Source organism: Lathyrus oleraceus, chromosome 5 (genome assembly GCF_024323335.1).
Source record: "Lathyrus oleraceus cultivar Zhongwan6 chromosome 5, CAAS_Psat_ZW6_1.0, whole genome shotgun sequence".
In the NCBI taxonomy this organism is placed as follows: domain Eukaryota; kingdom Viridiplantae; phylum Streptophyta; class Magnoliopsida; order Fabales; family Fabaceae; genus Lathyrus; species Lathyrus oleraceus.
This window is the reverse complement of record NC_066583.1, coordinates 54,399,015-54,466,209: the sequence shown is the minus strand read 5'-3', so window position 1 is coordinate 54,466,209 and position 67,195 is coordinate 54,399,015. Positions and strand designations below refer to the sequence as shown.

The 67,195-nt window shown below is 36.4% G+C and overlaps 3 protein-coding genes across 3 annotated transcripts; 1 reads left to right on the top strand and 2 right to left on the bottom strand.

The window, feature by feature from the left end:
• Positions 1–9,188: 9,188 nt before the first annotated feature.
• On the bottom strand, positions 9,189–11,716 carry LOC127084045 (protein MAIN-LIKE 2-like). Its single transcript, XM_051024418.1, has 3 exons — positions 10,628–11,716; positions 10,456–10,546; positions 9,189–10,368 (listed from the first exon to the last, which is right to left on the bottom strand). Exons 1-3 carry the CDS (start codon positions 11,410–11,412, stop codon positions 9,493–9,495), a joined length of 1,752 nt encoding a protein of 583 aa, XP_050880375.1. The 5' UTR covers positions 11,413–11,716; the 3' UTR covers positions 9,189–9,492.
• Positions 11,717–21,947: 10,231 nt separating this feature from the next.
• Positions 21,948–27,730, top strand: LOC127084046 (ATP-dependent 6-phosphofructokinase 6). Its single transcript, XM_051024419.1, has 13 exons — positions 21,948–22,367; positions 22,483–22,529; positions 22,612–22,651; positions 23,158–23,220; positions 23,298–23,435; positions 24,009–24,167; positions 24,314–24,367; positions 25,269–25,337; positions 25,472–25,601; positions 25,777–26,042; positions 26,773–26,821; positions 26,916–27,070; positions 27,323–27,730. Exons 1-13 carry the CDS (start codon positions 22,263–22,265, stop codon positions 27,539–27,541), a joined length of 1,494 nt encoding a protein of 497 aa, XP_050880376.1. The 5' UTR covers positions 21,948–22,262; the 3' UTR covers positions 27,542–27,730.
• Positions 27,731–30,757: 3,027 nt separating this feature from the next.
• Positions 30,758–34,345, bottom strand: LOC127084044 (serine/threonine-protein kinase Aurora-2). The gene is made up of 9 exons (XM_051024417.1): positions 34,122–34,345; positions 33,781–33,903; positions 33,519–33,665; positions 33,312–33,407; positions 32,724–32,819; positions 32,526–32,622; positions 32,331–32,448; positions 32,095–32,167; positions 30,758–31,229 (listed from the first exon to the last, which is right to left on the bottom strand). Exons 1-9 carry the CDS (start codon positions 34,164–34,166, stop codon positions 31,128–31,130), a joined length of 897 nt encoding a protein of 298 aa, XP_050880374.1. The 5' UTR covers positions 34,167–34,345; the 3' UTR covers positions 30,758–31,127.
• Between the last annotated feature and the right edge of the window lie 32,850 nt (positions 34,346–67,195).

Sequence of the window (67,195 nt, the reverse complement as noted above, 5' to 3'; positions counted from 1 at the left end):
TCATACCCTAAAACCCCTAATTGCAACACAAATTCATCATATAGTCAGTTCACTTATGAACATGAAGCAACACAATATCAAATACAAATTTCATATCAGTTCAAGGCATAAAACAAAATTGTGCTCATCATTTATCAAATTATCATCAAGCAATAGAGAAAAGAAAAATCATATTGGAGATTAAGGGAAACTTCTATACCCTTTCATGATTAAGGCACCCTTAGATGAATAATCCCCTCTTACTTTGTAATTTTTCAGCAAAATCAACATTATATGCGATCTCCTTCCCAAAGTCCTAGCTCTCCCTCCTAAAATTCTTGCTATACATTCTCTTCTTTTTCATGTTTAATGACTAATGCTCTTAAAACCTATTTTTCTATTTCTCTACAAATATATACTAAGCCAATTAAATTCATCAAAATTATAATTTTGGCCCAACTAAACATCAGTTTCTCTCCACCAACCACCCAATTCTCTATTATTTTACTATTTACCTGAACCTTTATTATTCTCTCAATTTATATTAATTCAATTAATCAATTTCCACCTCAAGCTAATTAAATTAACACATTTTGCCACAAATGCGGTCACCGGTCACACACGTCATAAATCACATAAAATAATAATTTAACCAATTAAATCAAATAAATAATTAAATAAGTAAATAAAGATTAATTAAATCAAGATGTTTTGTTCAATCATCATATCACTTAATAACCAACATCAAGAAACACTAGTCTAGAGTTATCTCGTGAGAGATAATTAAAGGTAAACGATTTATCAATTCAATTAGTACACCATTTTACTTCAAAATAACTAAAAATGTATTGGTCGTCGGAAAGATAAAAAGTCAATTTTTTTTAAAAAAATATATGTATTCAATGTACTAAAAACATATATAATTAACTTTTTTAAGAATATTGTGTTTATTCAATATATTGAACATATAATATTATATATATATATATATATATATATATATATATATATATATATATATATATATATATATATATATATATATATATATATATATATATATATATGAGATTCTTAACCAATGCCCTCGGGGCACTCGTTAAGAAACTAAAAAGGTAAGTTGTACATTTTTTAAAAGACTAAAAAGACAAAAAGAATTCTAGAAATACGTATATTCAATACATTGAAAACATAAATAATTAACTTTTTTAAAGAATATTGTGCCTATTTAATACACCAAACATATAATCTTTTATATATTTAGGATTCTTAACGAGTGTCTCTGAGCACTTGTCAGGTTTTCCCTTGTTAAAATACCTCAATTTTATGTATAAAACCTCCATCTGATGATAATAAGGTGAAAGGGTAATATAGAATTGATAATGATAACTTTGTTGTAAATAGGAGATGAGTTATGAATTCCCAGTAATGGGTAGTGATGGAGATGGAGAGATGCTAGTAGGTAGATTTGGAAAGAAAGTGGATGAGTTTTAACTTCCCACTAATGAGTAATTGTTATAGTGGTTTTTTAATTTATTTTAATTAATTAATTAATTAAAATAATTTTTATTAATTAATTAATTAATAAAAAATAATTAGTGGCAAGGTGGTTGGTAAAAATAAAATCTAAAAAGTAGTAAAAAATACTTTAATTGATTAATTATTCAATTTTGGTACAAAAAAAATTAAGTAGATGAAAAAGAAGTTACGAAAATATCCTCAAATAAATAAATAAATGAAAATATAAAATTATTCAATTTTAATACTAAAATAAAACAAATAAATATAACAAATAAATAGAAAGAAAAGTACAACCAAAATAAAGAAACAAATATAATAAATAATTGAAAAAGAAGTTATAAAAATATCTTCAAATAAATAAATAAATGAAAATATAAGATAACATGAAACTATACCGTTTATTTTACTCGATTCACATGTCTTTTAGTATAATTTTGTGTATGTTTTATTGTATTATGTCGGTGTTGGTGTCCTGTTTCAGGTACTTGTTGATGCAAGACTCACGGGTGAGAAAGAAGTAAAGAAAAAAGAAGAAATGAAGAAAAAGGAAAGAAAAGAAGAAAAACGTTGAAAATGCAAGTTCTGGGCTTGTGGTGTTCGACATGGGATTGTGGCGTTCGCCACAATCCATTGCCACGTCACTCCGGACTTTTAGTACCATGACGTTCGTCGTGACCCTGTGACGTTCTCCGCAGACATGCAGTGGTGTTTTTCAGCAACTGCACAAAATATGGTCAAAATTCACCATATTTTCCCTCCACCACTTCCACACGAATTTAAGGAAGTTCAACCCCTATCTCACCAGTATAAAAACGCAGAATGAGAAGAAAAAAATATCCAAGTTTTAATCATGTAATTTTGATTCTTAGTTTTAAGCAGAAATACTCTAAAAGTGATAGTTCTTCCACATCGGGAGGTTATTGCACCTTTGTTCTTACGTTTACGAGTTGCTTGGATCAAGCGTGGCGACATCTTTGTATTTTCCATTTTTATTTGTACTCGAATAATTCTTCGAAGTTTAATCCAATTATTATTATTCATTAGGTTCCTTTTAATTGCTTAATTCTTTACTTTCCGCTTTAATTTGTAATTTTGAATTCTTATTATGTTTATGTTTAATAATTATATTTGTATGATTAACTTTAAAACCATGTCTGGCTAAACCTTTCGACATCAGTATGTAAAGACTGTCGTTCTGACGGGATTCAGTAGTAATTAATGATAATTTTTATGGCTCTGGTTTTCAATTCTAATTTGAAAATATTTTTGCACGAGAGTAAAAAGTCAATGAGGTTATAATTCAACAGAGCGAGAGTTTGAGATTTTAATCGGATAGTGGTTTCTAGGCATTAATCCTAAACACAGCGAGAGCGTTTTAAGATTAATTAGGATTTATCAATTTTCAAAAATTACTTTTAATTTAGTTGGGTTAGCGAGAGCAAAACATTTTGGCTTAAGAGTATAGCGCGAGCCAATAACACGAGAGTTTGAGGCAAAGTCATTTAATTTGATATTTTCTACTAAAAAGTGATTTACCTTATTTTTAATATTATTGTTTATCGATCCTCAAAGAATGATGTAATTTACATACTCGATGCCTCTTTATCGAATACTTTCATTTTAGTATTATTTCCAATTCAATTCTATTTCCCGTTTTCCTAAATCTAATCTAAAAAAGAAAACAATCATTAGCCTTAGCTTTACATAGTAACTTTAGATAACAATAGTTTATTTTTTGGTCCTTTGGATTCAATATCATTTTAAAACTACGCAATACGACTGTGCACTTGCAGTTAGCAATTTCAATAGACATACTAAGTCGCGGTCAAGTTTTTGGTGTCGTTGCCAGGGACCAATTAAGTCGATATCGTAACTCCACTGTTGCACCGCTTAGACTAAGACACTATTTTGTCTATTATTATGTATCACCCAAATTTTCTCTACGATTACCACTCCCAGTATTTTGAGGAATCACAAGATTCCCATAAATCCGACCTTGAAATTTTAATGGAGGATTTCATTGCGACGCAAACTCGCTCTAGGATAGAAAATCTTTGATGGAACGCTTTGTGGCTACACAAACTCCTCAAAATGAAGAGTTTAGAAAATAAAGTCTCTATACCAATGAAACCCTTAGGCAACTGAACACTGTGGTCGAGTCCCTAACGACTCACAACAAGGCAATGGAGACTAAAATCTCACTGCTTGCACAAACACCTCTAGGACCCTTCCCTGAGAAACATGCAAATGTTGTAACAACCACCAGCGAAAAATCTATCGAAAATCTTAAGGAGAGTGATAATGAGGAGGGTTCAGGTGAGAAAGGAGTAGAGATTAAGAAATATCCATCGACATCACCCGAAAGGGAGGTTGTCAAAGAGGTAGAGAAGGAAGCACTATGTGTTGTTCCTCCTCCCTATAAATCACTGATTCCTTTCATGTGAAGGTCTGTAAAAGTTAAGGTAAACTCCAAATCCGAAAGGTATGAGGAGCTATTGGAAAATATCCATACCAATGCACCTTTGTTTGAGATCCCGAATAAGAAGAGAAAATTAGAAGACCATGAAACTAGGGAACTCATTAGTATTAAGAGGGGAAAGTTAGACTTTAAGGGGGTGGATGAAAAAATTGAACACAAACCTGAAAAGCTAGCTCTCAGGATAGATCCAGAACTACCACCACAAGTTCAGAAGGATAAACTACCTCGCAGAAGAAAAAGAAGAAAAAATGATGGATATGGGAGATGGCTTGATAAGTGGCCATGAAAATCGAGGATAATTTAAAGTTTGGCCTAAGATTCATCCTCAAAAGAACCACCATGAGTACTTACACTCCTGAGCCGTCGAGTTACCAACGTAAAACGTAGCGAATATTTCATGTTTTATCAATGTCATTTTATTTTATACGCATGTATTATTTTTGGTTTGTCGCATTTTATTGATTGATTAATTTTTTAAGGCTATGTGTTCCATTAAGTAGTAATTTATCACTAAGAAACCGTTACAAATAATTAACAACCCAATTTTGCCTTTTTCCTGAACCACAACACATAAAAATAACGTTTATGAAGCTCATGGTGTTTGCCACGTAGGTAAAACAAAATTTTCACATTTAAGGTTCATGACGTTTGCCACAACCCTATGGTGTTCGCCACAAACCTCAAAAACACAAAAACACCATTTTTAACGCACAACCCCATGTTTTCCCACTCTTTCAACTTCCAAAATTCATTAACTCGCCTTAACTCCTCCTTACTAACACCCTTCATCTCTTACCTTTCAATCTCCCTCTCTCATTCACTTATTTAAACTCTTATCATCTAATCCAACCACATTGCCAAACCTAAATTGAACCCCATTCTAAAATTATTCTTCACAAACACATCATGCCTCCAAGAGTCCAAGCTAGAGCAAGAAGGCCAACGACAGACTTGTCAAACCTCATCTTCAGTGAAGGTGGAGTTGGAAAATTACAAAAGGAGAGGTACTTGAAGTTCTACAAACGCTCAGTCACTCCAACAAGGTGTGCCGACAAACCTTGTCTATGTAGGTTAGGATTACTCGGTAGTGTACAATGGATACTAGATAAACTAGATTTAACACACTTTTGTTCTTTGCATGATGCTACCTACGAGAAGCTGACTTTGGAGTTTTTAAGTTCTTTCACTTACTATACGCCTATGGTAGATCAATACTCTTCTGGCACAGTGAGGTTTAGAATGTTTAATAGGGATTACGAATTAAGCCAAGATACTCTTGGGGACATGCTTCATTTTCCCCATGGGAATGGTATTGCTTATGCCCGTCCCTTGGAAGAAGAATGACAATATGAGGCATTCCGTTTTTGGGAATAATTAACAGGTGAAAGAACTTCCAATTGGGAAGGGCTAAAAGCCTCACATATCCATAATCCGACCATAGGCTATGTGCATCGCATATAACCTAACACAATTTTTGGCCGAATAAACAACGATATGGTGAATTCTAAAGAGTTATTCTTTTTACATGCTGCATTCGCACCGACACGAGTCAATACGACTCCTTTCATGCTAACACACTTTCAGTTGATTTACGCAAGAGGGGTTGTATTGGAGGTCTGGTTACCTCCATAGCCCATGCACTAGGCTTAGGTAATGAACTTGCAACTCTATGTCCCCTACCAACGCCACCCCTAGATATCGATTCTTGTCGAGCCCAACGTTTAATTAAGGTCAGTCGAGACAGAAGATACTCTCTCATAGTTGGCAACCGCGAGATTAGGAGTATCATTTTACCCTATCACACACGCACATATGTGCGTAACAAGAACAATTGGCTTTATGATCTGACTGCCCCTGGACCCAGTCACATTGCCCATAATGACATACTTGTGCAGGATAACCAAGGTGGTCAGACTGATGATGAATTTGATGAGATAGAACAAATGACATTGAGGTTTAATTGTAAAATCTTAGGAAATTTGTGTGAAAGATCGGTATAGTTTTAACGCCTTGAGTCTCCTAAACATGCGAATTAATTTGAATATTCATCATGTCAAAAACCTTGTATCCTTACCTAATGAAATAGTTCAGACGACCAACATCATCTTGGCCATGCTTTAAGGAGATTGATGCAAATAAGTGTTTGGTACAAAGAATAAAAATGATATTGAATGAAATATGTTAAAACTTGAATTACAAATACCAGTCGTAGTTGGTTTAGTGGTATTTGACACTAAAATTGGTAGGGCAAACTACAGTCTGATCCCCAGTGATTACGATTTGAGAGGGGGCTTAAACCACTTAGATGCCATAATCAACCCCCGAACCGGGAAACCGAAGGTAAAAGAAAGATCAAAGTCACTAACAGATCTTCCTACTATAAGCGTGAAAGATAACATGCTCAATGTGATCGCACCTGAACAGGAAAATAAAAGATGAATTGACAAGTTTGAGATATAAGGATATCATTTAGATTTTCTTGCATGTAGGGAGACTCATGACCGCAATTGCGGAATAACGTTACTACGATATCCTTAGTATACCGATTAGTACCTACTTCAATAATTATAAACAAAACAAAGTTTGTAGCTTTAAAATTATTAATTGATTATTTATGTGCTTTTTCATGGATCTACATGCTACGAGTCTCCGAATTTTCATGTCACAAATGTAGCATTTGCTTGAGGAAAAACAAAAGTTCAAGTATGAGGGAGTTTGATAACGTGAAACTATACCATTTATTTTACTCAATTCGCATGCATTTTAGTATAATTTTGTGTATGTTTTATTGTATTATGCCGGTGTTGGTGCCCTATTTCAGGTACTTGTCGATGCAAGACTCACATGTGAGAAAGAAGTAAAGAAAAGAGGAGAAATGAAGAAAAAGGGAAGAAAAGAAGAAAAACGCTGAAAATTATTGAGAATATATCAAGTGTGAGTAGTGTGGATAATAGTCCCACATTGGTTGGTAATGTGGAGACTTGAGCATTTATAAGTGAGAGAACCCACTCACCTATCACCTTAAGGTTTTGGGTGAATATGTGGTGTGTCTCTCACAAAGGTATTGCTCTAGAAAACAAGTCTCACAAAGTTCAATGCTCCTAGTGAAAAACTCCCCCAACAAATGGTATCAGGAGCCTTTGGTTTCAAAAAGGGACCGTGTTACTTGTATCGAAAGTCAACGGCACCAGGATGGTGAATAAGAAACGTTCCGTTGAAGAGTGTCAACGGCGCCAGTGTGGTGAATAAGAAACGTTTTGTGCGATGCAAAAAAAGAAGAATGTGGAAGTAAGAAGAACTTTCACTTGAGGGGGAGCATTGTGGACTCACACTTGAGGGGGAGTGTTGAGAACATATCAAGTGTGAGTAGTGTGGATAATAGTCCGACATTGGTTGGTAATGTGGAGACTTGAACATTTATAAGTGAGACAACCCACTCACCTATCACCTTAAGGTTTTGGGTGAATATGTGGTGTGTCTCTCACAAAGGTATTGCTCTAGAAAACAAGTCTCACAAAGTTCAATGTTCCCTAGTGAAAAACTCCCCCAACAAAAATGCAAGTTCTGGGCTTGTGGCGTTCGTCATGGGTTTGTGGCGTTCGCCACAATCCCTTGTCATGTAACTCCAGACTTTTAGTACCATGGCGTTCGCCATGGCCCTGTGGTGTTCGCCACAGACACGCAATGCTATTTTTCAGCAACTGCGCAGAACATGGTCAAAACTCACCATATTTTCCCTCCACCATTTTCACACGAATTTAGGGAAGTTCATGCCATATCTCACTAGTATAAAAAGGCAAAGTGAGAAGAAAAAAATATCCAAATTTTTATCGTGTAATTTTGATTCTTAGTTTTAAGCAAAAATACTCTAAAAGTGATAGTTCTTCCACATCGTGAAGCTATTGCACCTTTGTTCTTACGTTTACGCGTTGCTTGGATCAAGCGTGCCAACATCGTTGTATTTTCCATTGTTATTTGTACTCGAAGAATTCTCTGAAGTTTAATCCAATTATTATTATTCACCAGGTTCATTTTAATTGCTCAATTCTTTACTTTCCGCTTTAATTTGCAATTCTGAATTCTGATTATGTTTATATTTAATAATTATATCTGTATGATTAAGTTTAAAATCATGTCAGCCTAAACCTTTCGACATCAGTATGTAAGGATCGTCATTCCGACGAGATTTAGTAATAATTAATGATAATTTTTATGAGTTATTTTTCTAGCTTTGGTTTTCAATTCTAATTTAAAAAAGTTTTTGCACGAGAGTAAAAAGTCAATAAAATTATAAATCAACAGAGCGAGAGTTTGGGATTTTAACCGGATAATGATTTCTAGGCATTAATCCTAAACACAGCGAGAGCGCTTTAGGATTAATTAAGATTTATCAATTTTCAAAAATTACTTTTAATTCAGGTGGATGAGCGAGAGCAAAACATTTTGACTTAAGAGTATAGCCCGAGCCAATAACACGAGAGTGTGAAGCAAAGTCTTTTAATTTGATATTTTCTACTAAAAAATAATTTACCTTATTTTTAATATTATTGTTTACCGAATCCTCGTAGAATGATGTAATTTACATATCGATGCCTCTTTATCGAATACTTTCATTTTATTATTATTTCCGGTTCAATTCTATTTCTCATTTCCCTAAATCTAATCTAAAAAAGAAAACAATCATTAGCCTTAATTTTACATAGTAACTATAGATAACGATTTTTTTTTTTAAATATCCAAAAATTTCAAAAAAATTTCAAAAATATCCAATTTTTCAAAATAATTACACAAATGGCCAAAATTGGCCATTTTTTACCCTTAGGCGCCACCCTAGTTGGCGCCTACCCTTAATGGGGAGGGCAAGTCGCCACTAGGGGTGGCGCCTATGCCCAAATCCTTTTTTTTTTTTTTTTTTTTTTTTAATGTTTTTTTTAATGTTTTTTTTTTTTTTTAATTTTTTTTTATTTATAAATTTATGTTTTTTATTAAGTATATTAATTTATGTTCACACATATATTTTGTCTAAATTTTTTTATTTATATATATATATATATATATATATATATATTAATTTATATATATATATATATATTAATATAATTTATAAGTAATTAATATTATTTGTAAATTTTTGGAAAAAAAATTAATTTATATATGTATAAAGATATGATAGACAATATTTTTAAAGATAAAGATAAAGATATAAAGATAATAAACAGAAAATATTTTTATTTAAATAATAAACAAGGCAAATATTACAAAGATATGATTAATCACATATGATGCGGTCCCTTGTACGATCCGCACGGGGGAGGTCTAGTTACTCGCCTAGACGGTTCACGTGGTGGTGGTGCTTCCCTATTACCACCCCTTGCCCTAACGCGCCCCCTTGCCGCTTGCCGTTGTGGTTCGGTCGAAGTCCCTTCAGTGCTGTAGGAAAGACGGGTCCCCTCTGCGCCCTCGAAGCTTTGTCTCGGTGGGACAAACTGACTACTGCTGGGTGCGCCCTCGAATTATGGTCTTTGGTAGTTTAGGGTTGAATCGGGTTGGCCAAAGTGCAATGTTTGTTGTGGTGTGTAGTAGTCCTGTTGGTAGTCCTCTTGTATACCCGTGTCGGGGCTAGGTGGAGGACTGGAAGAGCTTGGGAAATTGCCGTGTTGGAATTGTTGGGATTGGTGGAAGTAGGGGGATTGATATTGTGGTAGGTGTTGGGACTGTTGATGGTGGTGGGAATGTTGAGTTTGTTGTTGGTAGTCTTCATGGTATTGGGATTGAGTTTGTGGTATGTATTGTTGATTTGGTTGGGGGGTGGACATGTGTTGTGGTTGTTGTTGTTGGTAATATGGTGGTGGTGGTTGTTGGTGGTAATAAGGTGGTGGTGGTTGTTGTTGGTAAAATGGTTGTGGTGGTTGTTGTTGGTAATAAGGTGGTGGTTGTTGTTGTTGGGAATACTGTGGTGGTTGTTGTTGTTGGAAATATGGCTGTTGCATCCGGGGATCGTCCAAATAGAACGGGTCAGACACAATCATTTCTGGATTGGTATTTGCTCTATACCATTCCACATATTCCCTTGTCGGCTTCATTTCGTTGGGCGCCACCGGAAATTGTAGAACATAGTGGGCACGGTCTTTCCACATTTTTCGAAACTCCTTAGCAAATTCCTTCCAATTTTGGGCATACCACTGGTGGCTGACTTTTTTTAGATGCCAAGGTTCCATGGACATTGGGGGGCCTGGGATGTCTTGATGCATTCCAAATTGAAGCTTGACACGGTCACTTTGGTGCATCTCCACAGTGGTGAACCGCATTATGGCCGTTTTTGCTGTCCAAACAGCTGCATCTTCGGGGTTTGGTTGATGTTCCAATCCCAAATATGGCCTCCAAATAAACTGCAAAGAAAAAAGTAAATATGTTATTTATCGATAATGCATGACATTAATAAATCAGTTAGAAGTTGAGTGATTTAGTGGTAATACATCCTGTGCTCGGAGACGATCCAACAGTTGACGATAAAATATAATTTTATTTTTGGGGGTAAGACTGTAATCCAGTCCGGTTGTAATGAACCTAAACAAAAAAAGATAAATAATATTAGTTACAAATATTTATAGAATAAATATACAAAATGAAATAAGATCATAAATTTACCTAGTTGCGTAGGGGAAGGAGTAGTCATTAGGATTTTCTGGGGCTAGCCTCGGCAATCTCCACCACCCCCATGTTTGAAGCAAAAAAGAACATCCAGAAAATGTACAGTGCTCATTTTGTGCATTTTTACACAAAGAGCTATATAGGAATGCTAATACTGCAGAACCCCAACTATATGTGCTTATTCTATCAATGTCCCCGAGCAAACTCAAGTACATAAAATTTATGCTATTTCCCGTCCCTTCGGGAAATAGCAAGTTCCCAAACAATAGCATAATGTAAACCCGGGTTTTTATGACTTTTTCTTGTTCGGAGGATTCCTCAGTCAAAGTTATGGAGTCGTGGTACAATTGTAGGCTAGATAATTTAATACCCTGACCCCTTGCTTTGGCAGACCCCTCACCCTCGACCAGATCTACCCCCAACATTTCAACACATATTTGGTTAGGCTGTTGAACATTTCCGGTGACAGGCTTACCATCTATTCTAAGACCTAAAAGCATGTACACGTCCTCTAATGTGACGGTACATTCACCAGTTGGTAGGTGAAAGGTGTGTGTCTCAGGTCTCCAACGTTCACACAGAGCCAAAATGAATTTGGCATCAATGGTGGCATTTACGACATGCATTACATGACCGAAACCCGCACGCTCTATGTAAGGTACGCACCATGGGTCTGGATAAGGCATTGGGTGTGAACGTTGACGAAATTTCTTGGGATCCTTTAAAAACAAACAATATAAAAAATTATTATATTGGACTTTTAAAAAACTAACTACAAACATACGAAAGAGGCAATGTTCAAGAAAAACTTACGAATGAGGCAATGTTTGCCCTAGTTCCTCTGTGTTCTTGGCCCATGGTAAGAAGCGACATGACTGCAATGTAGGAAGAAGCTTGGTGGATGAGAAGTTTCGCCTGAGTTCTCTGAATAAAAGTGTTAGTGGTAGATGAAAACTTGCAAGAATGACCCTCTATTTATACTCTTTTTCAAGTAAACTGAATATGCAAAAATGTGACAAGTGTAAGGCATGCGTGGTAGTGTTGGCATGCATTGGTGGAATCTGATGATGCAGAAACGTGACAAGTGTGAGGCATGCGTGGGAATCTTGCAGAATAGGTGCAGACTACGTGGCAGTGTTGGCATGCATAGGTGCAGACTAGGTGGGAGTTGTCTTGTCTTGGGGAAGACTTGGTGGAATCTGATGATGCAGAAACGTGACAAGTGTGAGGCATGCGTGGGAATCTTGCAGAATAGGTGCAGACTACGTGGCAGTGTTGGCATGCTTAGGTGCAGACTAGGTGGGAGTTGTCTTGTCTTGGGGAAGACTTGGTGGAATCTGATGATGCAAAAATGTGACAAGTGTGAGGCATGCGTGGGAATCTTGCAGAATAGGTGTCACACTGTACAGGTCAGATGAGAAGTTAAGTGTCACAGAGATAGTAGAATCCAATTTTAGCTTTGATATCCCCCAATAATTTATTTAACGGTTGAAATTTGACTTTCAAATATTTATTATTGTGGTGTACGCGTGCACTTTCAAATATTTTTCAAAAAGAAAAACAAATAATTATATTGTAATTAAATTATTTTATGTTTTATTACAACTTTAAATTGAATACTTCATTTAGTTACGCCATACTAATTGGCGTATATGTGTTATAAAAGTAGAAAAAGTCCAAAACACCTGCATGGGATAGGTTGGAATGCATTAGTACAGACTAGGTGGGAGTGTTGCATTCAAGGGTGTGACACGTGTAAGGCATGCGTGGGAATCTCTGAGACTTGGTGGTGAAGACTTGATGGGGAACAGGCATGCATGGGAATCTCTGAGACTATGTTCAGGCTAGGTGGATAGGTTGGAATGCATTAGTACAGACTAGGTGGGAGTGTTGCATTCAAGGGTGTGACACGTGTAAGGCATGCGTGGGAATCTCTGAGACTTGGTGGTGAAGACTTGATGGGGAACAGGCATGCATGGGAATCTCTGAGACTATGTTCAGGCTAGGTGGATAGGTTGGAATGCATTAGTACAGACTAGGTGGGAGTGTTGCATTCAAGGGTGTGACACGTGTAAGGCATGCGTGGGAATCTCTGAGACTTGGTGGTGAAGACTTGATGGGGAACAGGCATGCATGGGAATCTCTGAGACTATGTTCAGGCTAGGTGGATAGGTTGGAATGCATTAGTACAGACTAGGTGGGAGTGTTGCATTCAAGGGTGTGACACGTGTAAGGCATGCAAGGGAATCTCTGAGACTTGGTGGTGAAGACTTGATGGGGAACAGGCATGCATGGGAATCTCTGAGACTATGTTCAGGCTAGGTGGATAGGTTGGAATGCATTAGTACAGACTAGGTGGGAGTGTTGCATTCAAGGGTGTGACACGTGTAAGGCATGCAAGGGAATCTCTGAGACTTGGTGGTGAAGACTTGATGGGGAACAGGCATGCATGGGAATCTCTGAGACTATGTTCAGGCTAGGTGGATAGGTTGGAATGCATTAGTACAGACTAGGTGGGAGTGTTGCATTCAAGGGTGTGACACGTGTAAGGCATGCAAGGGAATCTCTGAGGTATTCACAATATCTTCACAACAATCTTCACACACATATCTTCACAGCAATCTTCAGTAAGATTCTTGCAGTATAAATATTCACACACATTTTCGCAAAGGTATTCACAATATCTTCACAGCAATCTTCACAAAACCTTGAAAATATCTTCACAAAACCTTCACAAAACCCTCACAAAACCTTCACAAAACCTTCACAAAACCTTCACAAAACCTTCACAATGTCTTCACAAAACATGTCATCTTCTTCACAATACAAAGTCAAAGCTCACGTCAACGGTGAGACTTATGAATGTGATAAGTCTGGCTTCCTATTTAGAAACACCGAATGCACTCGGTTTTGTCTAAATAGAGGAGCTGACTTCTCTTATCTGAAAAGGAAGATTGAGTCCAAACTAAGACAACCAGTGTCCCAAATTTTTTATCAACAACCTTTTTTTTCAGAAAACAACTCTGTCAAGTTTTATAAGTCATTGATTCAAAATGACATGGAGACACAATACATGCTTCGTAACCATGAGTACTCTGGTTACGACTACATAGTGTTGTACATTGTGTTGGAACAACCTCAACCAACTCAGAATATTCAATCACAGGTTATTGATCCTGTGATTGATGACGAACAAGATGCTGAGCACCACGTTGAAGACGATGTGGTTGATGATGCTGAAGACGTGGTTGATGACTTGGTGAACCGTCATTCTGAAGACGAAGACCAACCTCAAATACCTATAGCGCAACGCTACTCACCTCCTGCGCACTTCACAACACTTAACTTGGGCGAGGATGAGCCCTCATCAGATATGTTCTACAACCCATATATGAGGTCTGATGAGGACTTAAAGAAGGGTGACCAATTTCGTACCAAGGAAGAGTGTCTGTTAGCAATAAAGAACTGGCACTTGAAAAATTGTGTTGACTACGATGTTATCAAATCAAATCCGGAAAGATACGTTATTGAATGCAAAAATCCGGAGTGTGGATATAGGTTGATGGCATCGTACAAGAAGAAGCATAACGCGTGGGTGATAGGGTCAATATCTCAAGCTCACATTTGCGTCAACACCAACATGGCACAGGATCATCGCAAACTTAGCCATGACATGATCTGCCATTCCATATTACCTCTAGTTGAGGCTGACCCGTCACTGAAGGTCAAAACAATTATCTCCCATTGTGTGGCTGTTTTCAAATATACACCGTCATACAGAAAGGCTTGGTTAGCAAAAACCAAGGCAATTGAACTGGTGTACGGTAACTGGGAGGAATCATACAAACAACTACCACGCTACCTGGCTGCACTACGATTGTATTCACCTGGGACGGTTACTATAATGGAGACCTTGCCTGCACAATCCCCTGACGGAACTCGTCTAGAAGGTAATGGAATTTTCCATAGACTTTTCTGGGCATTCCGTCCATGCATCATCGGGTTCACATTCTGCAAACCACTTGTTCAAGTCGATGGAACTTGGCTGTATGGGAAATACAAAGGATCGTTACTGATGGCGGTCGCACAAGATGGCAATTCAAATATTTTCCCAATAGCCTTTGCATTGGTGGAAGGAGAAACGGCAGCTGGTTGGAGTTTCTTCCTTAAGAATCTTCGAACGCACGTGACTCCACAAGCTGGCATCTGCGTTATTTCTGACAGGCACGCCTCAATAGACAGTGCATACAATAATCCAGCAAATGGCTGGCATGACCCCCCGTCTACCCATGTCTACTGCATCAGGCATATTGCACAAAATTTTATGCGGGAGTTCAAGGATAACTTTTTGAAGCAACATTTGATAAACGCGGGGTACGCATTAAACCAGCCTGGATTCCAATACTATCGCCGGGAAATAGTGTTGGCAAATTCTGATGCAGGGAGGTGGATTGATAATATCGACAGAGCGAAGTGGACTAGATCGTACGACGATGGGGTGAGGTGGGGCCACATGACAACAAATCTTGTGGAATCAATGAACGGCGTGTTTAAGGGCATACGTAACCTCCAGGTAACCGCATTGGTGAGTGCGACCTATTTTCGGATGGCAACGTTGTTCGTAACAAGGGGCAGGCGCTGGAATGAAGTGTTGCAGACGAGTCAGGTTTATAGTGAAGCCTGCATGAAGTTTATGAGGCAGGAATCCGCCAAAGCCAGCAGCCATCGGGTTACGGAGTTCGACCGCCATGGCCACACTTTCAGTGTCAAGGAAACAATTGACCACAACCAAGGGCTGCCCAGACAAGAGTATAGGGTCCTAATACCAGACCGTTGGTGCGACTGTGGTCAATTTCAGGCGTATCGTATGCCTTGTTCCCATGTCATTGCAGCGTGTTCACACAGCCACTTCGATGCATTATCGCTAGTGTCTCCAATCTACAAAGTTGCAACATTGCTCAATGTATACGACAATCCCTTTCCGGTGGTAGCATTGGAGGCGTATTGGCCAGAGTATGACGGGGAAATTGTTTGGCACAACGAATCGATGCGGCGGAATAAAAGTGGTCGCCCAAATAGCAGGCGCATTAGAACTGAAATGGACGTCGCAGAGAAAATGCAGAGGAAGTGTAGCATATGTAGACAACTAGGGCATAATAAGAACAAATGTCCATATCGTGGATCTAGTTCCACAACTTAGTTTTCACTTTCATAAATCTGTGTACCAAAATCATTTTAAATTAAAGTTTACTTTTTATTCCAAATAGAAGATGACACTTGAACAACAAACACAAACATCTAACATTACAACACCAATTACTAAAACAAAAACAAATACTGGAACAAAAACAAGTACTAAAACAAGAACAAGTACTAGAACAATAACAAATACAACAACAACATGACAAACAACCATTAAAATCTAAGAAATTACAACAGTTAACACTATGTCGTCTGATCCATGCATCATTTGGATGCAATCAATGTCGCTTTCAACTTCAACCCACCAGCGTATCGTTTCTCCAGTTTCAAATGAGAACCTTGTTCTAAGCCTCTGAATCCTTCTGATGACTTCACCAGGTTGGTAATCTCCCTCTAACCAAGACATCAAGGACCTTTTTAGTTGGTCCAACGAACGGATGTTCCAAAATTTCATCTCCATTGGGGGTTTCAAAGGCGAGAAAATAACATGCCCATCCCTTTTTAAGATTACTGGTTCAGGATCCGGGCGCCTTGATGATGTTCGCTGCCATGACGACGGTCTTGGGGATGCCATGAACTCAACTTGATACAGAAGGTGGTAGGAAACAGTGTTGAAGAAAATGCAAGGAAATAACACTTTATTTATAGGAAAAGATCTGGGTTGTACACCAGTCTACCTAACCCTAATTCTCCCAAAAATTTATAAATAATATTATTTACTTATAAATTAAATTAATATATATATAATTAATATATATATATATATATATATATATATATATATATATATATATATATATATATATATATATATATATATATATATATATATCTTGTAAATAAATATTTATATATATTAATTAAATGTGTATAATATTAATTGTTTATAAATTAAATTAATATATATATATATATATATATATAAATTAATATATATATAAATTAATATATATATATATATCTTGTAATAATTTTATTTATATAAAAGTGTTAATATAAATTAATATAATTTATAAAAAAAATATATTTATCAAATATCTAATATTTAAAAAAAAAAAATTAATAAAACATTTAAAAAAAAAAAAAAAAAGGGATTGGGCATAGGCGCCACCCCTAGTGGCGACTTGCCCTACCCATTAAGGGTAGGCGCCAACTAGGGTGGCGCCTATGTACACAATTAGGGCAAATTTTGCCCATTTGTGTAATTTTTTTGAAAAATGGGTTAATTTTGAAATTTTTTTTAAAATTCTGGATATTTAAAAAAAAAATTCATAGATAACAATAGTTTGGCTTTTAGTCCTTTGGTTTCGATATCTTTTTAAATCTACGCGATACGACTGTGTACTTGGAGTTAACAATTTCGATAGACATATTAAGCCATGATCAATAAAATTATTCAATTTTGATACCAAAATAAACCAAATAAATATAATAAATAAATAGAAATAAAGTTACAAAATATCCTCAATTTTGACGGTAAAATTTTTCAAGAGACTTAACAATTTTAATTTATTTAAAGAGTAAATTTTCTTTTACTACGGTCTTTAAATTAAATTTAATCAAATAATTATATTGATATTTTTACTTAATTAATCATCTGATTAAATTTAATTTAAAGACTATAATTTAATATTTATAAATTAAAAAAATTTACTATATATATATCAAACACACCTAACAAACTAATACTTGTACAAGGAAATTTCAAATGATTCTTTTTAACGAGTCAATTGTTTGAATCAAGTATAACAATATCATAGTTTTATTAGACATCAAAGAATTTATCCTTATGTGTGTGTATATTTATTAAATTTAAATGCATTTTTTAGCCTACTTTGATTTTTTTTAACTTTCTAATTCTACTTTAAAAAAACAGTTTTTTTATCCTTATATTTAATATATTTTGGATTTTTTTTTTCTCTATCAGTGACATGACATCACATTGATGAATATGATAAAACAAATATTAATTAATATCAGTAATAATAATTAGGATAAAAAATAAAATAAAATGATAATTAATATTTTAAATATTATTTATTCAAAAGTAATTATATTTTACAACTGAGCTACACAACCTATTATGTTTAAATGCAGCGAAAGATAATCATATTTCTTTGTAGAGCCATTAACATGCAACCTCCTTTTTCTTCATGTGCATGTGTAGTATGTCTTATAATTACAATTTCCAATTTTAAAATTTAAAGGATAATTCAAAATTTTATTGTATATGCAATTTAACTGTTACACGTTGATGTATATATATTATATTCAGATCAATGAGAATGACACGATTTCCATTATCTTACATGTCCTGTATGTCCCGAAAATTATTAAAAATTTAATCCATGTGAGACGACTCACCACTGACAACAATGTTTCTGTTTCCTTTGATCCTTTTGGTTTTACTGTCTCTGATTTTCAGACGGGGATCACCCTTCTCAGATGTGACAGTCGTGGAGATCTTTATCCAGTTACCATTCCTCCCAGTTTTGTCGGTCTCACATCCAGTCTTTGGCATAGTCGTCTTGGTCATCCTGACATGTCTGTTTTGAATTTCCTATGCAAAAATAAGTTCATATGTTGTGAACCTTTTAATTCTTCTGTCGCTTGTGACTATTGTGTTTTAGGCAAACAAGTTAAATTGCCATTTTTTGATTCTCAAACTACGACTTTGATGCCTTTTGACATTTTACATAGTGATTTATGGACGTCTCCAATTTTAAGTTCTGCTGGTCATAAATATTATGTCTTATTCTTAGATGATTTTACAAACTTCTTGTGGACTTTTCCTATTAGCATAAAATCTCATGTGTTTGAAACGTTCAGGTCACTTACTCAACTCATTCAAACTCAATTTTTGCAAAAAGTCAAAAAATTTCAATGTGACAATGGCGATGAATATAATAATGAGCTTTTTCAAAAATATTGCACTGATCATGGTCTAGTTTTTCGTTTCTCTTGTCCCCACACATCCTCACAAAATGGGAAAGCGGAACGCAAAATAAGAACCATTAATAATATGTTACACACTATGATAGCTCATTCTTCTGTTCCCCCCTCGTTTTGGCATCATGCTCTCCACATGGCAACTTACCTGTTAAATATTATTCCATGTAAAACACTTCATAATCAGTCACCAACACAACTCATGTATCTTCGTGATCTCACCTACACACATCTCAGAGTCTTTGGTTGTCTATGTTATCCATTATTCCTGTCATCTACCATTCATAAGTTACAACCCCGCTCTACTTCGTGTGTCTTCTTGGGTTATCCGCCGAATCATAGAGGTTATAAGTGTTTTGATTTGTCTAATAGAAAATTAATAATTTCAAGGCATGTTATCTTTGATGAAACTCAATTTCCCTTCACCAAGATACACTCCCCATTCACCTCACTCTTATTAATTCCTAGATGATGACCTTCACCCCTACCTTATACATCAGTGGCAAAATCAAAATTCACCACCTGTTGTACATAACCAACTAACACCCATAATCCCAATTGACCAACCACTACCCTCAATAAACCAACAATCATCATCTCCTACCTCTTCGATCGACACACCCATTACAATAAACTCTCCATCACCACCATCAATTCAACCGCATCCACCTCCACCTACACGAACCATCACCACCCGAAGCATGAAAGACATTGTCAAACCCCACACAATATTTAACTTATCAATATCTCACTCTGACCACACCATCTCTCCCATACCTAAAAACCCCAAACTATCCTTATCAGACTCGAATTGGAAATCCGCAATGCAATATGAATTTGATGCTCTTATTCGAAATAAGACGTGGGATTTAGTTCCCCGTCCTTGTGATGCCAATCTTATTCGATGCATGTAGATTTTTAGGCATAAGAAAAATTCGGATGGCTCCTTGGAGCGTTATAAGGCTCGTCTTGTAGGTGGTGGCAGGTCACAGGTTGCAGGTGTGGATTGTGATGAGACTTTTAGCCCCGTGGTGAAACTCGCTACCATTCGAACAATGCTTACCATTGCTCTATCCAAATCCTGGCTCATTCATCAACTGGATGTCCAGAATGCCTTTTTACATGGTGATCTTCATGAGACTGTTTACATGCATTAGCAATTGGGTTTCCGCGACCTCCGTCATCCAGATTATGCATGTCAGTTGAAGAAGTCATTGTATGGTCTCAATCAAACGCCTAGGGCATGATACCAACGTTTTGTTGACTATGTCGCCACCATTGGCTTTCGCCATAGCACATCAGACCACTCACTCTTCATATATTGACAAGGTTTAGACATGACCTACATTCTACTGTATGTAGACGACATCATCCTCATCACCTCCACTCAGGTCCTCCGCCAATCAATTATGTCACTCTTAGCATCTGAGTTTGCAATAAAGGATTTGGACCCTCTGAGTTACTTTCTGGGTATTGCAGTATCTCGTCATCCTGATGGCATATTTCTCAGTCAGAGCACATATGCATCAGAGATCATTGAATGTGCTGGCATAGCGTCCTGTAAACCATCAGTCACTCTTGTTGACACCAAGTAGAAACTCAGCACCTCCTCCGACACTTCTTATGAGGATCCCTCCTTGTATCGGAGTCTTGCAGGGGCCCTACAGTATCTCACCTTCACTCGACCTGATATATCATATGCTGTTCAACAAGTTTGTCTTCACATGCATGCCCCTCGCACGGAACACATGTTTGCTCTTAAGCGCTACGCTATGTTCAGGGCACCTTACATTTTGGACTACACTTTTCCCCATCTCCCATTATAAAGCTTATCTCCTACACTGACGCTGATTGGAGTGGATGTCCTGACACCAGACGTTCTACATCTGGGTACTGTGTTTTTCTAGGTGACAACCTTATTTCTTGGTCTTCCAAAAGATAACCAACTCTCTCCCGTTCCAGTGCAGAGGCCGAATATAGGGGGGTTGCCAATGTTGTCTCCGAATCGTGTTGGATTCACAATCTTCTCATGGAATTCCATTTTCCTATTCCTCAAGCCACTTTGGTGTATTGTGACAATTTAGTGTCATCTATCTATATGGTAATCCTGTGCAGCATCAACGCACTAAGCATATTGAGATGGACATTCATTTTGTTTGGGAAAAGGTAGCTCGTGGTCAGGCTCGCGTCCTTCATATTCCCTCAAGACATCAGATCGCAGACATCTTCACCAAAGGACTTCCTCGCATTCTCTTTGATGATTTTCGGACCAGTCTAAGCGTTTGCGAACCTCCCGCTTCGACTGCGGGGGTGTGATAGAATAGAATATTTTGTTATAATTAGTCATAATTAGTTTCCTATAATTATGTTGTATCATAATTAGATAGTTGACAAAATGTTACACATTAATGTATATATACATTCTATTCAAATCAATGAGAATCACACGATTTCCATTATCTTACATTAAGATAATCTTGAAAAGAATAGTTGTGTTTATGTCCGATAAAATGAGTTATAATTACGATTTCAAATTTTAATGGAATAATTCAAAGTTTTATTGTATCTCCATGTCTTATTCATCTTACTTAATGTCCACACTTCTAAGCAATCAATAGTGTAAATATTTATTTCACATTTTGAGGGTTTGGCAACTGGAACTTGATTTTGGATGGAAGGTTAACAGTGAAGCAATCATGTAAGCTTCTCCTGAAACTAATAAACAACAATTGCAAATTGATTGCTCGTTGAAAAATTTTATAGCTCAAATTTTAAGCTATAATGGAAAAAATAAAATAATGCAAGTAGCACACAAAAATTATTAATAATATTAAGTAATATTAAAAAAAAGCTTTTATTTAAAAAATGTGACATAAAAATATTTTATATTTTAACAATTTAACGTCTCATATGTAATGTAATATGGTATTAATAAGACAAAGTTGAAGAAGGATTAAAAAAATTCAACAAATATAAAATTGGAATATAAAAAACTGATTTTTTTAAATAGAAATAAAAAAAATTGTAGAGCTATTTATAATTAAAGGTAATTTCTTTTTAGAATAATTAAATACAACTTAAAATTTACTAAAAGTACATGTCTAAAAAGCATAACACTTTAAAACAGTACTCGGTTACAACTTACAACCCGCCACTAGTTTTCTTCTCCCACCGCGTGCTGGATTCTGGTAAAAACAAGTCACACAGATTCCATAACTTTTCTTCTCTCACACACAACTCAACTCAACAAACGCTTTCATCTCTTAATCCCAACCCTCCATCTTCACAAACCAACGGTCCACACCATCTTCGACACGTCAGCAACATATAATATTTTTAAATTAACCAGATCGCCGCAAAATTAAGCCAACGTTTCTTCTATATCTATTCTTTCTTACTCATTCTAATCTCTTTCTTCTTTCTATTTTCTACTTCGCCGCGCACTCCAAAATCCAAAAACAGAAAATACAGTAACAGAAAAATGGCGTCGAGCGAATCTAGTTCGCAGATGAAGATCGTCAATGGCGATGGTGGTTACGTACTCGAAGACGTTCCTCATCTCACCGACTACGTTCTGAATCTTCCTGTATTTTTATTTTTCTCTCTATTTCTCCGATTTTTTGAAGTAACATTTTCGTTTGCATTCGTTTACTGTTACTAGATGATACTTGATGATGCTTGATTTTGTTTGATTTTTGTAGACATATCCGAATCCGCTTCGATCTAATCCAGCTTACTCGGTTGTTAAGTAAGTGAATCGATTTCTGTGATTTGAGTATGGAATGTGTTAGTTGTTCGAAATGTTGATTCTCGGTTTTTTGCGGTTTCAGGCAGTATTTCGTGCATATGGATGATACCGTTCCTCAGAAGGTTTTTTATTTTTTTTATTTTTTTTTATTTTTATATCTATTTCTATTCATCTCAGATCGATTTTAATTTGCATTCTTCTGCATTACTTGATCTATCAAGCACCGGCTAATTTCCACTTGAATTCGTTATGATCAATAGTCTTTGAAGTATATAAAATCAGTCAATTTAGTCCTTGCTATTATGATATTGGAAACTGAGTTGACTGGTTGAAGGATTTCATGTACTTTAAAGACTACTCAATACATTTATATAGTTTAGCAACTGAATTGGAGAGATTGTGATAGTTTAGGAAACAAGATGAAGGTTTATTCTTACTAATAGTACTTAATTACAGTAATTCTCAAAAATAGTAAGAGTAAACTGAATATTTGTTATTGTTACTGTTTTGTTTTTCCTGCAATCAGAAAAGTAAAGTAAATAAAATAAAATAAAATATTGTACTTATCTCCAATTTGCCGGTATTAACGAGTTAGATTGGTGTATAAGCTTTATTTGTTCTTTCATAGGTTGTTGTCCACAAGGATGGTCCGAGAGGTGTTCATTTTCGACGTGCAGGACCTAGACAAAAGGTATTTCTGTTGTTGTCTGTACACATGTTATTTCAGTTGTGATTTAAATCACTGACTCTTTATAATGTGCTGTTTAGGTGTATTTTAGATCAGATGATGTTCGTGCGTGTATTGTCACATGTGGTGGTCTGTGTCCTGGTCTCAACACTGTGATAAGGGAAATTGTTTGTGGTCTTTCTTACATGTACGGTGTCGACAAAGTCCTTGGCATAGATGTGAGTGGGTAAACTCTCTTTTAATTTATACTTGATAGTCATTACATTATCTGTTGCTCTGGATTATAAAATTTGTGATATTGGCTGGGTCCACTGGGAGGGAAAACTTATATTGATGTGAAGTACATCTCTTTTTTCCTCGACTTCTTTGTGTGTGGATATCTTATTTCATTCTTGTTAATCAAATTGCATGGGTTATTCTTGGGGTAATTGATCAAATAAGATTTCCATTTCTGAAAGGAGTTGACATAAATATAATTGAGGTTATACTTTCTTGGATTATCGTATATTTAAAGATACATATAGGTAAAAGTTAGGGTGTTTAGGGCACATGTTAAGAACCTAAATAAAATTGTGTTGAATTTTTTTATTTTTAAGGAATTGAATGGACGAATTTCAAGACCATATTTATATGTATAGTACGCTGACATGTGCCCCTAACTAAACAAAATTTTGGTTTTTGTGAACTCACTTTTATCTTGAATTCATTTTTTCTCCGCATTGATCTTCTTACTTGAGTTGCATTTCTTCATTCATTGTCATCATCACTGAACTATATCCAATTTTACACAGGGTGGTTATAGAGGTTTTTATTCGAAGAACACCATTACTTTAACTCCTAAAGTGGTAAATGACATCCATAAGCGTGGAGGAACGATTCTTGGCACATCCCGAGGGGGGCATGATACTGGCAAGATAGTTGACAGCATCCAGGATCGGGGGATTAATCAGGTTTACTGTGTAAAATTTATTCTACAGAAGTTTCCAATGATACTGAATGCTGGAATCATAATTTTGCAGTCTATTATATTAATGCACTTAACTTGAGTAGGTTATTGTCATGACATGGATTTCCTTTGTTTGGGTTAACGTTACAGGTTTATATTATTGGAGGAGATGGAACACAGCGAGGAGCGGCTGTGATTTATGAGGTATGTATGGTGATTCAGAGGTTGTCATAATAGAATATTTCATCCTTTTGGAATCCAGTAAGGAACATAAGAGCATATTTCAGTCAATGAAGAAATATTTTTTATACATGTCTTTCTTGATTACAAATCCACACATCTGCATAGTATACATATGCTTATTTGTTGAACTTCTTGTTTATGTTTGAATAAACGAGTTTTCTTCGCATACGAGTAATTAGGTTCTCCAAATTTATTTTGAATTCTGTATCTCGGTTAAGCAACATTTTATTTTCTTTCATAAGATAGCAATGATAAAATAGTATCAAATGATAAAATAATTAAATGAATTACTGACAGGCATCACATTCATGTCTTCTCCTTTTCCAAGTTTGAGCTAAAGTTGTTAATCAGTGTCTTATAGAAACTGGAATTTTTCATATATGTAAGTATGCATACTTTTTGCATTCTTGCATTCGCTAGTTTTCCCCCGCTTACCTTTTTTCTTCCCAAACAGTGCAAATGATATTAGCTTATACATAAAAGTGAAATTTGATAGTAAATTAAATTGTTGATCCTATGTTTTCAAGTGAAAATTATATAGAATGTTAATACCTTAATCTTAAACTTCAAATGCCTTCCATTTTCTTTTATATTCGTAATGTTTTTTTTTTAACATAATTGGAATAGTATATTACATTATGTTGATTTCCAAAAGGGTAGTTTGTATGGTTTGGTACTACCTCTTGTGGTCAGTTCAAGCTTTATGATAAATTCAAGAAACAGCTGGGAGCACATGATTGTACTAAAACGAACTATACATGAATTTTCTCTGTATAACTAACTGTCTGATTGACTTGTTATCATTCTTGTCATCTTATTAATATAGGAGTAAGCATTCTGACATATTTTGGTTATCATACAGGAAGTTAGAAAGCGGGGTCTGAAAGTAGTAATTGCTGGAATTCCAAAAACCATAGATAATGACATCCCGGTATGCTCAATCTCAATGTCTTAATCTCTTTCCATCCAGAACTCTAACCTTGTCATTTGATTTACTGTTACATCTGAAGAGTCAATTATCTATGTTTGTAGGAACTTTATGTGGTTTTTCTTCTGTTTCATTAGGTTATTGACAGGTCATTTGGTTTTGATACTGCGGTTGAGGAGGCTCAACGTGCCATTAATGCGGCACATGTTGAAGCTGAAAGTGTTGAAAATGGCATTGGTGTTGTAAAGCTAATGGGTCGTTATAGTGGTATGCATACTTCACATTTATGTTGATATCTTATAGATTATAAGCCTCTAATTTAGTTTAGTTGAACCCTATTTCCTCACTCCATCCAAACATAAATGTCTAAAAGATTTCACTGGAAGCTACTCTCTTTAGTCAAATTTGCTTTTTTGTGTCATAATGGATACTATGACTGCAGGTTTTATTGCGATGTATGCTACTCTTGCTAGCAGAGATGTGGACTGTTGCTTGATTCCAGAGTCACCCTTCTTCCTTGAAGGAAAGGGGGGACTTTACGAATTTATAAAGAAAAGGCTGAAAGAAAATGGACATATGGTCATAGTCATAGCCGAGGGAGCAGGACAAGATCTTCTTGCAGAAAGCATGCAAGCCATGGACCAGAAGGATGCTTCTGGAAACAAGCTGCTTCAAGATGTTGGTTTATGGATATCTCATAAGATCAAGGTATTTACTTGTCTATAAGAAGATTCATTTATACCCTATTCGGATTAGTTTTTGGCTTATGAGAGCTTTCAATTAAAATAAGTATATGGCTGAATATGTTCAATGTGGGACTCTTAACAGGCTCTTTACTTGCACAAAAGTTATAAGTGTTTATTATGAGTTAGTTAAACTAGACTTCAGAAAAAATTACAGTTTCAACTTATACGAGAAGCATTTTTTTTTAATTAAAAAAACTCAGTTACTGCAAGCTTTTTCCCATAAGTACGTCTTGAGAAGTCTGTCTTAACTAGCTCTTAATTGATTTGAATCCTCATGAGACTGGAACTCAATTGCTCAAGATAGTTGATATTTATGTGGCCGAGCAAAAAAAACTTGATTGCACTTTCAGAAAAAAAACCCGGTGGTCAGAGATCTTTCTTTGTAATATATTTTCTTCTGATTTTGTCTATCCTGCACACCACTCAATACTATTACTAGAACACATGATTAGGAAAATGCACAGAAAAAAGTACAATTTCAAAAGCTCGTCCAGTCAATTCATACCATTATCAGTTTTTGAGCTAGGATTACATAGATTCCCTGTAGATTATCATTGATGCATTGTTTGTCCAGTTTTTTAATATTTATTTACTGCAAGTCTGTGTGTTAAAAGTAAAAGTCCGTCTATCCAGAACTGTCAGTTTGTGCAACTCGCTCACCCTTTTAATAAACCTTTGACTTGCTGTGATAGGATCATTTTGCGAAGGAGAATAAGATGGCCATCGTTCTTAAATATATAGGTCAGTTTTGTTCACTCTATCCTCTTCCATTTTGATCCATTCATATCTTTGACAAATGTGGCTAGATAGATTTCTTAACTTGGTTATCTGCCAGATCCAACTTACATGATCCGGGCAGTTCCAAGCAATGCATCGGACAGTGTCTACTGCACACTTCTTGCTCAGAGTGCAGTTCATGGAGCAATGGCAGGGTATACTGGATTCACTTCTGGACTTGTCAACGGCAGACATACTTATATTCCGTTCAACGTAAGTTACCACATATCCTTACACGGTTTTATAATCCGATGCTCTTTTTTTATGCTGTAACTTTTTAATATAGCTTTATATCAAGTGGTTGTTAATGATGTATGTGAATAAGTGTATTAGATATGCATATGTGCACAAGAACAATTGCTTTTGAATGGCTATTTGCATCCAATTTTCTATTGATAGTTTCATATTTTCCCTAAGATCATAATTATTCTGACACTAGAGAACATATCCAAATTTTATACGCAGAGAATCACCGAGAGGATGAACCACGTAGTGATTACTGATAGAATGTGGGCAAGACTGCTTTCTTCAACAAACCAGCCAAGCTTTTTGAAACTCAAAGATGTTCATGAAGTCAAGAAAGCAGAACAACCTCTGACTCCTCCGTTGTTAGATGGTGGAAATTGCAATGGTGGTGGTGAGGAAGCGGAAAAAGTAGAACAAGTTCCCAGTCAATTGTTATAGAAGGGGACAGGAAAGATAAACAAAAATCAGGAAAACATGCTGACAGTGACCGTTGTATCAAGAAATAAAATTAGATAAGGGCTTGTTTATCCAAAATTGTATTTGGTGTTGAGTTTCTATAATGATAAAGTTTTGCTGGAACTATTCGACTTATTTTCAGGGCGCGTCTAATTAAGTGTTGAATTTATATGATTGGGCTTCATAGGAATAACCGATTAAAATGCATGCTTATTTTTCCATTTCAGAAAATGTCTGTAATCGTGTAAGGCTAAACACAACTAAACTCTGTCGCAGCTCGGGTAAGGCTAAACACAACTAATCTCTGTCTCAGCTCATTAAGTTCGGCGCATAAGGAAAAATTTGAGATTTAGCCATTTGAGTTTGTATTAATCAATCCGATTTAGAACAAGATGCATAACTTTTTAATCCGCTTATACACATAAAAAACCAGTACCATTTAGTTTTCTCAATCTACTTTGTTGTTTGATTTAGTTTTCTCAGTCTACTTTGTGATTGGTGTTTGGAGTACTCAATTCTATTTAAAAACAAGATGTATAACTTTTTAATCAGATAGAACTATCAAGAAGCATTTCTTTCAATTATGTATAAAAAACAGTCTGGTTTAGTTTTCTCAATCTACTTCGTGGTTAGTCTTTGGTTTTCTCAATCTACAGAATGTCAACCACGATACAAATAAGGAGTACCAGCGGTACTCTTCAACGAAAACTTGCAAACCAAACAAACTAAGCCGGGAGAACCAAGAGAATGGAAGAAACCACTTATGAGAGACAACTGAGAAAAAGAAAGAACCTATAATAAACCTAAGTACAACAGTAAGAGAAAGAACTCACTTCCAAACTTGACAAATTCGAGAAAAAATAAATTTACTTTTGCATCTTTTAGATATTCCATACCACATCATGCCAAATTGAAATTAGACCATAGACCTCCCACTTACAAGATCGAATAACTCTAAAATCGACTTCATAAGAGGTGATGGTCTACCCGCCCACCTAAACCCCCAACAGGTTCGAACAGATAACACACCTTACTCACTACCCGATGACAAAATAAATCATCTTCAACGATTTTACCTAATCGACAATCTATTTTGGAGCAACTAACTTCCAATAAAACACCGCCATTTTGAAAGGAATCCAAACTTTCTAAATCCTACTCAACCTCTGGATCATTCTGGCCGAATGACTATCGTCCCACACAAACAAACTAAAGATGTCGATAGGCAGATTTCACAAATAAACCCTTGATCTGGTCCGGGTTGCAAACCCATACATTCACATGACCCATATCCACATGACATGACTCTGCTAACCACTCTCTCTAGCTCTACCAAGAGTTCCTCCTCCCAAATAATGAGAGGACGCCTCCAACTAAAATTTCAAACCTAGAGACCCTCCCAAGAACCCATATCGCCACCACATGCGACTTTTGCTCCGAAACGAAGCATCATGCCAAAACCTAGTCGGTTTAGCATCGCCTCCACTACTAAAATAGGAGGGGAACCAATTTGACGATTCAATTTGGTTTTCTCTTACAATATCAAGATCTATTTTTTAGGTTTATGCAACTTAAAACATAATTCCATTTGAGATCATTCAAAAGACTAATAATTCCATTTGAGGTCATACAACTACAATTGATTAAATCTTTCTGAAATCAACTTTAAATAAAAAATCATAAAATATATATATTGAATTGATAGGGCTTTTTCATGGGGAAAAACATTGAATCCATGTTTTTCTTTAATGAATCGCATAAAATTTTGATCAAGTTTGTTAAATGTGATAATTTTATAAAATTTTAGATCAAGTTGGTTTATTGAACAACTCAAACTTAAAAACGATAAAGAGAGGACAAAAATATATTTAGATACATGTAAATTTGAAATAAAAAAAAATTTGGAAAAAAAAAATTTCACATTAGAAAATAAAGAATTCATTATCTCAGTTAAATATAATTGTTTGTTGGAAGAGTTTTTTTACTGGGGAACATTGAACATTGTGAGACTTATTTTTTTTAAAACAAGACCTTTGTGAGATACACACCACATATTCACCAAAACCTTAAGGTGATATGAGTGAATTCTCTCATTTATAAATGCTAAAGTCTCCATATTTCCAACTAATGTGAGACTATTACCCACACTAGTCACATTTGATACATTCTCAACAAGATTAAAATAATATAAATATTGTGCTGATAGTGATCATGAAAATGAAAAGTTAGTGGTGTGCTTCTTTATTGAGTGATATTCAATTTGATATAATATAATTTTTAGGTATCCATGTCAATTTATAATGGTTTACTTAATTGTAAAAGAATAATAACCATATAAATTCAATTGTATTACGTAATCATATAAAATAACCTCTGAGATAAAGAATGAAAAAAATTATATTTAAAAATAAAAAATTTGCATATAAAATAAAGTTATTTAAAAATAAAAAATTTACATATAAAATAAAGTTATTTAAAAATAAAAAATTTGCATATAAAATAAAGTTACATATTATCCTGATAGTAATCCGTAGAATAAAAAGTTAATTGTATACACAGTTATTGAATGCTATTCAATTTTATATAATATAAAATATATTTAAATAGACACGTCAATTTCAAATGACTTATTTAATTATAAAATAAAAAATATTTTTACAAATTAAGAACTTTTTTATATATAATAATTATAAAATAATTATGTTTTTATTTTAAATAAATTTTGTATTTTAAAAATTTAATACTTTTCTTTGTTTTTTTTTCATTAATTAAAAAGAATTTTAAATTATGTTATTTATATTTTAAAAAATAAAATAAAAAAAAGAAAATGGAGAGAAAAAATATTAGAAACGAAAATAAAAGTGTAAGAAAAAAAAATGAGGAAAATTTGAAATTTGAATCAAAAGAAGAAAATGAAGAGTAAAAAAGTTAAAAATAAAAGTGGAAAATGAATGAGGTAGCAAAATGAGGTGTTTCAATTTTTTAACATTTATTAATTACAAATATGCCCTTTTGCTAGTATAATTTTGAAAAAGAGGATATTAGGGAGTTACAAATATGCCCTTTTGCTAGTATAATTTTGAAAAAAGAGAGGAAATATTAGGGAGTTTGATGATAGTTTATTTTAATGGATAGATAAATAGTTTGATGATAGTTTATTTTAATAGATAGATAGTAGAAAGAACGAGAAAAAAACTATTGAAAAAACACCATGGTGATCAAATATCAAACCCAACATTGTTGTTTTGTTGGACAAAAAAACTTCCTGAGCACAATGGCATATCATAATACACCTCAATGTATGATAATAATACATATAAAATTGGATATAACAAGACATATATCTACTAAGATTGCATCTGAAAGGATGTGGTGAATTGATCTTCTCTAACAATGGTTTTTTTTATCAGATGCTTCAGCAAGCATCAGTCAACCCAATGGTTTTAAATTTTAAGTTTACAAATCTTCAAATAGTTTGCAACATCTCTAGGCCAAATATTGACAATTATTTTGAAGAAGCTGCTATACTGGTGATTTCCACAATTACGAAAAACACAATAGAGGCAAATTAGCCCCTGTATATACCGGAAGGCTCTGCATTCTGAACAATCCAAGGATGTTCTAGCAGTTTGTGCAATGGTAGTCGTTGAGAGGAATCCTTGACCAGCATCTGTTGGCATAAGTATAGTTAGGAAAGAGTGCTTGGGCAAAATGCTTGAATATATAAATATGCAGAATAGAAAGAAAATTCTTGAGAGAACTTCACAAAAAATCCATTTCGCACAAGACAGAAGCAAAACCTGGTTGATGAATATATAAATATATGAACGTGTTTCTGTGAGTAGCTAAAAAACTACACAAAAAAAATCATAAAATACAAATGCATATAATCTCTCGTGTGTTTCTGTGAGTAGCTAAAAAACTACAAAAAAAAAAAAAAATCATAAAATACAAATGCATACAATCTCTCATGTGGGCCACAATGTTGCATGTGACATGTTAGAGAAGCCTGTGGTTTTCACCTAGACCTCCGCATATGTGATTTCACCCTAATTTGAATTATCACATTCTCACTCCGCTCTCATATGCCATCTATTCCTGTGATGCAACTTAATTTTTTCTCATGATGAGTTTGATCACATATGCAAGGAATATAAAATTATATTTTCTCTCATTCTTTGTTTGTTTGCACATTAGAGAAGTATTTCATGCATATTGCAGAAATACTTGAAACCATTTTTTCAGTGAAACGTGGTTTTAATCCAACTATCTAATAGCTCACAAACTCATTCTCAATTTATAAAACATCTAAAACACAGAAATTTGCAATATTCACATGATCACAGACATTTACATATAGTTAGAAACTCATAAATGTGAATTAGGGTATTCCATAAAAGTATGAAACCCAAAAAGTTACACAGACGCATAATCACAAAAACACGTTCATAATCACAAAGGATTAGCTACTCATGTAAGAAAATGCTTAAGAGAACTTCACAAAAAATCCATAGCACACAAGACAGAAGCATAACCTGGCTGATTAGGTCTTTCGCAGCAGAAGAAACAATTGGTTTAGGAGGGAACTTGAGATCCACTTGTATTATCCTGTATACATAAAAAGATCCCATACACAAATAGGATTAAGCACTAGAGTTTATACACCCTATAGTCTATTTAAATTCTTCTGTCCTATTATTTTCCACTAGAAAGAAAGATACTACAGAACTCATGCAGGATGATACAAATTCAACTGCTTAGTGCTTGCTACCTTCTATAAGTATCAGAATGTTCTTTAGCCTCAAAAGGGGGGACTCCATAAAGAAACTCATAGCAAAGAACGCCAAGGCTCCATATATCCACGCTTGCATCATGTTCTACACTCTCCACTGTCGAAATATCGAGAATTTAGGCTCATCATCTAGAGACAAACATATTTAATGTGAAAAATACAAGTCAAACTTACCCATCTCGGGTGGAAGGTAATCAAGTGTGCCGCACATGGTCCTCCTGCGGTTGAATGTGTGAACTGACCATCCAAAATCAGCTATCTTCAATTCACCCTGGTGATGAAAAAGATTATGACATAATGAGTACAAGAGGAAGAAAGAAAACAACCAAAAGGACCGTAAAAGAAGCATAGTCTAAGAGTAATGGCGGTCACCTGTGCACCAATAAGAAGGTTCTCAGGTTTAATGTCCCTATGAATTACATGCTTTCCATGGCAATATATAAGGGCTCGGGCCAATGACGCAACATACTGCCTCAACCACAAAATAACAACATAAACTGGTTAATCTAAGAATACAGCCACATAACCAATCAAATGCACATCCAATTTTACTTGTATCAGATGAGTTATCATGTTAAGTTTTCAGTATTTACTAGGCTTTTGATATGTTAGTGCAAATTACCAAGAAAATAACAACATAAACTGGTCAATTTAAGAATACAGACACATAACCAATCAAAATGCACATCCAATTTTAAGTGTACCAGATGAATTATCATGTTAAGTTTTCAGCATTTACTAGGCTGTTGATATGTTAGTGTAAATTACCAAGAAAATAACAACATAAACTGGTCAATTTAAGAATATAGCCACATAACCAATCAAATGCACATCGAATTTTACTTGTATCAGATGAGTTATCATGTTAAGTTTTCAGTATTTGCTATGCTTTTGACATGTTAGTCCAAATTACCAAGCAAAAATCACATCAGAAGCGAGGAGGGGGGAATTAGTACTTACAGTAGCTGCACGTCTTTCACTAAAATATTTGCATTTCTGCAATTCCTTGTAAAGTTCACCTTTAGGTGCATACTCTAAAATCAAATAAACTCGTTTCTGCAATGAATTTGTTTCACATAGAAAAAGTTAATAGCAATCAGCATAATTTAACCTTCATCAACAATACACGGTTCGATTCTAACTATATCAGCACAAGCAGAAGTATACCTGATCATAAAAGTATCCATAGAGTCGCAAGATATGTGGATGTCGAAGATGACTCTGTATTTCAACTTCTCGACGAAGCTGATGCTCAACTTGTGATTGTTGCAATTGAGTCTTAAAGAGTACTTTCAGAGCAATAATATGATTACTCTGTATCATAATCATATTTCACATTTTATCAAACACATAAACACATTCTAAATAAAGAAAAAACTTATTAATAAACAGCACAAATACAGATCTATAGAATTCATCATGAACTCACAGTTTTTTCTCTGGCCAAATAGACGTGGCCGAATTTCCCCCTTCCAAGAGGTTTCCCTATATCGAAATCATTAAGCGTCCATCTCTTTTGCTCCTGAGCTGAACCTGAATACTCCGAAGAAGCCTGCAAATAATCACGAACAAAACAATCAATAATTAACAATTAACAGATCCGGTTAACAACAATCACAATTTTGAACAACAAGCCTCAATAATTAACAGGAATGATCAGATCTTGTTGAAATTGACATAGTTTTGAGCGATAATGATCAATCAATGAATACAAATGGAAAAGGAGAATAAAGATGAAACAATTGAATTGAAAACCCTAGAATTGATTACCGTGTGTGGTTGAGGGTGAGGCTGAGACTCGGTTACCACGGCCATGAGAGAGAGAGGTTTTAGAGAGAGAAAGGGTTTGTTGAACGGAGAAATGGAAGAAGACGGTGATTTGAAATCAGCTCCTTCTCTTCTTCTTCTTCAATCCTTCTTCGTTGGTTTAACACCCAGACTTTTATTTTTTTGTAACGGTCGAATAACGGATAGCTGACACGTGCTTCAATCCCGCTCTATATTTATTTTTCAAAATCCTTCCGTATTTCTCTATTGTTGTCATTTCGTTACAATAATTTCAATATAATAGCTTTTGCCAAATGGATGATGTTTAACAAATTTAAAAACAATTTATAAAAAGACTGAGTTTTTAATAGAATTTGTTTTTATTATATTAAAAATAAAACATATTTAAATCTTTAATTATTAATTGAAAAAAACTTAAATACAATTTTTTAGATGTAGTTTATATTATTTTTTAATAAAAAATTGTTGGTCAACATAGATTAGAAAAAGAAGGAGGAATTAAACAAAATAGAAATAAGAAAGGCATAGAGAAATTGAAGAAGGAAATACATAGAGAGAGAAAGAAAAAAACTCGGTAGATTTTATCTATTTGTTTATTTTTTCTGATAGCTATAAAAGTCATGTCATGTTTCATTCATTATATATAATAACAAGAAAAACACAACCATCGAGTTACAAAGAGAACAAAAATTCTAATATAGGAATTTTGTGAGAAATATTTAGAGAGAAATATTTCTTTGGGTGTAATTGGGTTGCGGGTTCTATGAGAGATTAGTTGTCATAAACACTTTATAAATTTCATTATTATTAATTTTAGTGTCCTTCTGCGTTATTTTGTTCTTCCACAAAATCTGATAATATGGGGAAATCTTGTGTAATTTCCTAACAATATCAAACCCAGTTGGTTGTTCTTATTAATTTTTCTAGCGAATGAATAATTGACATAAATAGTAACTTTTGTGAATAATTCAAAATTTGGTTGACGTTACCAACTTTTCACAAAGGTGTTCTAAAGCACGATGATTCGCAAAAATTTCAAAGACGATCCTGAGGAAGTCAGATTCGAGTGGAAGCAATGGCTGCAGACAAAGGCAAAGTGAAAATTGAAAAGTTCGATGGTGCGGACTTTAGCTTTTGGAAGATGCAGATAGAAGATTATTTGTATCAGAAAAAGCTACACCAACCTCTCACATAAGCGAAGCCAGATTCGATGAAGGAAGATGAGTGGAACCTTCTCGATAGGCAAGCACTTGGCGTTATCCGATTTATCGTTATCTCGTAATGTCGCTTTTAACATTGTGAAGGAGAAGACAATCGTTGGTCTTATGAAGGCTCTTTCCAGCATGTATGAAAAGCCTTCAGCATCAAATAAAGTTCCTTTGATGAGACAATTGTTTACGCTTCAGATGACAAAAGGCGTATCAATTGCGCAACATATAAATGAACTCAATATTGTTACAATCCAGTTGAGTTCAGTTGGTATCAAATTTGATGATGAGGTACGAGCATTGATACTTTTGTCTTCCCTACAAGATAGTTGGAGCGCTAATATCACAACTGTGAGTAGCTCGTCGGGAAGTACAAAGATGAAGTTTGATGATGTTCGTGATTTGGTTCTCAATGAAGAGATTCGACGGAAAGAGTCGGGTGAATCGTCATCCTCTTCAGTATTACATATAGAGTCAAGAGGAAGAAATTCAATAAGAGGATATGGACGTGGTAAATCAAATGAAAGACGGTCCAAATCCAGAAATCATTGTGGTTCCCACAATTTGAAGAATATCGAATGTTGGAATTGTGGAAAGACGGGGCACTACAAAAATCAGTGTAGGCTTCCAAGAAAGAATCAAGAGGCTAAAGATGAAGCAAATGTTGCTTCAACCTCAGGAGGAGGTGATACTTTGATATGTTCGTTGGAGAGAAAGGATGAGTCTTGTGTGTTAGACTCTGGAGCATCCTTTCACGCCACTTTCCAGAAATAATTCTTTAAGAATCATCTCTCTGGAAAGCTCGGTAAAGTTTACCTTGGTAATGGACAATCTTGTAAGGTTGTGGGCAAAGGTGAAGTAATGATTAGGTTGAACGGGTCTGTATGGGAATTGAAAAATGTCAGACATATTCCCGACCTGACAAAGAACTTAATCTTCGTAGGCCAGTTGGCTAGTGATGGTTACACAATTGTCTTCCATGGCGATAATTGGAAGATTTCAAAGGGTGCAATGACGATTGCTTGCGGTAGGAAGAGTGGTACTCTTTACAAGACAATAAGAGCATGTCATTTGATTGCAGTTGCAACAAATGAAATTCCCAATCTATGGCACCAGAGATTAGGCCATATGAGTGAGAAAGGGATGAAGGTTATGCACTCAAAAGGAAAACTACCAAGTCTTCGGTCAATATAAATTGACATGTGTGAAGACTATATACTTGGAAAGCATAAAAGAGTCCGCTTTCAAACAAGTGGAAGAACCCCAAAGAAAGAGAGACTCGAGCTTGTTCACTCTGATGTTTGGGGTCCAACAACTGTCCCATCCGTTGGTGGAAAGAACTACTTCGTGACTTTTATCGATGATTACTCTAGAAATGTATGGGTATACTTTCCGAAACATAAGTATGATGTATTTGATGCTTTTAAGAGATGGAAAGCTATGGTGGAAAATGAGACAGGATTGAAGCTCAAAAAGCTCAGAACCGACAATGGTGGTGAATATGAAGACACCAGATTCAAGAAGTTATGTTTTAAGTACGTGATCAGAATGGAGAGAATCGTACCAGGAACGCCTCAACACAATGGTGTAGAAGAGCGTATGAATAGAACATTGACTGAGAGAGCCAGAAGCTTACATGTGCAGTCAGGCTTACCTAAGAAATTTTGGGCAGAAGTAGTCAACACGACAGCTTACTTAATCAACCAAGGTCCATCGGTTCCATTGGAGCATAAAATACCAGAAGAGGTATGGAGCGGAAAAGAGGTAAAACTCTCACATCTTAGAGTTTTTTGGTGTGTAGCATATGTTCACATTAGTGATCAAGGTAGAAATAAACTTGATCCCAAATCAAAGAAGTGCACTTTCATTGGTTACGGTGAGGATGAGTTTGGCTACAGACTTTGGGATGATGAAAATAAAAAGATGATTTGCAGTAAAGATGTAATCTTAAATGAAAGAGTGATGTACAAAGACATGCATAACACAACCACCAACAACTCAGAATTTAGTGAACCTGTGTATGCAGAGGTGGACGATGTCCCAGAAAGTGCCACTATTAAAGGTTCCCAGTTAGAGGGATTAACTGAATTAAGTAACATACAACTGACACACCAGATCATCATATTCATACTCATGTATTGAGAAGGTCTTCTCTACCTCATGTTCCCAATAAGAGATACATGGATTATTTGTTGATGATAGATGGAGGTGATCCTAAAGATTATGCAAAAGCATGTCAGACCACAGATGCTAGTAAGTGGGAGCTTGCAATGAAAGATGAAATGAAGTCTTTGATTTCCAATCAAACATGGGAACTAGCTAAGTTACCTATGGGAAAGAAGGCACTTCACAATAAATGGGTGTATAGAGTAAAAGAGGACCATGATAACTCTAAGAGATACAAGGCTCGACTAGTGGTAAAAGGATTCCGTGAAAGGAAGGAATCGACTACAATGAAATTTTCGCTCCGGTTGTGAAACACAATACTATCAGGCCAGTGTTAAGTATTGTTGCTAGTGAAGATCTCTATCTTGAGCAATTGGATGTGAAGACTGCATTTCTTCATGGAGACTTAGTTGAGGAGATATACATGCACCAACTTGAAGGATTCTCAGAAGAGGGGAAAAAGAATATAACGTGTAGGCTAAAGAAGAGCTTGTATGGTCTGAAACAAACTCCAAGGCAGTGGTGTATAAAGTTTGAAAGCTTCATGTATAAGGAAGGTTTCCAAAAGTGCAATGCCAGCCACTGTTGTTTCTTCAATAGATATCATTTAAGTTATATCATTTTATTACTTTATATCGATGATATGTTAGTAGCAGGTCCAAATATTGATGAAATCAGAAACTTGAAGATGCAATTGGCAAAATAATTTGATATGAAGGACTTGGGTCCTGCAAGAAAGATTCTTGGTATGCAAATCACGAGAGATAAGCAAAGAGGAGTTTTGTAGTTATCTCAAGCAGAGTACATCAACAGTGTTTTGTACAGGTTCAACATGGGCAATTCTAAATCGGTTAGCACACCTTTGGCAAGTCATTTTCACCTATCTAAGAACCAGTCTCCTCAGACGGAGGAAGAAAGAGAATCCATGGCTAATGATCGGAAAAATAGCAAGTGTACTATTTTTACTGATGTAGTAATAAGGAGTTTTATTCCCAAGTATCGATCTCAGGGATTGCGTAGGAAATACTTATTTTACTTCTGATTCTATTTGAACAAAAACACAATGGTTTGGTTGGTTTTGGGAATTTATAACAATAAACACAAAAAGATAGTAAAGAATAATTGATTAAGATGAAACATGCTAGGGCGAGTGGTTGATTTAACTAGTTATGAATTCAAGTCAAGATTTCCTCAATACACATGAAACATTCAATTAACTAACCTCAGAATGTTCTTCCTTAAGTCCTTAATGAAGAAACTTTTAAACTACCAATTCTTACTCAAATGTCCATTCAACTAATCATTGGTTTTAATCATAAACAATATCAAGGTTTATGGTGATTTACAAAAGTTCCTAGTCCTAGGTGATGCAATTATAAACCCAATTGTGTGAAAACCCTAACAATCACAATCCTGTTATTGATAGTCATAGATCTAATTGTATTTTTCCGATACAAAAGCATAATAACATCACACAATTGAATTGAAATACGTAACATAGTAATAAGAAAATCCATGGTTCAAATTCATAACATAAGATCAAATCAGGACCACCCCCTAACATTGGGGGGTTTAGCCTCTCATAGTATACAAAGGAATCATAGTGTGGAAATTAAACATTACAAAGAATTAGGAGATTTTGATCTTCAATGGTTGATGCCCTTGAATCTCGCCGTCTTCAAATCCTCCCTAGTAGCTATATTTTCAAGTGCAATGTTTTTCTCTCATACGTCAAAAAGTCCCCCTTCTCTTTCTCTCCAAAGTCTTCTAATAGCCTCAGATGGTTTCTTCTCCCAGCAAGAAGTCCAAAATACCCTTAATGAACAAGGCAGATCCACACAACATAAAGTAAAATTTCTCAGCCACGCCCATCAACACGGGTCGTGTGGATTCACACGGGTACCCGTGTTGCTCTTCAAAAGTTGTGTTTTTTAAAGCAAGCTACAGAGGCATCAACACGAGCCGTGTTGATGTACACGGGTGCCCGTGTTAACCCCCTGACTCCCCTCTTTGAGTGCTCCTTCCCGGCAAACAACACGGGCCGTGTTGATGTACACGGGAGCCCGTGTTGACCTTCTGCATCTTCATATTTTGGCCTTCCGGAGCATCCAACACTCAGCTATTAGTTCTTTTGAACCTATGAAACAACCTGCAACACTAACACTACCAAATCGAAGCATAAAAGAGACTTTTTGACACAAACATGTAACAAAATGCAATGCAATAATAAACTAACGAAACATGTTAAATGACTTTAAAACAACTAAAAACAACCATAAATCTTACTAAAGTGATGAAAATATGTTGGATAAAAGGTGGGAATTCAATGGAAATGATGACCGATCATAACCCCAAACTTGTCTAATTGCTTGTCCTCAAGTGATGTATTGAGTCTAAACAAAGGTCACCCACGAATTCACTTTCCACAATGCAACCTTGTCCTTCACAACTTGTGTTCTTCCTTTCCAATCAAGTTTTCGATTTTCCCGACTCAAACTGTTCACCACATTTCCACATCAGAGGCCTCGTTACCTGCAAGCTTTTTCACATACTCACAAAATCTCTCATGGTTAGGGTGTTTACACTCATAGCACAACATGCAATACCAAACTCTTAAATTTGAATAAATTCTAATTTCACTACAACAACAGATTCCACACACTTTATGAGGTCTTTTCGGTTGTAACGGGGCTTGGGCACGGTAGGATAGACACATAAATGGATAACAAATGGTTTTGAACTCGGCATTCATGTTGTTTGATTTTCTCTTTTTTTTCGTGCTTAACTCATAACTCTGGGGGTTTATTCACTTTTGACTCTTTTTAACTCAATTCTCTGTGAGCATTTTACAGGTGTTAGAGTCTTAAGTCTCGGCAAGTGCATTTCTCTTTTTTTTTTCTTTCTTTTCTTTCTCTTTTTTTTATTAGGACATACACACGTCTCTTCTTTTTGCACTTGCCCTTTCTTTAAAGATTACCACCCCAAACTTAGCTTTTTGCACATTTTGTAACTTACAACAATCATGTCGATTAATGGAAGAAATGAATGATTAATGGTTAATAAGGGGTTTATTACGAACAAAAAGGCTAAGGCTCAACGGGGTTCACGAAGGGTAAACATACAAATAGGGATGGCTAGAAAGGCTCTGGGCTAAACAAACAACTTGCCTTAGTGTGTGTTGTCATGCTGTGAAGTGTCAAAAGAACATACGCAAAGTCAGAGTGATAGAGTCATACCTGGCTGAACTCTCATGATGATATTTAGTGTTTGGCCTTTGTATTCTCACCATGTTGGTTAAACTTACAAGCTCTGAAGCCTCCTAGTGTCATGTGGTTTCTCTTCCGATTCGATTCTACCATACCGCTCTCTCGGTCCAGTGTCACCAAATTGTGTCCGACTTTTACTTTCTCATGGTTGCATCAACTTCCGGGGTACCTTAACAGAACAAGTATGGGGAGTGTCTTTCATCCACTACAATCGATCCCGGATTCGTCCAACAGTTTCTCATCATTTTGTAGACACAGGTAAACAATAAAAACAAAATACTACGACAACAGAAGCAAAAACGAAAGCCAAAAACGATGAAGGAAAACATGAACAAAATGAAAACGAAATAAAACATGAAAGGAACCCCCCCCCACACACACACCTGAACTAAACATTGACCTCAATGTTTAAATCTAGATACAAAGGGGACTCACAGCGACTACTGTTGTGGAGGAGGTGGAGGATCATGCGGGAAATGCAACATCAGACGTTGCATCATAGCTTGCATGTCATCCATAACTGTCCCTTGTCGGAACAATTCCACCCCTTGTCTAGTTTGCTCAGTGCGGAGGACACCCATCTCAGTTTGTATCTAACCCCATTGGTCCTGAGACATAGAAGAGGACCCTTCACCTTGTCGGTTCGAGTCTTGTGGGGGTGGCACAAATTGCTCCTCTGGTCTATCATCTTCCTCCATCTCATCATCTGAAAAATCCTGGTCATTCTGAACATTGTCCCCTACAGATGGGGCAGAAGCTGCATAAAGCCAGTTAGCAACATTTGCAATACTAATAGAATCAGGTGCTGGTAACACAAGTACTTCCACATTATGAATTACCAGAGAATAATATTTCGGCGTGATTACAAACATTTATTGATTGACAAGAGTGTTCATGTCAATCTTTGTCTTACCTGCCAGTGCTGGTTCTTCCATCAAGAGCCGACCATAACCAAAGTGGTCTGCAATCTGAGTGATCATGCCACCCACAGAAATATCACATGAACTTGCATAACCAACTTGTTTCAAATGATTAGCAGCAAAAGCGGCTGCATTGACTCTCTCATTGTTGGCCATGCAGTGTAAGAAAAACAGCTCTCTCTTTGCGGCCACACCGGTGCTATCACCCCGTCCAAACAAGGTGTAAGCTAACCCCTTCTGTGCATACCTGAAACAAGGATTATGAATCCCAGAAGCCTTGCCAGAACTCGGGTTGTAACCATTTTTACCAGTAATGTCCCTCCAGAAATCAACCGCTGAAAAAGTGTTTGGGGGTGCTCCGGGTCCAGATACTGGAAGTCTCAGAATCCCCCCAAGTTCCTCCACAGACAACTCATGGTCCTCATCAAACAATCTGAAAGTCAACTTAACATAAAACTCCATTTCGGAACCAGTCCACCTGCGTCTCATCTTAAACTCAACAGTGCTCAAAAATTCAAGAGTGATGCGTGCAAAAGTCGGTGCTTCAAATTGCATAAATTCTAGCATACCTATATTGTGAAACATTCGATGCACTTCTTCCTTTAATCCTAGCTCATGTAGTGTTGCATCACACATATATCTTGTAGGAATGAGTCTTCGTTGAGCAAGTATCGCATACCTTTCATGGTGATCCGGTTCCTCAAACAGGATGCCATGTGAATTCGGGTTGCGTCTCGCACGTTGCTTTGGCCTGGAAGATGTGGCCACAACCTTTCCTTTGCTTGCTCTCTTCGGGGGCATAATGGGTACCTATAAAATATCTCAAAACCCAAATAATGAATTAGTAAAAACGGTCACTGTCACTATGTAGAGGACGGAGAGTAGAACAATTTTTGTGAAAGGGAGATATGGTTTTATGGAGTTGATAGTGGTGAAAAGTGAAGCTTTTGGTGGTGGAGGCTAGGTTAACAATGGAGGAAGAGAGAATGAGAGTCTTGTAAAACCAGAATAATGAAGGATAAGTGGTGGATATGAGTTATAAGTCAAGTGGGTCCCACCACTTAAAACAAAAAAAATTCAAAAAATTCAAAAATCCATCACGTACAAAACAACACGGGCCGTGTGCATCTACACGGGTGCCCGTGTTGGTGATCTGGTTTCCTCCTCTCTGCACACACCCATTTCTTTGGTTCAGGGCAATCAACATGGGCCGTGTTATTCAACATGGGCCGTGTTGTTAAACACGGGCGCCCGTGTTGGTGATCTGGCTCCCTCAACATTTGAAAATTGTTTTGTTGTTTTACTGCACTTGTGTGGTTTCCTTCCATTTTGAGGTGTTTGTGACTTTGCCCTTCTAATTCTCCTCCTCCCCTACAATAAAATTTTAGCACACACAAAGAAAAAGAAAAACGAAATAAATTAGAAATCTAACGCGTGGGTTGCCTCCCACGAAGCGCTTCATTTAACGTCGCATGGCTCGACGACCGTCCACCTCATTAGGTGAGACGCACATGGTCAATCAATCCAGATTCTTGTCCTATGTAATAGGGCTTTAACCTCTGGCCATTCACCTTGAATATATCCCCATTGGTTTGATTCTTGATTTCTATCACTCCGTGGGGAGATACCTTGTGCACAACAAATGGCCCAGACCATCTTGATTTCAATTTGCAAGGAAACAACTTGAGCCTAGAATTGAACAACAACACCAGTTGTCCTTCCCAGAAGTCTTTCTTAATGATTCTCTGATCATGCCACTTCCTTGTTTGCTCCTTGTACATCTTCGCATTCTCATATGCCTGATTACGAAATTCTTCTAACTCGTGAAGTTCAAGAATTCGGGATTCACCGGCTTTTGCAAGATCACAATTCAAGAACTTGGATGCCCAAAAGGCTTTGTGCTCTAATTCAAGAGAGAGATGACAAGCCTTACCATAAATCAGTTGATAAGGAGACATATCGATTGGGGTTTTGAAGGCGATTTTATGCGCCCATAGTGCGTCATCTAATTTGATCGCCCAATCTTTCCTTGAAGCACTCACTGTCTTTTCCAAAATTTGTTTTATTTGTCTAGTGGATACTTCAACTTGCGCACTCGTTTGAGGATGATACGGAGTGGCAATCTTGTGCTTCATATTATAATTCTTCAATAAGTTCTCCATGAGCTTATTTAAGAAATGTGTCCCTTCATCACTGATAAGTGCCCTTGGCACACCAAACCTTGAGAAAATGTTTTGCTTGAGAAAGTTTACCACTACTCTCGCATCATTAGTAGGGAGGGCAACAACTTCCACCCATTTTGAGATGTAGTCCACAACTACCAGAATATAATTCTTCCCGAATGAGGGTGGAAACGGACCCATAAAGTCAATCCCCCAAACATCAAATAATTCCACTTCAAGCATGCCCTTTTGGGGCATCTGATTTCTCCTAGAAATATTCCCTGTCCTTTTGTATTTGTCACATTCCTTCACTATGACTTGGGCATCTTTAAACAAAGTAGGCCAGTACAACCCTGACTGGAGGACTTTTGCGGTTGTCCTATCTCCACTAAAATGTCCCCCATAATCTGAATTATGACAAGCTTTTAAGACTTCATTTTGTTCTTCTTCCGGGACACATCGACGAATCAGTCAGTCTACCCCTTTCTTATACAAGAATGGTTCGTCCCACAAATAGAACCTGCAATCATGAAGAAACTTTTTCTTTTTGTTATAATCAAAGTCTTCAGGAATTATGCCACCTACCAGATAGTTTGCGTAATCGGCAAACCATGGAACACCCACCACAACGAGGATTCGTTCATCAATAAACTCATCCTTGATTGGGTGTTCTTCTTCAGTCTCTTCTATCGGGGACATTCGAGATAGGTGGTCAACAACTGTGTTTTCACACCCCTTTTTGTCTCGAATTTCTAGATCAAATTCTTGCAACAACAAAATCCACCTGAGTAGCCTTGGCTTCGAGTCCTGTTTAGAAAAAAGATATTTCAAAGCAGCATGGTCAGTATAAACAATTACCTTTGTTCCCAACAAGTATGACCTGAATTTGTCAAAGGCATACACCACAACCAGTAGCTCCTTCTCTGTGGTTGCATAATTCATCTGAGTTGGATTCAACATATGGCTGGCATAATAGATCACGTGCAGGAGTTTGTCTCTTCTTTGCCCCAAGACTGCCCCTACTGCTATATCACTCGCATCACACATGATTTCAAAGGGTAAAGACCAGTCAGGAGAGATCATTATAGGAGCAGACACCAATTTATGCTTCAGAGTATCGAAGGCCTCGTTGCACTTTTTGTCAAACAGAAATGGAGTATCCTTCACAAGAAGATAAGTTAATGGTTTGGCGATCTTGGAGAAATCTTTGATGAACCTACGGTAGAATCCCGCATGTCCCAAGAAACTCCGTATATCTTTCTCATTAACTGGAGGAGGGAGATTGGCTATCACCTCTACTTTTGCCTTGTCAACTTCAATTCCTTTATGGGAGATTTTATGGCCTAACATTATCCCTTCTCTCACCATGAAATGACACTTCTCCCAATTCAGAATCAGATTGGTTTGTTGACATCTTTCCAGCACAAGTGATAGATTATACAGACAATTTTCAAAAGAAGATCCGAATACAGAAAAATCATCCATAAATATCTCCATGTTTTTCTCAAGCATATCGGCAAATATTGATGTCATGCACCTCTGAAATGTTGCTGGTGCATTACACAATCCAAACGACAGTCTTCTATAAGCAAAGATTCCATACGGACATGTGAACGCCGTTTTCTCTTGATCTTCAGGTGCCACCGCAATTTGGTTGTACCTTGAATACCCATCCAGAAAACAATAGAAATCATGACCTGCCAATCTCTCCAACATCTGATCAATAAAAGGTAAGGGAAAGTGGTCCTTCCTGGTTGCGGTGTTCAGTCTCCTATAGTCAATGCAGACTCTCTAACCTGTTACTGTCCGAGTGGGGATCAACTCATTTTTCTCATTTTTTATCATAGTTGTTCCTCCCTTCTTCGGTACCACATGAACTGGACTCACCCACGAACTATTAGATATTGGGTAAATCAATCCCACATCTAAAAGTTTAACAACCTCCTTGCGAACGACTTCTTTCATAGCTGGGTTAAGTCTCCGTTGAGGTTGAACAACTGGTTTCTGATCATCCTCCATCAATATCTTGTGCATACACAATGTTGGGCTGATTCCTTTCAAATCTTCCATCGCCCAACCAATAGCACCATTGTATTTCTTAAGTACTTTGATTAGCTCTTCTTCTTGAATCTCTCTCAAACCTGAATTGATGATTGCTGGACATTTCTCTTCATTGTCTAAAAAGACATATTTGAGATGTTCTGGTAATTGTTTCAACTCAATCCCCTTTTTTATATCTTGCTTTTCTTCTGGAGATACTTTAGGTCGAAGCTCTTCCCACCGTTGTGGTCGAGAATGAATCAAAGGAGGTTGTGCCTTCAACATAGACACCACTTCAGATTCTTTCTCATCTATTCCTTCAGTATCCTTAATGATAGATAAGCTTAAAACTCTTTCTAAGGGAAGCTTGGGTGTTATGATCTACATAGATTGAGCAAACACTGTATCCAGAACTTCAATATTTCTACTTGCACCTTCGTCATCCTTGAATTTCATAGTATTTCTCACATCAATTTTTAGCTTTTCATCATAGACTTTGAGGGTTATAGTTCCTTCCTCGATATTTATCATGCATCTTCCAGTTTCAAGAAAAGGTCTTCCCAAAATGAGAGGGATTTCCTCGTCTTCCGGCATCTCGAGTACCACAAAATCCACCGGGAAAACAAACTTATCAATCTTCACCAGAACATCTGTTGCTATACCATAGGGTCTCTTCACTGAATGATCAGCAAACTGCAGTGTCATGTGAGTGTCTTGCACTTCTTCTAACTCCAGTTTTTTGTAAATCGAAAGGGGCATTAGACTAACACTTTTTCCCAAATCGATTAGTGCCTTCTTGAATGATCTATCTCCAATGGTGCAAGGAATAGTTACAACACCTCTATCTTTTTTCTTCACCGGAATTTTTAGGCCTTGCAAAATAGCACTACAAGTTTCAGTTAGTATAACCGGCTCGCCCTCAATCGACCTCTTCTTCGATATGATGTCTTTCATGAATTTGGCATATATCGGCATTTGTTCTAAAGCTTCAGCAAAAGGTATGTTGATCTCGAGCTTCTTGAATAACTCTAATAACTTCTCAAAAAAATATCATTGAGATCTTTCTTCTTTGTTCTCGTAGGGAAAGGAAGAATGATCTTTGGTTTTTGTTTCTCTTGCTGGCTTGCCGGTTTCACCACCACTTCTTCAGCTTGTTTTGGCTCTTCTCTAATCTCTAAATCAACTTCCAACAACCCATCTTCTTCGACCTGTTCATCAACTTGTTTTTCATTAGCTTTTCCTTTTCTTGTGACCACTGCTTTGATGTGACTTTGATCACGTGGATTCATAACTGTTCCACTAGGAAGCGTGTCAGGTACCTGGGAACTGGAAGCTAACTGTTGAGCTATTTGACCCATCTGAATTTCAAGACTTTTTATGGATGCTGTAGTGTTCTTATGATTATTTTGAGTCTCCTCTTGGGACTGGATGTTGTGAGCTGCCATCTTTTCAATTGAAATCTCCCAATCTGCCTTCTTTGGGACTTGTTGTTGCTGTTGCTGATATTGGTTTTGATATTGGCCTTGTACTTGTTGTTGCACATTCCCTTTCTGATCTCTCCATACAAAGTTGGGATGATTCTTCCACCCCGGATTGTATATGTTGGAGTAGGGATTGTTTTGCTTTAAAAACTTGATATCTTCTATCTGCTGTGGTATTGCAAAGCAATGAACAATATTGTGTGGTTCATTACAAATGTCACACACATCGTTTGGTGCCTGTTGCACTTGAGCCACTTTCTGAGCACCTATGTTTAGTGCCTTCAACCTTTTCTCCACCTCTGCAGCAACTGCTTCTTCAATTTTTACCTGTTTGTTTGTTTCAAGCTTCAAATCAATTACTGCAGATTTGCTTGACACCCTATCATACAACTCCATATGCTCATTTGAGGCAATTGCTTCAATTATCTTCTTCATACCGGTGGCTGTTGCAAAATTAGCTGAGCCACCAGCTGCTGAGTCAAGGATTTGTCTCGTTTGAATTCGAAGACCATTAACAAACATTTGCATCTGCTCAATTTCATCCATGTTGTGAGTAGGACAAGCCACTAGAATTCTCTTGAATCTTTTATAGGCATCTCCTAGTGACTCACCCTCCTTCTGCTTGAAATTTAGGATCTCGTATCTTTTTCTCAGTGACAATGATGCAGGAAAATATTCGTGCAAGAATGATGTTTCCATCTCCTCCCATGTAGTGATACTGCCAGCAGGTAAGGAATAAAACCACTTTTCGGCTTCATCTGCTAAAGTGAATGGGAACATACGAAGCCTTATTGCTTCTTCGTTATGTCCAGGCATTTTAAGCGTTGTGCTCATAGTTAAAAACCTTTGGAGATGCTTGTTGGCATCTTCATTCACTCTTCTAGAAAATGACCGCCTTTCGAGTTGATTAATTATGCTGGGATGCAGCTGAAATTGTTCTACATTTACCGGTTGGTTTACAATTGTCATACAACCACCCGGAGTGTTGTTTCCACCCTAGTCACCGAGAAGTCTCTCTGGTGGTGGTGGATCTGCATCCATGACCTCAGGAATTGTTTCTGCGTCTGAATCTGAATTCTCTGAGTGCACTGAAATAACTTCCTCCTCCGCTTTTTCTGCTATTTCTAGTTTTTCTCGCTTAGCTTGTCTCAGTCTAGCGTGAAGAGTTCTTTCTGGAACTGCGTCAAAAGAAAAATCTGCTGAGGCCTTACCTCGAATAAACAAGTTAGACAAATATTAGAATTGAATAACAAGATTGTCACAGATAAAATTTTGGTTGACGAGCAACAAAATTTCAATAGAAAAAAAATTAAAATATGTATTTTGGCAATCCCCGGCAACGGCGCCAAAAACTTGATCGGAAAAATAGCAAGTGTACTATTTTTACCGATGTAGTAATAAGGAGTTTTATTCCCAAGTATCGATCTCAGGGATTGCGTAGGAAATACTTATTTTACTTCTGATTCTATTTGAACAAAAACACAATGGTTTGGTTGGTTTTGGGAATTTATAACAATAAACACAAAAAGATAGTAAAGAATAACTGATTAAGATGAAACATGCTAGGGTGAGTGGTTGATTTAACTAGTTATGAATTCAAGTCAAGATTTCCTCAATACACATGAAACATTCAATTACCTAACCTCTGAATGTTCTTCCTTAAGTCCTTAATGAAGAAACTGTTAAACTATCAATTCTTACTCAAATGTCCATTCAATTAATCATTGGTTTTAATCATAAACAATATCAAGGTTTATGGTGATTTACAAAAGTTCCTAGTCCTAGGTGATGCAATTATAAACCCAATTGTGAGAAAACCCTAACAATCACAATCCTATTATTGATAGTCATAGATCTAATTGTATTTGTCCGATACAAAAGCATAATAACATCACACAATTGAATTGAAATACGTAACATAGTAATAAGAAAATCCATGGTTCGAATTCATAACATAAGATCAAATCAGGACCACCCCCTAGCATTGGGAGGTTTAGCCTCTCATAGTATTCAAAGAAATCATAGTGTGGAAATTAAACATTACAAAGAATTAGGAGATTTTGATCTTCAATGGTTGATGCCCTCGAATCTCGCCGTCTTCAAATCCTCCATAGTAGCTATATTCTCCAGTGCAATGTTTTTCTCTCGTACGTTAAAAAGTCCCCCTTCTCTTTCTCTCCGAAGTCTTCTAATAGCCTCAGATGGTTTCTTCTCCCAGCAAGAAGTCCAAAATACCCTTAATGAACAGGGCAGATCCACACAACATAAAGTAAAATTTCTCAGCCGTGCCCATCAACACGGGCCGTGTGGATTCACACGGGTGCCCGTGTTGCTCTTCAAAAGTTGTGTTTTTTAAAGCAAGCTACAGAGGCATCAACACGGGTCGTGTTGATGTACACGGGTGCCCGTGTTAACCCCCTGATTCCCCTGTTTGAGTGCTCCTTCCTGGCAAACAACACGGGCCGTGTTGATGTACACGGGAGCCCGTGTTGACCTTCTGCATCTTCATATTTTGGCCTTCCGGAGCATCCAACACTCAACTATTAGTCCTTTTGAACCTATGCAACAACCTGCAACACTAACACTACCAAATCGAAGCATAAAAGAGATTTTTTGACACAAACATGTAACAAAATGCAATGCAATAATAAACTAACGAAACATGTTAAATGACTTTAAAACAACTAAAAACAACCACAGATCTTACCAAAGTGATGAAAATATGTCGGATAAAAGGTGGGAATTCAATGGAAATGGTGACCGATCAGCTAACATTTCGTATGCTTCGGCCATTGGAAGTTTGACGTACGCAATGGTTTGTACGAGGCCATACATTGGCCATGCAGTGGAAGTTATTAGCAGGTTATGTCAAATCCAGGTAAAACTCATTGGGAAGCTATGAAATGGATTTTGAGGTACCTACGAGGCACTAAGGAGAAATGTTTGTGCTTTAGTAAAGATGAATTAAAAGTACAGGGCTATATAGATGCAGACTTTGCTAGTGAAGTTGATTACCGAAGCAGTACCACCGGTTACATATTTACTGTTGGTACTTATCGCACCTCGAAAAATGAGAACACGACCTTGTGGAGCGCAATCGCACGCTCGCGGAATGGACTGAACAGAGTCGCCACCGAACTTTATTTATTCGCAAATAGGGAAAGGGAAAATATCGATAAAACCACTAAAAGAAAGGATAAGATATGGTCATCGCAACCAATATCAGGGTTCGGGAGTCGATTACGCAAGGGGAAGGTATTGACACCCTTCACGTCCGTTGTATTCAACGGGAACCGTTTAGTTAGTTTCGAATGAATGTTAACGTGTTGTTAGTTTCTAATCTTCTAATTATTTGGGATAGGAAAAGAGATAAGAGAAATGTTTTTGAAATTTTTATTAATAAGAAGGGACCTAAAACTATTTTCATTATTAGGGGGACAAAAAGGAACTAAACCTAAATTTTTTATTAATGGGCCTGACAAGATTTCGCAATCCTGCTCCTACGTATCTCTAGGTGCAATAGAGAATTCAAGGCTTACGCAGTTCTGGGTATAAAATGTTTGTTTATTGGTCTATTTTATTGAAAGCTATATTGTATTAATCAATGAGAAACACTATTTTATCCAAAACAGATGAGGAGTGGACATATACATCACATCGAATGGATTTACAAATCAACATTCGGAAAAACGTCACTTATCTCAACTCAACAATTATGGATGAAGCATTGCTTTGCATCATCTTAAGACAAGATGTCTTTCATTTTGAAAAGGTTTTTTTAGATCGCACGGTGGCGAGAAAAAAAGTTTGATTGGTTGAATGTTTTCTATAGGTGAATGACGAGCGTATGATGAGAATGAGATCTAAGCCTCAGGATCAATCATTCGGGGTTCCACCAGAATGCTAGATTTAAACGGTCCTTTTTTCATTCAAGATTAATTGAGATAATTGTTTGATGGACAATAAACGCTTGATAAGAATCAATTGTTCAAAGAATTACGCCAGAATGCTTGATCCCAACGACTCTTTTTTGTCCAAGTTTTTTTTAAGTGTTTTAAGAACGAAAGAAAAGAATGAACGGTTAAACCAAAACGCGTGACTCGGGATCGATTATTCGAGGGTTATGATGGAATGCTAGATTCCAACAGTCATCTTCTTTCGCGATTACTTTGAAAAAGGTTTAATATATTAGTGAAAATGATTTGTGAAATGGTTGAAAATGAAGTGTGAAATGGTTTGAAGTCAATTTTGGAAATGACATGAAGCCGAAATTGATTGAAAATTGGCTAAGCTACACAAATGAAAAATGTGGTAATATTGATCGATGTAAGATGTTAAGCATGATTATTTACAAGTGTGAGAGTATAAACATGGATGAAGAAAATATCTAATTAAATGACTAAACATGTGAAATTAAACAAATTAATCAAGTAATTCATTTAGCAATTCAAAAACTACTAATTAAACTAATAATCAATTAATCAATTGAAAAATTAATCAATTAATTAACTATTAATTTAAATGATAAAAATAAATTTAATAAAATTAGATAAAGAATAAAATAGAATTAAAAACTAATATATAGAGTACAAACACGGAGAGTGGATGTTAAAATGCAATTAGGGTCCAAACCCTGCTATAATTAAATTAAACTTATTAAATAATAAAAATAATAATGTTAATAAATAAATAAAGATAGAAATAATGTTAGGAAAAAAAAGAGAAAAGTGTGTGCTATCAAATGAGAAACCATCACCTCTTTTGCAATACAAATAAGTTCAAAATTATGAAACAAACATCTATCTGTAAGACCCCAATTTTGACCCTAAGATCCCTCATGCAATTTCATCATATGCATTAGCATTGAGATCATACCTTGGCATTCTCCTTACCCCTCTCTCATTGGGTTTGTTGTGGGAGAGATCACCAAGCACTTTGTGATTGTATCATACTTGTATTTTATCATTTTTACTAACCAAAATACCAAAAATATGCCTTTGCATTTTCCTAACTCTTTTGTAGGTAGGGCATGATCTCCATTGATCTATCAAGTTAATATCTAGGATTTGAGACCCTCATGAGAAAGAGAACAACCATGAATTGATGCAAGAATGGTTATGAGCATCATATATGAGTCTCAATGATTACTACATGTTATATTTATCAAGTTTTCTTCAAGAGTTTGAGGGTGATTTGCCTTGGAAACCCTAATTTTACTGGGTATCTTGAGTAACTTCTCCAACAAACTATCTCACCAATTGATCAAATTTCTCAAGGGACACTTCAAAATTCATCATCTTATGCATATATGATCTACCATGAGTCAATAAAGTCAAGAGAATTTAAGATTAGCAAATTGGTTGATGGTGGTTGCCCAGATGAATTCATTTGATCAAAACTGGGTCTCCCTAGACCCTATCTCCTACAATTTTCACCAATGAAAATGATTTCAAGAGAAAACTTACTCTAAATGACATTACAAACAACTTTCATGTTGATACCTAGATCTAGTTTTTCTTGGAAAATCATTTTCTATGTTGAAACATTATAGGTCATTTTGTCTAAACCCTAATTTGAAAGTCAACTTCCCAAGGCCATAACTTTCTCAATTTTTATGATATGAAAGATTTCCAAGTTACACAATCAAATTTAAGATGTCTAACTCAACCTTTATGTTTGGAGTGAGAGCTAATTCAACTTTTATGAACATGTGATATGAGGCTACATTATAGGTCACTTTTGACCTATACCATTGAACAAGTGATTTTTCCAAACTTAAAAAATACATAACTCTATCATTTCAAATCCAAATGACATGAATTTGGTGATCATTTTTAAGGTCTTTGAAATATATATAACTTTTATGGAGACACGTTTCTCATTTGAAGCTCACATAAAAAGTTAAGCAAGGTGGAATATTAAGATATATGACTTGACACTTAGGAAAATTTTCAACATGTTGAAATTTCCAAACTTTCACCTCAAAATTCATCATGATAAAATCTTCAAATGGAAAAGTGTTGAACATGAAAGTTGTTCCTCTTGATCTAACCTTTCCAAAAAGTCTAAGTTCATCCTTTTTGGACAAGAATTGTTAGGGCTGCACATGGCATGAACATGGTATCATCATTTGGCAAAGATCAAACTTCAAATCTTCACACACACTTGCCTTGCAATCCAAGTTGATTTCAGACTCTCTTACACTCATTTGTGGACCTAAAGAAATGATCTCATGGGCCCGTACATGCCCATGCACCCCTGCATCATCAATTGCCAATTTTGGAAAGTGATTTAGAAGGTGCAAATATCATGAGCTGCAGCTATAAATAGAGACCTCTAGCATCAGCATTGAAGACACATTCGCGCCAGCTTTGATCCTAAACCCCTAACCCTTCCATTTGAGAGGATAATCTTGAGAGTTTCATCTTGAAATTGAGTTTGAATCTCACTATTTTGATATTCAAAACTCCAGGGATCCAAGGCCCTTTGTGCATTTCATTTTACTTCTGCAAGCATTCTGAGTGAGATCAAGCATGAGCCAAGGTAAGAACAGTTGAATCCAGACCTACATTAAAGGTATTTTCCAGAAAATTTCATCTCTTTGATTCTCTCTCAATCTTGCTCAATTCTCTTGATTCTTTGGTTGTCTGAAGTCCTACCAATGTAGGCAAGAAGATTGAGTTGCTTAGAGGTCAAATTGAAGCAACTCAGTTGACATACCTCAAATTTCAATTCCTCATATCTTTCTATATGTGAGAAGTTATTTAAAATTGAGGTGATATTCGTGATCTACACCATTTTTCCTTTCAGATCACGTCCTCCTTTTTCATTTTTAATATGGTGATGAGTGGACCAGTCCAGCCAAGGTCGTCTGAGAAGACGACCGGCGCTTTGCTCCGACAATGATGTGGCACGGTCCAGAGCCATTGGATTGATTCAAAATGTTTTAATCAGGGACGTTACTTGTAATGACCAAGTGTGTGGCGCGCTGACTAGCGTGTACCATGGAACACGCATTTCTCACCACTTAATTTGCCACCTCAATTAATGAGGCAGATCAAGTGGTCCACGTTTTTTTGACTTTCTGATTTTAATTTGTATTCCTTTGATTTTCATTAATTCATATTAATTTTAATATTGATCCAAAAATATGAGAGTTTCACCAAATGTGGTACTTCTATAGCTTTCACGTGGCGAGAGGGAGAAAGAAATAGCAAGAACCACTCTTTCTCTTTGAACGAATCCGAAGTTCGGGAAGGCAACTGGTAATACGCAAATATAGTACATCAAGCCTGAAAGACTCTATACTTGTACAGGGCTAGAGACTAGAGGTTCCCCAGGTAATCAATCTATGTTAAACCTCCGGAGAAGAACTAAGACTAGCATTGGCTGAAATGGAGCTTTCCCCAGGTATGAAATGCCAGCAAGGTAAGGACATAGGTATTTTCAAATATTTTCCTCTTTCATATTCTGAATTAAAATTATTTTTTGGATCATTATTAATATTTTTCATGATTTAATTAACTTTTCATTTGTTTTTAATTGTTTAAAAATACTTTTAAGTCTTTTAAAATTCTGAAATTTTTTATCCAAGGTCCTTTGACCTTGTTTGACCTATGATAAATCTCATGACCATTTATTTGGTGTTTTGATGAGGTTTTAGGAATTTGACAAACCAATTTGATTTAAATGCATTATTTTAGTATTTTTAATTTGAATAAATGCCAAATAATTTTGTTGACCAATTGTGATGACTTGTTGGTGTTTGACTCTTGTTGTTGGGCCTTGGTCAAAGTTGATTTGACTTTGTCAAATTAATATCATTGGATTTAGGGGATTGATGAAATGTACATTCCATCTCCCAAAATGAATGAATGATATTAATTTGGTAAAAGTCCTCCTTTGAGATTTCATATATTCCCCTCCCTCTTCATCTCATTCCCCTTCTTTATGCATTCATCTCATTTGGTCTATGATATCTCAAAGTCCTAAAGCTAGTTGATTGAAAAATTAACATGAGTATGGATGAGATTAGGTCACACATTTTTCATATTCTTTTTGTGTGTGGTATGTTTCATGAGCCTAGTTCATAATATTATGTCTCTAACATGCATTAACACCAAAGTACTATTGCCTGGCCTCAAATAGTTGTGACTTCTACATAAGTCCAATCACGATTGCTTAACATAGTGCTAAATTTGTGACATAAAAGGCATAGCATTCTAGTTAGTGAGATTATAAGTCTCCCCTCTTTCATGGTATTATGTGGAAACTTGGCCTTTTTTCCTTCCTTTGGAAGATGTCTTGGTTCAAGGATCCATGCTTGTGATAAGTGGGTTGAGTGTTCTCCAAAGAATGTCTAAGAATGAAAAGCAAAAACAAAACAATACTAACTTCTAACCTATTAAATACTAACTTTTAATTTCAACCCCTTTACTTTAATGTCATTTAATTCTAGCTTTTATACATTTGCCATTATTCATATCATTCTAATTGTTTATGTTAATGCAATTTTCACTTTGTCCATTTGGACCATATTGTGTGATATATTTTGTTTGTGTATACTTTGTTTATTTGTGTGGTCTTTGACCATTAATATACATAATAACAACAAAAACCCTAAAAAAACTTTTGTGTGGACTGCTGGCTTGATCTTGGACAAATGGACTTAGAATTTAGGCAATATTCCTATGCTAAAGGACTTGGCCAATGCCAACTTATTGAGAAACCAAGTGCTTGCAATTCGAAACTTCATCTGATACATCATTCAAGATCTCTCTAAGTTCATCTGCAACATGATAATTGTGAAGCTGTTATTTTAAACCTGTGACTTGTGGAATTCATCTATTACATGGGCAACCTTGAAGAAGATCATGGAATGGATAAGCTTGGATGTGGCCATCTTTATTTGATGTCTTGCTTTTCAAGATAATATAATTGTGCATTTGTGTGTTGCTTGATTCTAAAAGTCCAAGGGAATTCTGGGTTTTTATTGACATTCTTGTCTATTGGATTGCTACCCACTTGGTCAGATCTTTTCAACTCTCAACTTTTAAATTTGTGCATAGGATTAGTCCCTTCATCTTCTCCCCATTTCTTTAATTTCAAAATATCTCCCTCCTTTTTCAAAACCTTCTTTGATTGAACTTATTTTGTTCTAAATTTTGACCACTTTTGCAAAAAGATAGAAACTCCGGCCTTATGCCATTGCATTTTCAAACTTCTTTTCTTAGATCAAATTTGTAAATAAACTTAACTATACTTGACTTAAACTTTCAAAAAGCCAAAAATAACTAACTTATTAAAACCATTTTTAGGCCCTTGTGCCTTTCAAACTTAATTTTTGTTAAAAGCAATGCATCCATTTTTAAATTTGTATCACGAACTACAAGGTTTTGATTCCTCATTTTTATGTTGGTACGTAGGCACAAGTCTGAAGGTCTTGCCAAACATAAAAATATAATTAATGAATTCTTTTCTCATCCCCCTATTTTATTTATCTGTAAACATCACTTTGTACCAAATACATATGCACACAAAAAGGGCTCCCTAGGAGTACCTAGGACACTTTGGGTGCTAACACCTTCCGTCTGTGTAACCAACCCCCTTACTTGTAATCTCTGACATTTTATTAGTTTTGATTTGAAAACTTCTTACTTTTTGGGTTTTGTTCGTACTTTTTCCCTTTTCCCTTGGAAATAATAAAAGCGCGGTGGCGAGTCTTGTTATTTGATCTCTAGCTTATCCATAGTTTGATGGTCATGAATTTACCGTTACGCTATCTTTAGGCATGTGGCACACATGAATAAAAAGAATATTAATAACAAAAGAAAGGGACAAAATAACAACACAAATAAAACTCAGCAACATCCTTCCATCAATGTTTAAAAATTGTTATTTTCAACACTAATGAAATAAATAAAGATAATAGAAATTAAGAAGAAAAAGAGTAAGCTTCTTTTACGGTGTCGCAAAGTGTAGCGGGGTTTTCGTTACCTTTAGGTGTATTGACTAAACCAAAAGAAAATATACAATTCGAGTCGTCACCGCACTTTTATTTGTCGAAAGGAAAGGCTAAAACGCGAACAAAAGCCAAGGTAAGAAGTTTTTCAAATAAAAAACTAATAAAAATGTCAGAGATCTGGGTAAGGGGGTTGGTTATGAAATGTGAAGGTTTTCGCACCCAAAACATCCTAAGTACTCTAAGGGAACCTGTCGCACCTCGAAAAATGGGGATACGACTTTAAGCGAAGCGCGATCGCACGCTCGCAATGATGGACTGAACAGAGTCGCCACCGAACTTTATTTATTCCTAAAAAGGAAAGGGGAAATATCGATAAAACCCAAGACAATATGACAATGATTATGGTCGTCGCAACCAATATCAGGGTTCGGGAGTCGATTACGCAAGGGAAAGGTATTAGCACCCCTCACGTCCGTTGTACTCAACGGGAACCATTAGGTTAGCTGTGTGCGTTAGTGTTAGTTGAAATGTTAGGCTTTTCGAATTATTAGGTGGGAAAGAAAGAAAGGATGAGCAGGGAATGTTTTTGGATTTTTGACGAAGGACTAAACCTAAGTTTTTTATTAGTGGGCCTGACAAGATTAAAAAATCCTGCTCCTACGTATCTCAAAAGAGAAATCAAGGCTTACGTAGTTCTGGGTAGAAAAATGTTTGTTTGTTGGTCGATTTTAGCGAAAGCTATACTGTATTAATCGACGAAAACATTATTTTACCCAAAACAGATGAGGAGTGGACGCATACCACACATTGAACGGATTTATAAATATACATTCGGAAAAGCGTCACTTATCTCGACTCAACAATCGTGGCCGAAACATTGTTTTGTATCACTTAAGACAAGATACCTTTCGTTTATGAAAGAAGGTTTTTGATTAATCGCACGGTGGCGAAAAAAGAGTTTGATTGGTTGGATGTATTTTGAGTGATGGCGAGAACTTGGATGAGCGAGATATCCATCTCGAATCCTAGTCTCAGGAGTGCACGGTATACACCATGTTCCATTTCCATCCTTATTGAAAGAGTATTTAATAGAGATTAAGTATTTTTAGGTTTGATTGAGAAAGGGTTTGAAGAAAACACATTGACAATTTTAGACGATGGCGAGAGTTAAGATAGGCGAGGCATCCGCCTCGAATCTTATTCTCAGGAGTGCACAGTATACACCATGTTCCATTTCCATCTTTATTGAAAGAGGTTAAGATCGGAATTAAGTATTTTGGAGTTTGAAGGACGAGTACTTATGACTTGCAAGCTCTTACAGCTTGGGTCTAGTACTCGGGACTACGTCTGGACATTCCACCCAGGCAGTTTGTTTCTTTCCAATATTGCTAAGAAAATGATACGAATATTTACGAATGTTTAGGAAGGAAGACGAATATTTATGGCTTGCAAGCTCTTACAGCTTGAGCCTAATATTCGGGATTATAACTGGATATTCCATCCAGGATAATCTTTTTCTTCACGTGTTATTTAGAAAACGATTTGAATATTAGAGTGTAGAAGGGAAGACGAATATTTATGGCTTACAAATTCTTACAGCTTGAGCCTAATATTCGGGATTATAACTGGATATTCCATCCAGGATAATCTTTTTCTTCACGTTTTAGAAAAGGGTTTGAATATTATGTTTGACTTGTGAAATGATCTTGAAATGATTCACATTATTTTTGGAATGTATTTTGAAATTGAGGAAAGTTGAAATTGATTTTGAAATCGAATGAAATTTTAGTATGATTATTTACACGTGTAAAAGTACGGATATGGGTACTAATAACCTAACTAAATTAGTTAACACATAAAAACCGACTAATCGAATAAAAAAATATCGGAAATTCAACCATCAATTAAATCAAAAAGGTAAACATTTAAAGATACAAACGACTAAATATCGATCAAATTACATTGATAAAAAAATTAAAATAAAATAAATAGTAGAAGTTATATACAAAATTAAATAAAATAGTAAGCATAACAAATAGAAACATGGAGATTTGTTATCCCCGAGTATTGAACCCACTCCACTAAAGACAATGAGACTACTCTCTCTCCACTAGACCACTTATGATTAGTTATTATTTACAATAACAACTTGGATATATAAACCAGAATAGGTTAAAACTAAAATTAAAAATTAAAATTAAAATGAAATGGTCTGTTAGACTACTAATTAAAATAATGGGGGAATCCCAAATGGTGATCCTAGCCGCCTGGCTGTTGGGTTCAAGGAACTAATAACTAGTAAATTACTAGGGAACACAAAAAAAGCAATGCATTAATATCCACTATTATTAAAAAAAACAAAAGCAGACTAAACATATTACGTTCTTTAATGGCTTAAATGTTTGTGTTGTTTTTAAAAAAATAAATAAATAATGGGAAAATGTGAGAGGTACAGTAACAGAAACAAGAAATCCTCAATCTCGTCCTCTCTCTTCTCAATCTCGTCCTCTCTCTTCTCAATCTCACTATTCATCAACCTCGGTCGCTCATCTCTCATCAAAACCCTCTCTCTCAATCGCTCACAATAGCCTCAATCACTCTCACTCTAAAACCTTCACACCTCTCTCAATCGCTCGCGCTTCGCTCTCTCACTCTGAACATGCAAGAATCCATGGCTTTAAGGAGAAACAAACAAGGAGGCTCACCTTTGGCGGTGACGGCGACGATGAAGCTTAAATCTCACTTCTTCGCCTCTTCAATCCAGGTTTTCTTCTGCCGTTTTTGGGATTAGGGTTTCGTTTTTTGAGATCTCCCCTTTGTCTTCTCAATCTCATCTTCCCTTTTATATCCAGCAGATTAGGGTTTCGGGTTGGCTTATGCAGATCAAAACAAGTATGTCTGCGAAGTCCTTTTGGTGGACTCAGTTTGGATCGGTCTCTTTGATGCTTGGATTTGGAAAAGGTAACCTGAACCCATGTGTAACACCTCAAAATTTGCCCTCCTCTCTTGGGACTAGATGAGCATATTGCATTGCATTTCTTAGGTCATTAGTCATTAGCATGTTGCATATCATGTGGCTACATTGAGCAAGTCATCCTCCTAAGTCTTGGTCAGAAGATAAAAGGTTGATGTATGCAAGCCTGAGGGTTTCATTGATTGAATTGATCACTAGCCATCTGAGGGTTTGTGATTCAAATTAGGGTTTCTTGGTTCTCAAGGGGTTGAGCTTCATCTTGGTGGAAATGATACATCATCATCATCATGGTCTTGATATCATCCAAGAGGTTGATCAGATACCTTGGGATTAGGGTTTTGACCACTGGTCAACCCTAATCAGTTGAATCATCTATATTAGGCCAATCAGGGCTTGGCAAGGAGATGGGGTTTTCAATGGATATGGGGGTCATCATATGATTATATTGAGCTTGTGGAAGCTAGGGTTTCATCATTGAGCCATTTCATCAGGAGTTTGAAGCTCAATTTGATCAGTGCATAGCCAGATTCATCTATCAGTCAGAAAAGTCAACTGTGGTCAACTGTGCCTGAATTGATGGATTTGGAGGTTGGAGAGGGTTAGATACACTTCATTCATGTCTATACAAGTTTCATTTGACATTTCAAACATCAAGAATGAAGAAAATAAAGTCAGATGAAAACTTTCCAAAAATAGAAAGTGACTTGTAATTGAAAACTGCCAAAAATGGAAAGTTTTTCACCTCAAAATTACGTGTCCAAAAATGCTTCAAATGAAAATTTTTCCAACATGAAAGTTGTAGATCTTGCTCTCACCTTTCCAAAAAGTCCAAGAACATGAATTTCTCATGTGTGGTTGGCAAGTTATGATCAAATCATTTTCAGAAAATGTTGAAATTCAAAGTGGCATAACTCTTGAATGGAATGGCCAAATTGGGTGATCTTTCTTTGAGAAAACCACATTTGACATGTACTTTCATGATGCATCATTACATTTCATTTAAAACCTTCACATAAAAAGGTCATTTTTCAAGTGAACATTTAAAAATTGGTGGGAAAAAAGGTCAATTTGAAAAATACATGTGATTTCCATACAAAACCAATTCCAACACATTCTAAACATCATTTTGGACTTGCTTGAACTGGTTTTGTACTGTTGCATTGGCTGAATTAGAAAAGGGCATTTTGGCCAAAACACATGAAAATTGCACTTTGCTAATTCACTTGGATTTCGCTAATTTGGATTAACACATGGATTAACACATGGTATAAGAGGATAATCATAACAGAAAATGATAATCACATTTCATTTCTCAGATCTAACAAACTTTTCATCCAAAAAACCTCTCAATTTTCTTCAAACTTTTTCACACTTTTTTCATCATTTTCATCAAGATTCATCATCTTTTGTGCTGGTGCTCGTGTGATTCATCTTCTACATAGGCTAAGGAAGAACTGTTGAAGGAGAATTGTGGAAGGACTTGAAGGAATCGTGACTGTCATCATCAAGCTCATCCATGGCATCTTGAAGGATTTTGGAACTGGAGCATGCTGGAGCTACAAAACCTCTTTCAATCATCTTCCTAAGCTTCAATCAACATCTGTTTTCATCTTGTGGACCTTGAAACACGCGATTGCAGCTTCTACACATTCATAAGGTGAGATCTCGAATTTTCCAATTCTTGAAATTAACACATGGCTTTGATAGATCTCCTAGTGTAGAGTAGAATGAAACTTGAATCGTGCGTTTTGGTTGAGTATTAAGGAAGAAATCTGGAATTAAAGTTTGATGTTCAAATGTTGTTTTGATCGATTCATGCTGTGTAGTTAGAATTAGGTCAAATTAAGTTCATATCCATGATGTACATTGAATGAGGATTCCATTGATATAAAGATTGTTGAATTTGGTTGAAATTTGTTCGTGTTGATTTCTGGAAATGATGATAATGATGAATGTCTCAAGAACACGTTCAGATGAGCATTTGATCCATTTCGCCTGGCTTTGTTTTGAATTTGGTGTTTCCCGCGGCTTCCGTCCAATAGCGTGATGCCAACTCCGTTAATGAAACGGGGCGTTTTGCCCGCGCCTCTCAATATTTACCAAACTGCCACTGCTTCACTTAATTTCATTTTATTTGTTAAATATTTATTTCATTTCATCACCAAACTTCAAAAAATCACAATTAATTCATGGATGATCCAATTTGAGTGAGGATTTTTGTGTTCATCTCCAAATTCTCTCTAGTTTTTTTAGGTATGATAGTCAAAGTTGTGCCTGGCTGATTTTTTGCTTTTGCCTAGAGCCTTTGATCATGTATGCTATGTACATATGTTTCACCATTTCATTCATAAAATAATGATGCTTGCTCCAAAATGCTTGAAATTTTACATGCATATTCTTGACTCTTTCCTAGTAATTTTGGTGTATAGTTTGCTAATTTTGAGTTTCTGGATTGATAGATATGATGTGGTCAATTTGAGTGTGACAATGTGTGTCACACTATGTTATGCCATCTTCTTGAATTTTGTTTCCATGCTTATTGAATGCCATTTGCTCTGAATTTTTCCATGTGATTCCATCTGTATGTTAGGTTTAACCATGATGTTTTGTAGGATTTGTTGATCCATTTTCTATTTGATTGATAATTTTCTTTGCTGTTTAGCCATTTGTGAATCTTTCTTGGGTGATCAACTTACATGACTTGTAAAATTCTCATTCCTTATCATATGAAGATGAAACTTGGTGGAGTGGTTCTTAACATGTTTAACTTCATTTTGGCTTTGGTGTGGTTCATTTTTCTTTTGTTTCCACTGTTTTACACTTGCTTGAAGTTGGTACATGAGTTGTGACCTTGTTTAAAGTTGTTTTTGCATACCATGACTTAGTGAATTTCATTGACCTACTTCCACTTGTCCAAATAGCATGAAATTTGATATGCTACTCATTCAATGTGTTCTGTTTAGGCTTGAATTTTTGTGGAATTTATTGAGCTGTTTTGATATTGATTTGATTGTGATCATTCTGTTTGCTCTAATGTGTTTCCAAAGTGCATAATTTGGCATGTTTTGTATATGAAATGGATTTGGTACATAGTTTTGATGTGAGACCAATTGGACCTTATTCTGGAGTGATTAATATTGATTTTGATCAATTTTCACTTGCTGTTTTAAATTTTTCATCTCCTTTGGACCCTAGGCTTGTCCTAGTGGTCTTGTTTCTCACGTTTGAATGTGATTTTCAGGTTGAAGAAGCAAATGCTTTAAGGAGATTAATGCAAGTTGATTGAGTTTGGTTTATATGCTTGTTATGAACTAACTTGGTTTATTTTGTAGGATGCTTGGCTCACTTGAGTTGATTGTGCTTTGCATAGTGCATTGTCTGATTATACATTGACTGTTGGTTCATATCTGTTTGCTTTGACTTTGTGATTGGTATACTGACTGTATTTGATTGATTTCAGGTACATTAGTTGCTAATAGTTCTTTGAGAACTTGCTGTGCTGCTGCTTGGTTGTATAAACCAATTGAGGTAGAATTTCTTTTCTCCATGTAGTCTGGAAGACCTGGCCTGTTACTTGGCCAGGCAACTGTCTGAAGTCCTCCTTAAGAGGCAATGCCTGTGATTGTTTATATTTGTCCCCAAGCAGGAAAAGACCTTGATTAAGGCAATTGGCAGACACAAGAGGTGTGTAGTCCACCTCCTGCTATTCTGTTGAGTCGTCCCTCTGCTCACACCACTGTGTTGATGCATTGGGATATTAACCCAAGATCTTGTACAGTTGTATAGTTGAGTCAGAGTCATGAGTGTAGAAGGGTTCCCACTTTCTGAACCCACACTCCTTTGTCTGAAGCTCTCCCTGGCCAGGGATAAGAGCTGTGAGGCACACCCCTCACTCACCTTTCATCTGGCTTCACCCTGACTCTCAATATCAGGGTTAAGAGCCAACACCACCCTGACACAGTTGTGTTGCTTTTGCAACTTAACCCTTGATTGAGCCCACCTTGTCTGTATATAGTGTGTGCTAACTGTGAATGTTTGATTTGTTTTGTTTATGCTTGCATGCTTTGCTCTTTCCTGGTTAGGATTAGCTTGATGTTGTGCAAGTAGATAGAAACCATAACATAGGGCAATGATGCATGATAACATCTAGGTTCGAGTACAGCTCCCTAGTAGTGTGTCTCCCTTTGTATCTGGTTAGAATTTCTTCCCGTTCAGGGGAACTACGTCGCCCTGATCCTCATACCAGATGAGGTACGTAGGCAGGAGACCGTGCGAGGTCTCTCCGGGCACTCTTTTTCTTTTTTGTGTGCGTGCTTGACAGTTGCTAGGCTCGAGTGCCTGACTCCTTAGTAACTTGTTGCTTGTTTGTTCTTGTGTGTCAGGATATGGATGTAAGACCAGCGATTGGCTGTCCGTATCCTGATTGTGTTTGTTTGGTTCGGAAGCCGATGTAAGTCCAGCGATTGGCGTTCGGGTTCCATGTTTGCCTGTGTTTGTGTGTGTCCTGTTTGGCGTGCGTGAGCCGAACTACGGCAACTCTGATTCTCGTTCCAGACGAGATACGTAGGCATAGGAGGCGATATCCTAGCGAGCCCTCTCCTCTCTTTCCCCACCTATGTTATTTTCAGTGCGTGTGTGTGATGTTTATGTTTTGTTTAGCAACCTTAACCTATCTTTAGAGCGTGGATCCCGTCGAGTACGACGGACGTGAAGGGTGCTAATACCTTCCCCTTGCGTAACCGACTCCCGATCCCATCTCTTTGGTCGCGAGACCATGCTTTTTCCAGGTTTACTTCGAGCGTTTCCTTTCCCTCTTTTGGGATAAATAACGCACGGTGGCGGCTCTGTGTTGTTTTTGTTTTAGCTCGCCGGTTGTTTTTCGCGGATGCGACAGCTGGCGACTTTGCTGGGGATTTACAAGATGTTGACCTGTGCTGGTCCATCTTCCCTAAGCGAGTCTCTCCTATCGTTCTAGGATAGTTTAGGTTGCTTGTGTTGCTTTAGTTATTACATTTATTATTCTGACTGTTTATATATTTGCATAAATATTTGCATGCATCATACTATCATGTTGCCGTCCTCTGTGCAGGTGGTTCTTCTGTTTGGGGTGGGTGTTCTGAGTGGGGCTAAAACCCAGGCCCGAGTATACACCTAGGATTAGTGTGGTCTCACGTTCCTCATTTACTTTATCATCATATTGTTGCAACGTGACATACCACAAGCCGGACGAGGTTCATTTGATAGTGCCCTTCCTTTGTGGAGTATCCACTTTGGTTATGTCACTTCATCTGAACTATTGACTCTGGTGACCGATCATTTCTCGGATCTTTGGTTTAGACGATCTCAGGAGAGCTACAATGGCACACCCGAAAGGGCAAACCCATTGAGTATCTCTGCCCGATTGTCGAGACTATTATCCGCCTTAGGATGACCTGATTAGAATTTACCTGTGAGGGGAGGGGTGATTCGTACAGATGCATGTTCAGATGGTGACTATTGGTTCCGTTGATCAGAGTCATATTTATAAGTCGGATTTATGGCCATTTATTTCTGAGACGCCGAAGTGCTGTCCGAGTTATTTATCAGTGGGGATCCGTTTATTTCAGGATTCCCCGGGCCGATTCAGAGATTATTGGGGTTATCTGCTCAGAGATTGTTTGGTGATGGTGATGATGGTGTATCTTTCAGTTCCGTTTATTTCGGAACCCTTGAGTTGGATTTGTGGTTACATATTCCCTCAGATGGTTGTGATCGATTCAGAAGTCAGGCCTGTGATTCAGAGCAACAGATGATCAGACGACTTGAAGGATGGCACACTGCATTGCATTCATTCATCAACATCATAACATTTTGCATTTACCTGCATCTAACACATATTTATCCATATCCAGGGACGGTTTTTATCAAGATCCTGGTTGAGAGACTTCCTGCTCAGATATGAGGACCGGTTTGAAGGATGATGTTGTCTATAGCTTCTTCAACCCAGAGATTGACGAGCTGAGAGATATGATATCATTGATTACACCCGACCATGTGGGGATGTTCAGAGAGTCATACGGTGGTATTCTGAAGATGGCTTTCAGACTCACAGACAGCGACAGGAGCGCCATTCATACACTTCTCCAGTTCTATGACCCGGGCTTGAGGTGTTTTGTGTTTCCAGATTATTTGTTGGGGCCTCTGATGGAGGACTATGCCAGCATCTTGGGTATTCCGATCCGAGATCAGATTCCTTTCTGTGCTATTAGGGGAGAGCCTGATGTCCTTGGGATTTCTCGTGCTCTTTATTTGAGTCCGGAGATGACCAGGGAAGGTTTGAAGGAGAAAGGAAAATTACCGGGTTTTCATTTGAGTTTCTTGGAGGCTAAGGCCAAGGAATATGCTGTTGCGGGTAGTTGGAAGACGGTCTGTGCTTTGATTGCTGTGGGCATTTATGGGATCATCCTGTTTCCTAATCAGAAGAACTTTGTGGACATGAATGCTATTAGGCTATTTATGCAGAGGAATCCCATTCCTACTCTGATCGGAGATGTCTATTACTCGGTTCATAACAGGAACGAGAAGAGGCGTGGTGGCTTGATCCGATGTTGTGCTCAGATGTTATTCAGATGGTTTATGGGGTATTTGCCTTCCCGAGGTGTTTTTGCTTCGCTTGATTCTACGGTCAAGTGGTCGGTCAGATTGATGGGTTTGCGGGCTGCTGATATAGCATGGACTCATAATGGTTTGGCTGGACGGAATTTTATATATAGCTGCGGGGATTTTCCCAATGTGCCTCTTATAGGAGTTCAGGGTTGCATTAATTACAACCCAACGCTTCTTAGGAGACAGATGGGGTTCGCTATGGAAGTTCCTCCCCTTGAGTGTGAGACTCA

What these genes read in the sequence shown, in the direction of transcription:
- LOC127084045 (XM_051024418.1), bottom strand. Translation starts at nt 11,412, where the DNA reads ATGTTTGTAGTTAGTTTTTTAAAAGTCCAATATAATAATTTTTTATAT. An exon ending in TCCTTCCCCTACGCAACTAG is followed by an intron (nt 10,547 to 10,627) that starts GTAAATTTATGA and finishes TTTTTTGTTTAG; the next exon opens with GTTCATTACAACCGGACTGG. An exon ending in ATCGTCTCCGAGCACAGGAT is followed by an intron (nt 10,369 to 10,455) that starts GTATTACCACTA and finishes TTTTCTTTGCAG; the next exon opens with TTTATTTGGAGGCCATATTT.
- LOC127084046 (XM_051024419.1), top strand. Translation starts at nt 22,263, where the DNA reads ATGGCGTCGAGCGAATCTAGTTCGCAGATGAAGATCGTCAATGGCGAT. An exon ending in CCAGCTTACTCGGTTGTTAA is followed by an intron (nt 22,530 to 22,611) that starts GTAAGTGAATCG and finishes TTGCGGTTTCAG; the next exon opens with GCAGTATTTCGTGCATATGG. An exon ending in GAGCGGCTGTGATTTATGAG is followed by an intron (nt 24,368 to 25,268) that starts GTATGTATGGTG and finishes GTTATCATACAG; the next exon opens with GAAGTTAGAAAGCGGGGTCT.
- LOC127084044 (XM_051024417.1), bottom strand. Translation starts at nt 34,166, where the DNA reads ATGGCCGTGGTAACCGAGTCTCAGCCTCACCCTCAACCACACACG. An exon ending in TTACCTTCCACCCGAGATGG is followed by an intron (nt 32,449 to 32,525) that starts GTAAGTTTGACT and finishes ATATTTCGACAG; the next exon opens with TGGAGAGTGTAGAACATGAT. An exon ending in CGAAAGACCTAATCAGCCAG is followed by an intron (nt 31,230 to 32,094) that starts GTTATGCTTCTG and finishes TTATGCCAACAG; the next exon opens with ATGCTGGTCAAGGATTCCTC.